Below are 72,089 nucleotides of genomic sequence, written 5' to 3' on the forward strand. Positions count from 1 at the left end.
GAGGGAGGACTAAATATGCTTTGTGCATCGTGATAATTGACACACTGTAGGCAGTTGTACATAAAGAGCTGGATGGGAAGAAGCAAAATAAGGAAATGGTAAGAGCACAATGGAGTGGAGGATGGCAGTGCCAGGAAGCAACAAAGAAGCATTGCTGGGATGAATCTGATGTGTTTTATGGGGCACGGCGCTAGTTGTCAAAAACTAATAATAGAGCCACATATTAGGAATAATAGAAGATAACAAAAAAAAACACTTTGGCTTCTAGATATAAAAGCCTGGCCCATTTCTCTCCTTTCTAAAATTACTGTCAGACAATGTTAATGAGATTTTGAAGCTAAAAGTGCCTAATGAGTAATCTGTAAACTCTAATGTTTGCTCTGTGTCAGCTTTATTCAATTATTCTTCTTTCTCCACCATTGTCCGGCAAAGTGATAGGAATTCCTAGGAGTGCTGGGCAGGATATGCCACGTAAAGGGCACATTTTTTTAAAGCAAAAGAGACCTTTTATCAACAGAAATGTTAAAAATGACCTGTGAATTCAAATGATCAAGAAATATTTTCAAGGGGCTTCCCTGGTGGTGCAGTGGTTAAGAATCCGCCTACCAATGCAGGGAACACGGGTTCGAGTCCTGGTCTAGGAAGATCCCACATACCACAGAACAACTAAGCCTGTGTGCCACAACTACTGAGCTTGCATGCCACAGCTACTGAAGCCCGCTTGCCTAGAGCCCATGCTCCGCAACAAGAGAAGCCACCGCAATGAGAAGCCCATGCACTGCAGTGAAGAGTAGCCCATGCTCCCTGAAACTAGAGAAAGCCCGCGTGTAGCAACGAAGATCCGACACAGACAAAAATAAATAAATAAATTTATTTTTAAAAAAAAAAGAAAAGAAAATAAATATTTTCAAGAAATGACTGGCCACTCTTATTTCCTCCACCATTCTGGACAAATTAAAAAAAGAACAAGTTGGGACTTCCCTGGTGACACAGTGGTTAAGAATACACCTGCCAGTGCAGGGGACACGGGTTCAAGCCCTGGTCTGGGAAGATCCCACATGCTGCAGAGCAACTAAGCCTGTGCACCACAACTACTGAGACTGTGCTCTAGAGCCTGCAAGCCACAACTACAGAGCCCACGTGCCACAGCTACTGAAGCCCACGTGCCTAGAGACCGTGCGCCACATCAAGAGAAGCCACCTCAGTGCGAAGCCCATGCACCGCAATGCAGAGTAGCCCCCGCTCGCCACAACTAGAGAAAACCCGTGTGCAGCAACAAAGACCCAACGCAGCCAAAAATAAATAAATAAATAAATTTATATTAAAAAAAAAAAATTACCTTACAGTAGTGGTTCTCAAACTTGCCTGTGTATCAGAGTCACTTGGAAATCTTAGCAAATCACAGATTGCCATCCCCACTCCTACAGTTTCTGATTTAGGACGTCTGGGGTAGGGCCTGAGAATTTTCATTTTAACAAGTTCCCAGATAATGGCAATGATGTTGCTAGTCTGTGGATCATTTATTTAGTACCAGTGCCCTATAAGCTGTCCTGAGACAATCAATTAAAGCAGCAGTCTGATGAAGCTCAATCATAGGCTTGACTCTAAAAATTGGCCAGGAGCAGATTCTAATGTTAAAAAAATTAATTAATTAATTTAATTAAATAAAAAGGACTCAGTACACATGCTTTATAATTACAAATCAATTGTATTGCGACATAGTAGAAGTTATGCATTATATTAAGTCCACAGGGCACTAATGCCAAATTATTGGCTCAAGTGTTAGCGTTTTCCTTTCAATTATTTTCCTCTAATCTCAGAACAAGAAATATTTTTTCCCCTTTTAAAATAAAAAGTCTTTGTCATTCTTCCGCCATTTCTTCATCTCTTCCACTTTCTCAACTTAAATTAAAATGATCTAAAAGTATTAGACACAATGTGTCTCATGTATTCTTCACAATCATAAGTATCACTGGTATTTTTAGCAGATGTTTATATAATCATCTTGCAAACTGGGTGCTTGTTTTTGCATTATTTTAATAATGGGCTTTAATATTGTGGGTTTTTTAAAAAAATATGATTGTTACTGAGTTTCATGATTCCTCAACACACACACCCAGGGTTCAGTTTAATCTTATTTATTTCACATACTGGATTGCTGTCAGGTCCTGATTCTTCTTTTTTCAGTTAACCTATAATATTTCATCTTTCCTATTTTTCTCCAGATACTTTTCATCCTTTTGTAACATTGTTCATATTGGAATTCCTTTACCCAGTTCTTCATGAGCTTAGGAACAAGATGAGTATGAAGATGGTGACAGTGTTTCAAAAGGTCTCCTTAAATTTGATCAATCTGAAGGTGAGAAATATCTGTCATATTATTACTTAGCACCACGTAACAAACAGGATTGTTTGGCAGAGTCCATTAATTTTCATCTGTTTTTTCTGACATTAAGAATATGACTGTTGCTTCTACTTTGATTGAATTGGTCAGTCAATTTACAAGTAAAATAATACACGCGGAGGCAAAAGCTAATTCCGATGCTGTCACTGGAATATATTGCCTTCAATTCCAGTTGTCTGGATAAATTCCAAGTCATGCCTTCTAAGTTTTAAATGTTAGTTCTTTAGTTTTAACAACAAAATATAATCCAAAAATATAATTTTTAATAAAAAAAATCCCAAAGCTAGAGATACTTCAAATTTTAAATATATATATATATTTATCTAAATTATCTTCATTTTACTGCCTAGCAACCTGCTCAGTGCGGTACGTGAGCCTCTCACTGCTGTGGCCTCTCCCGTTGCAGAGCACAGGCTCCAGACTCGCAGGCTCAGCGGCCATGGCTCACGGGCCCAGCCGCTCCGCGGCATGTGGGATCTTCCCGGACCGGGGCACGAACCCACGTCCCCCTCATCGGCAGGCGGACTCTCAACCACTGTGCCACCAGGGAAGCCCGAATTTACTTATTTTTAATAATCTATTTTGAATTAATTTCAAACTCTCAGAAAAGTTTTAAGAACTATGCAAATCTTCCCTTATGTCCAGATTCCCTAATTGTTAACATTTTACTCTCTCTCTCTCTCCTCTCTTCTATTGACATATTGCCCATTATTTCCAAACATACCAGTATGTATTTTCCCCAAAGACGCTCTTATATAACATCTCTTCAGTCCTCCCAATCAGGAAATCAACATCAATAGCAGACTGCCATCCAGATCACAGAACCCAATTCAAAGACACCAAATGTCAACTATGCCTCTTTTTCCTTTCTGGTCCAGGAACCAGTCCAGGATCATGCATTGCATTAAGTTGTCTCATCTCCTCAGTGTCCTTTAATCTTGAACAGTTTCTCAGTCTTTTCCTGTCTTCCACAGGTAAAAAAAAAATACAGGCACTTCTTTTGGTAAAAGGGCAATCAACCAGGGTCCATCTGATGTTTCCTTATGACCCATCTCAGGGCCACGTACCCTGGGCTGGAACACCATGGAAGTGATATGCTCTTTTCAGGGCATCCCCTCAGGAAGCACATCGTGTTGACCCATCCTATCACTGGTTATGTCAACCTTGATCACCTGGTCAACTTATTGCCTGCCAAGTTTCTCTATCATAGAGTGACTGTGTTTCCTTTTTAATTTAGTATTTTGTGGGTTGATACTGTAAGACTGTGAATATCCTGTTCCTTAACAAATCAATCCTGCAGCCTTAGTATCCACTGACAAATCCTGAACACATTACCACTATTATTGATGGCAAATAATAAAGCACATTTTGACAGTCAAATATTCCCATATTTGGTGAGTGAGTTCTCTTTCAAGATAGCACCTGTGTCCTTTTGGAATGTTCTCATTTTCTTTTATCATTTCCTTATTTTTGGCACAATGTGCTCCAGGTTCATCTTGTTCTTTCTCTGACCATTCCTAGAATCATCCACTTTTATAATGAGCTCTGGTTCCTTTCAGTGGAGGCTGGTATTTAGAAGCAAAGATCTCAGTGCTCAGTGTGCTCATTGCTACTGGAGCACCATTGCTTCTGGGCCTTCTCAGCCTACAGAGAATGATAGAGTTAAGAAATATATACACATCTGTATTTCCAAATCTTTCTATGAATATATACTAAAAAAAATCTCTTCATACTTCTACCTTCAATTCCAGTCTAACACCCCATGGTTCTTTCTATATTTGTAAATCCCTTCCTGGCCCCTATTATTCTCAATATATCTACTTGTTTATACGTAAAGGAGAGAGGCACTCCGCAGCCTCTCTTGACTCTATCACCACTACCACTTCCACAGCTATAAGTCCTATAACCACCTCCATTGCCATTTCCTTGGCTTTAGAGCATGTTGTAACCTCCCCCCACAGCCATCCTCCACCCTGTCTCACCACTGCTTCCTTGGCTATACTGTCACCTCTCTGTGCTCCTTACCCTCACTCTTCTTAGAGACTTGACAGCCACTATATTTTAATCTTCTATATAGCAAAGAATGCTGACTTACTGTGAAAATAACCTTACGTTGTGAGTAGCACCAAGGTAAAAGTTATCTCAGTAGATTGCACAATTAAAGATGATCTAAAGATGATTAAAGATAACTAGGGCCCAAGTGAAGGTAGAAAATGTATGGCATTTGGTTTCTGCCCCATATCAGCTCCAAAGTTAGCAATTCTCTTCTGCTACTCTGTCCAACATGCACACTTCATTGCCTGTCAACAGCATTAAACACTGCTAACTACTCCTTTCTGGAAAAACTCCTTTCTGTTAACCTTCTATGCCATGGCTTTTGATGAGTAAATATATCAGGATTTTTCCAACATAGCACAACATAGTTCTAGAAGGTGACAGCATGCTGTGGATGATAAAATGATTCCTATACTTGAATTAATTCCATAGATGCATGGACTTGAGATCAGAAAGGATAAGGGGAGACATCCTCCAAAACATCTCTGGATAGAGGAGCTCCACCCAAATGATTGTGGTTTGTGCCAGTTTAATTATATATTCATATGTATTTATATTTACATAATTTATATATAAAGTTTTCCATCTTTAAATCTGAACCTGTCAGTGCTTATAAAATGTGCTTCTTATAAACAGCATATATGTTGGTCGGTTTGTCATTGTTTTTTGTCGGGTTTGACAATCTCCATCTTTTAGTTAAGGTGCTTAGCCCATTCACATTGAATACAGTTATTCATATGTTTAGGCTTAAGTCTGTCCTCTTGGAGTTTAATTTCTGTTGGTCATAATCTTTGTTTCTTTTATCTTTTCATAACTTTTTTGTTTTTGAGAACTCCATTTTACCTCTTCTTGACTGTATAGTTATGCCACTTTGTGTGATTTATTTAGTGCTAACTCTTCATAGTATAGTATACATCTTTAAATTATCAGCAGTTGCCTTAAAAAATATTTTACCACTTCATAAACAATGTAAGGTTATTGTAACAGTACACTTTCAAATATGATCCTCCCACCCTTAAATTTTTGTTGTCATGTATTTTGTACCTACATACACTATAAACTCTACATTATATTCTTAGTATTCTTAATTTAAACAGTTAACAGTCTTTAAATAGATATATTTACATTGAGAGAGAGGATTTTTTAAAAAGAGCTTCTTTATTTCCCATCACATTTACCAGGTACTTCCTGAGGTTCTCCATTCCTACCCCAAATGTTTGGTTTCTATCTGCATAATTTCCTTTTGGCTTAATTTCCTTTGGCATTTCTTTAGCATGTTTTGTAGTGTACATCTTACAGAGATAAAATCAGTTTTTGTTGGTCTAAAATGTCTATATGTTGCCTTAATTTTTGAAGAGTATGCTGCTTGATATGGAATTCTTGGTAGATAAGGTTATTTTTTTTCTATTTTAGCACATTAAAGATGCTGCTCTTTTGCCTTCTGGCTTCTGTTATTTCTGAGAATATTTCAGCTGTATTTCATGTTGTTGTTCCCTTATATACTATATGTTTTTATTATGCTTTCAAGATTGTGTCTTCTTCTTCATCTGTAGCAATATGTCTCTGATGTCCCTAGGTATGGTTATCTTTGTGTATACCCTAACTGGTGTTTTCTAAGCATCTTGGATATATGATAATGTATTTTATAAGTTTTGAAAAATTCTTAGCCAATATGCATTCAAATACTTCTTTTGCTCAACTCTTTCTCCTTTCTCCTTCTGGAACTATAATTACATGCATACTAGACTGTTTCATAGTATCCTTACAGATCTCAGATGCACTGCTTATCCATTACTCATTTTCTCTCTTTGTTTCTGTTTGGGTCATTTCTGTTGACTTGTTTTCAAGTTACTGATTATTTCCCCTGCTATGTTCAGTCTATTGATTAGCCTATCCAAAAATTTCTTTATTTTTATATTATGTTTCTTATACCTAGCATTTTAATTTGCCTCTTTTTGTAATTTCCATCTCTCTGTCCTTTTCATGGATATTGTCCACTGCTACTACTAGCTCCTTTAATATAAGTATTATAGTTAGGTTCTCATGGTACTTTCCTGGTGCTTCTAATATTTGTCCATCTCTGAGTCTGTCTCTATGAACATTTTTGTCTCTTGACAAAGCATCATATTTTCTTGCCTCTTCAGATTTCTCATATTTTTAAAAATTGAATGCCAGGGCTTCCCTGGTGGCGCAGTGGTTGAGAGTCCGCCTGCCAATGCAGGGGACGCAGGTTCGCGCCCCGGTCCGGGAAGATCCCACATGCCACGGAGCGGCTGGGCCCGTGAGCCATGGCCACTGAGCCTGCGCATCCGGAGCCTGTGCTCTGCAGCCAGAGAGGCTGCTGCAGTGAGAGGCCCGCATATCGGAAAAAAAAAAAAGAAATTGAGTGCCAAAATTGTATGTAATGTAACATTAAAGGTTAAAGTAAATAATATTTATGCCCAGAAATAAGCATGTTTCTTCTTCTATTAGATGGGTGGGTAGGTTGTGGGGGAGTGATTCAATCTGCTTTGTATTGAGCTAGGATTAGGCTTTGTGGTAGTTTTAGTTAGATTCAATTTCTTACAGACTTCAGATTGTTTGATGGCAGAATCAAAACCCTCCCCCTTCGCATAGGTCCTGGGTACCTTGGCAGCTTACATTTCTCCTATGTTTCCCTCAGCCTTCAGCAGACTCTGTGTTCTTAAACCTCAGGGAGACCTCTTTCTGTTACCTTGACCCACCCCACCTCTCCAGCAATAGACAGCTGCTGCCTCATACCCATGTAAGCATCCCATGTAAGATATGGGGTGCTTGAGGGATTTCTCTAAGATCTCTTATTATGCTTTCAGACTTCATTAGGCCTTGTATTAGTTTACTACTGCTGCTGTAACAGACTACCAAAACTTAGAGGCTTAAAACAACACAAATTTATTTTACAATTCTGGAGGTTGGAAGTCTGAAATAGGTCTCACTGAGCTAAAATGAAGGTGTTGGCTGGGCTGTATTCCTTCTGGATGCATTGGGCAAGAATCTGTTTCCTAGTCCCTTTCCAGTTTCTAGGGGCCACCTGCTTTCCTTGGCTGATGGCTCCCTTTTATCTTCAAACCCAGCAACTGCATCAGTCCAAATCTCTGCTTCCACAGTCACATCTCCTCTCACATTCTGATTTTCTGCCTCCCATTTTCACTCATAAGTACCCTTATGATGATATTGGACACAACTGGTTAGTCTAGGATAATCTCCCGATGTCAGTATCCTTAACTTAATTCCATCTGCAAAGTTCCTTTTGCTATCTAAGGTAATATAATCACAGGTTCTGAAGATTAGGACTTAGATATCTTTGGGAGACCATTGTTCTGCCAACCACAGATTCCCTGTGCCTCTACTTCTGGAAGGTCTCTCTCAGGTACCTACCTGGCTCTGCCCAAGCCATGGAAGTCCTGCTGCCATATATTCAATTTGAGTGTCAAGGTGCCTATGGGGTTTCTCAGTTCTCATGGCTGTCCTTATATTTCAGTAAGCTCCACGTACCTGTGACTCAGGGGGTTCTCTCTCAAATCTCCTGCTACTCTCCAGCTGTGCATGACCATGTTTCATACTCAGTGAAAAACCCAGGATGCCTGTATGGTTCTGCTCCATTACCTGTTCAGGTTTCAGGCTTCACATACAATGAGTGCCTGGACCTCACTGGGGAGTCTCTCTCATCAGCTCTCCTGTCACTTCTCCAGCCACAGGTAGTCACCACTTCATACTCTCTCAAGGCCTGGAGTACCTGTGGAGTTCTGTTGATTCTGCTCCTATCAGCCTGCTTGGCACACAGGTGCTAAGAGAGTACCTCAATTCTCTTGCCTACCATCTTTCCTATGTGTGCTCTGTTAAGGCCTACTAGAAAGAGTTGTGGGTGTGTGCATGTTCTACTGTGTCTAGGGCTCCCAGGGATGGTTCACAGACATGGCAGCATATACGCTAGTCTTTAAAAAAGTTGATATTTTATCTTCTTACCTTAACTCTCGCAGCATAGTCCCCTTCTTTCCTCTTCATCAATAATGAGTGCAGTATGAGTCTGTTTTTTCCTATCAAGAGTTTGTTACTTTATGAATTTTAGCTTAGTAGGTTTCTTTGATCTCACTTCTCTGATGAAATTTTTAAAACTGTGACTTTGTAGGTTTTCCTACATTATCTCATTAATAGAGTGAAAGCAATATTCTGCTGTGTTTTTTTACACACACACATTCTAAGTAGAACAGAATCTTTCCAGTTTATAATTGGAACATGGAAGGGCAGGGTGACCCCAGCTAGCATACTGGTTACAAATGGGGCTTGCCCAGGATTGTTTTAAATTCTAGTGCTATACCCATACCTGACTCAATTACTACCCAAGATTTGATCCAAGATTTTGTCTTCACAAATGGCTGCTAAATTGTTTGATGAAAGGTGAAGGAAAGACTACATTTACACAATATTGATTGTGTTAGTTCACAGAATTACACCTTAAAATCAAAAGAAGGTTTTAGAAGCTTTTCTTAGGTGTACTTTAAAGCTCTTATCTTGGGTATTCTTGGTTAAAAGTTACAGATAGAAAGTTGGGCAGTATTTACAGTTGCTGAGAGTAATTGGCTCCAGATTTTTCCTAAATATGAGTAAGGAAGAACCCTGAAAGAAAGCTGGTGTGAAAGCATTATCTATCTATTGACACAAACTTTTTTTTTTTAACATCTTTATTGGAGTATAATTGCTTTACAATGGTGTGTTAGTTTCTGCTTTATAACAAAGTGAATCAGTTATACATATACATATGTCCCCATATCTCTTCCCTTTTGCATCTCCCTCCCTCGCACCCTCCCTATCCCACCCCTCTAGGTGGTCACAAACCACCTAGCTGATCTCCCTGTGCTATGCGGCTGCTTCCCACTAGCTATCTGTTTTACATTTGGTAGTGTATATATGTCCATGCCACTCTCTCACTTTGTCACAGCTTACCCTTCCCCCTCCCCGTGCTCTAGTAGGTCTGTGTCTTTATTCCCGTCTTACCCCTAGGTACTTCATGACCTTTTTTTTTTCTCTTAGATTCCATATATATGTGTTAGCATACGGTATTTGTTTTTCTCTTTCTGACTTACTTCACTCTGTATGACAGACTGTAGGTCCATCCACCTCACTACAAATAACTCAATTTCATTTCTTTTTATGGCTGAGTAATATTCCATTGTATATATGTGCCACATCTTTATCCATGCATCTGTCAATGGACACTTAGGTTGCTTCCATGTCCTGGCTATTGTAAATAGAGCTGCAGTGAACATTGTGGTACATTACTCTTTTTGAACTATGGTTTCCTTAGGGTGTATGCCCAGTAGGGGGATTGCTGGGTTGTATGGTAGTTCTATTTTTAGTTTCTTAAGGAACATCCATACTGTTTTCCATAGTGGCTGTATCAATTTACATTCCCACCAATAGTGCAAGCAGGTTCCCTTTTCTCCACAGCATCTCCAGCATTTATTGTTTGTAGATTTTTTGATGATGGCCACTCTGACCGGTGTGAGGTGATACCTCATTGTAGCTTTGATTTGTATTTCTCTAATGATTAGTGATGTTGAGCATCCTTTCATGTGTTTGTTGGCAATCTGTGTATCTTCTTTGGAGAAATGTCTATGTAGGTCTTTGGCCCATTTTTGGATTGGGTTGTTTGTTTTTTTGATATTGAGCTGCATGAGCTGCTTGTACATTTTGGAGATTATCCTTTGTCAGTTGCTTCGTTTGCAAATATTTTCTCCCATTCTGAGGGTTGTCTTTTCGTCTTGTTTATGGCTTCCTTGAAGGTTTTGCAGGAAGGGGATAGGAAGTCTTTGGTCATGATATTGGGACTGTTCAGGATGTATATTGTCCTTTATCTACAGGTAAAGAACCCCTGGGGCACAGACTTCTATTGTAGATAAACAAGCACTGAGACTTCCGGTAAAGACTATATGCCATCTGAAACCAGGGATACCCTTAGCAACTGCATTGCCAGAAAATTATGGCTAGACTATACCACAGAGATGTTACAATATTGACAGGACTATGAGGCAGGGCAGTGAAAAACGCTGTCCAGGAGCCACTCAGGCTTAGGAGCTATTTGCAGCATTAAAACAGAAAATGCTTCAGGGTGTGCAACAGGCTGCTGAGCAGAATCAAATGAGTTCTCAATAAAATGGAGAACACCTGTGGTGTACACATATCATATTCTGACCATCAGAAAAAAAAATCTTCCTCACACGTCTTAAAACTGTGAGAGGCTTTTGAAAAGAGCTGTATACAAAGTGACTACTTTGCAGAAAAGGAAGAACCAAGCTTGGTTAGAGAAAATAGTAATGGGACTATTTACAGTAAAACTGTTAGAAAACCTCATTTGGCAGAGAATATCTGCAGGGATCTTCCCTGATGTAATTCTCCCTCTCAGTAGAAAAGGAAAAGAAGGAGGTAGTATTTGCTGCTCTTAGGGAATAACCCATTAGGGCAGACCCAACTCAGAGCTGGAGTGTGGGAGTGGACAGTCATACGTCCTAATTCAAATTCGTTATGCTTAAGGCTTCTGAGGAGTGAAGATAGTTAGGATCCTCCCTCCAAAAAACAGCTTCCGGAGCAGACACACAGCCCTGACAGCAAATTAATTCCACTAATGTGCTCCTAAGGTGGCAGATGGTCACAAACAAGATAGCTGTGACAAATCAACAAATTACCTCCTGGGACTTAGCAAATAAGCATGCCTGAAGCCGACCCAGGAAAAGTTTTAGCAATCTGACTCTCTACACTGCCAAGGACCAACTATTGGAACATGATCCCAGATACAGCTGGGGATATCTCCTAGCAGAAATGTTCGACAGAATTTGATACAAGATGCTCATGGGACTAAATTCCATGACTTGATAAAGCTGTGCTTATGGAAAGAATGGATATTACTTGGCAAACTTCACCATAATGAGAATTGAACTGTAGTGATGGGCTTGCTACGGAAGGATAGGCAAAATGAGATATAATCAGAGATAAACCTTTATGACCACAAGTTGCCCACTCTACCTCTTAGGGCAGACTCCAGAATCAGAGGATGAGAGTGTATGCTATCAAATGGTACATAATCTCAGCATGCATACATAAGGGAACTAACGTGAGCTGGAATTCAGAAGATAGAAAATGTGTGACGGAACAGTGATTCTCAAACTAACATTTATATGAATCACCTGAGGATCTTGTTAAAAACATGCTGATTCTGCATTTCTCACAAGCTCTCATGTGATGTGGGTGCTGCCCTCCAGAGACCACACTATAAATAGCATGGAGACAGAGAACTACAGTAGGAATAGTAACCCCACCCTCCTAGCTAAACCTAAACATTACACTGATGATTTTCAAAAATATTTCTTAAAGAAGGCATATCTCCAGAGTGAATGATTCACTGGTAGTTTATTTTCCGCTGCTTGTGTTCGTCTGCTGTAGTCATTGTCCTTGGAACTCCAGAAACAACCAGGCTGCCTCATCCTACCAAGGCATGGTTAGCACTCAAGATTCCCTAGGACCGTAACAAGGACAGGTGTGGAGCCGAGGATGGGAATAGATGTGACTCTTACCTCACTGCTATCACGTTAGCTTGGGGCAAAACATTACATTCTGGAAGCTGAATTAGGCAGGTTTTTGCACACAGATTCCATAGGTGAACATGATACACTAGAATATTTATCTTAACTCATTAAATTTATCAAATATTTTTACTACATAGTGACAAGTTTATTATGAAAACTTGATCAGAAAATAGCATATAAGAGATGTGGTTAGTTCCTTCAAAAAATTGGGTTTGTACAGAATGGAATGTCATTGTTGATCTTATGTGTTATATTTAAGTTATTTGACGTACGTAGATGCCAACGTGAATCTGAATGTAAAGGTGGCTGCTCCAGATGCTACTTTCAGCAGGTGTAGCTAAAAGACTACAGGTTTTCCCCAGACTGTTCCTTGAACAGGTGTCATTAGATAACATCTGCTTTTTCCTGCTCATAAACCTTTAATTGAAGTCCACTCCACACTACCAGTACAGTTATACTTATTTGGGTCAGGTTTGTTTGAGGCCCTAAAAAAAAAGACATACATCAGTTTAAGATTCAAAGCCAGCCCTGCCAAGAAATGGTAACAAGGCAACTATCATAATTGTTATCTTTAGAGAAGATGCCCTTCTTCAGAATTTTTTTTTTTTGCAATCAAACAATATTTGTAAACTGATCTTCTCTGAGAAAGCAATGGATAGGCAGCCCCATGAACTGTAATACAGGCTGGAAAATTAGTAAGCTTTTCCCACCCACTTAAAAAAATTCTCTGTAATTTAATTTAGAGCAGGATTCCCAGACTTTAGGATTTATTAATTAAAACAATTTAAAAAAATAAAAATTAAAGTACTGGCATAGTGTTGCTAGCTTTTACTTTGCCAATTAAGACTTTTTTTAAAAGGAAAAAGTAGTCTCAATCACTGTCTGCCATCAGTGTTAGTTTCATAAAAGAAACAATATGTTAACAGTAAAATATAGAACAACAGGTAAGATATTATTCCAAAATAAAATCTTAAGAGGTTCATGGGCACCAGAGTCAATTTGATTGATGCCCCAGCTCTATCATTTGACTAGCTTGGTCACCTGGGCATATACTTTAAACGTCTGAAATTCTATTTTCTAATTTGTGAAATGGTCACAATAATATCAACCACAGAGCATTTATTGAGATAAGATATAAAGAATGCCACTTACAGTACGTGACTCAAAGAAAACTTTCAATGACTGCTCATTTTTAATGGTAAATTTAATTGTAAATTTTAAAATTATTATTAGATGCACTTACACATTCTACTGAAAATGTTCAACTGTTATTTGTCTACCTTCCCCACTAGACTGTGAACTCTTTGAAGTAGAGATTGTGCTTTATTTCTGTATCTCTAGGGAACAGCTCAGCAAATTTCATTGTGTTGGTTGAATTAATGAACACTCCTGTACCCTAAAACGCTGTGATCTACAAGGAATTAACATATTAAAAAGGCACCTGAAACAGAGCCAGCAGTATACTTTCTTAGGTTTCTCTGGGGATTACTCCCTGAAAAGGGATGCTCAAATCTCAGAGAATGTTCTCTGGGGCACACTCTTCATTCAAGTCAGTCTTAAATTAATCTTGTCCTTTCCTGTGACATCACACCAGAGTAGACTTTTCTATGCTCTTATTAGAGACCTAATACAGTTTTGTACTTTATTTTATGACCACTAAAATGCTGCTCAGTATTTTTATAGAGTGTTACTTCTGATCATCCTGCTAAATGTATCACTGTAGTCATTAAGAAAATATCTTGCTTTTAAATATTTTATAACAAAATGCGTAAGCATAAACTATTATTTCTGAGTTGTTTCTCTATAGAGATTTGAGTCTAAAATAGGATTTGTTATCGCAAAATGGCAAACTAGAAAATGGGTAAAATATTTAAAGGCCAAAGCACAGCTGCAGTGTGAATAAAATATTATTAGACATGTCCTTGATCTTTAGCTTTATTACAGATTGGAGACTTTCAATTTTTAATAAAATTCATTGCAATGACAGATAAGATAGATTGTTCCCAATGGTGGTTCACATCAAAGAAATGATATAACATGCCTGACTACCAAATGTAATGATATGATTAATTCATTAAATAATTACTTCTTTTGTTGCATATTCGTGTATTTTATTGAGAAAAAAAAATCCCTGAACATCACTCCTCTATGGAGAAACATAATGAAAATAAAATGAACAAGATGTTTAAAACTTTTTAAAAAGATATTAGGAGATAATATTAGAGAACCACTCAATACTGCTGGTTAGCATATGATTTACAAGTTGAGCAAGGGATTAAATATTTGTTCAGGATAAAGGAGGGGGTAGCAAAGATTATCATTACACTGTCATTGAACTTGAAAGAACATAGAAATAAATATTGCAACAAGTCACCTTTCTGTATGGTAAAATATTTTTTCTAGCTTATTAAGAATTACAGTAGAGCCTTTCAGATTATGATGGTGTTTCCTGTTTATCTTTTGCTATTGAACCACTCACAGAAACAATAGATGAAAACACACAATTGCAATACCATTAGGAAGTAAGTGTATTGATTAATTATCTGCCGGTCCCAAAGAGAAGTATTCACTGATCAAAGTGAAGGTGGAGTCCTGAAGCAGAGCAAGCACTTCAGAAAAAAACATAGTAAGCCATTTTTATTCACATTTTTTATAGCACTTTCTCATATATACACTTATTAGAGGGACAGATCCATGTATCCCTGACCAAAAGTTTATGTTGTTTGTTTGTTTTATCCTGTTTTGGTTTGTTTTGCTTTAAGATTCTTTTGTTATCTCACAGCCTCCCCCACCCCTCTGTGAAAAACACTATATGGATTTGTGGACTATGATCCCAATTAATGCAACATAGTTAAAGCAGATGAAGACAAGTAATGATAGATTATTGCCTAAAATATAAAGTAAGCAACAGAAACATGTGAGGGAGAAATATACCTTGGTTTCTGTGCTTTATCCATTCTTTCTAGTAAGGGTTTAAAACTATACTGTCCAATATGGGAACCATAGGCCATATGTGGCAATTAAGCACTTGAAATCTGGCTAGTCAAAATTGAGATGTGTTTTAAGTATAAAATACACACCAGATTGTAAAGAGTATGTATTTAAAAACAAAAAGTAAAATCAATGTGTTTAATATTGATTGCATATTTTAGATATGTTGGGCAAAGTAAAATATTATTTTTTATATTTTTAATATTAACTTTACCTGTTTTTTTAATGTGATTACTAGAAAAATTTCCATTATATATATGGCTCATATTTATGGCCTTCATATTTCTATTTGATAGCCCTGGTTTAAAAAATTCCTTCTATAGAACTTTTGAAAAAATGTAAGAATATATTTCTCCATATATAATTAGACAACTAGGCAACAGAATCAGGATATCCCTTCTTGTTTCGATAAGGTGAGATAAATGATTCCAAATACTTGGTAGTACTTGTGAATGTCCAACTTTACCAGCCTCCTAACCTCATTCTGCTTAAAAGCTGAAAGTTCTAATAACAAAAAGTATATAGTTAGGGGGACCAGAAAACTATCATCCACCCTGTTTATTGACGTAAATGACATCCAATCTTTGTACAATCTATGAACAGATATGGTAATCACTGAATAACAAAACATAGGCCTATGAAAATATTTTCCATTGTAAGAGACTTAAAATATTAATTGTACTATTGCGGGGGAGGTGTTTACCACAGGAGTAAGAACTACATTTTAGAAAATTTTTAATTTGTTCTCAATGAAATTCAAGTGAGTATGATTTTATGAAACAATATATCAAAATAAATTGCTTAGAAAATAGACCAAAATATAGATAGACCTGAAAGTGGAAGACTGAAAAGGCTGGATGAGACATCAAGGAAATATAATGGCTCGAATAGAAGCATTCAATACCTTTATACTCATTTCCACATTGAGCTAGCCAATGGAATGCTAAAGTCAAGGAGAAACTAGGAACAGTGCCAACCACATTCCAGAAATTCTAAACAACATCTAGACATAATACAGATGGAAACACATAAAAATCAGTCATCAAAAGCTAACTCTAAAATCTCATTTATATTAAGAACTTAGTACAGGAAAATCTGCTTAAATTCTATTAACATTCCCTAATTTTAAAAGATAAGTTTCACTCAAAAATGCCCCATGGGGCGACTTCCCTGGCAGTCCAGTGGTTAAGACTCCGCTCTTCCAATGCTGGGGGTGCAGGTTCAATTTCTGGTCTGGGGACTAAGATCCCACATGCTGCGTGGTGCAGCCAAAAAATAAAATAAAAAATTTTTTTAAAAGAAGATTTTTATTTAAAAAATGCTCCATGGGTCATTCAAGAGGTAGTTACACATAATTTTCAAAAAGAAAGAAAGAAATCAAAATAAAACACTTAATATAAGGATATAGTTGAGATAGGTAAGATATTATTCATGAATGGGGAATGAGATAGTGAACTAAGAAAATTATTGGTAAAATTAATTAAAGATATCTGATAAAGCAGCAAGACTGAGTTCAGAGAAGATGGGTAGAAAATTCTAATAATATATCAACCTTGGTAAGATAATTCAACAACTAAAACCAATTCCCACGCTTACTGGTAAATCATTGTATATGTTATAACTATAGTCAGTTCATTATAAATATTAAAAATACATTGAGTAATATTGCTCAAACTTGAGCAACTTCAATAACTACACACCTTAGGCCAATTTCATCTTGAAATTCCGTGACTCATACAATAGTCATATTTTTTGGAGTACAGAAAGCAGCTATCTTTTTATCTGTGAAAGGGTTCCTTTCTTTGACATCTCTAAATCAACCATGACCTAAGACCCAGTGAAGAGGTGGGGTTTTTTTTATCTTTCCTCTTCCTACTTACTTTTTGGTGATTAGGCAAATAGTGGTGGAAAAAAGAGTATCAGTATAAAATTTACTAAACAAGAGTGGTAAACTCCTATGCCTTCAGAGGATACACAGGTAATATAAATGTGGGGAGTCACTAAATATAAGACAAAAGAATGTGGTCTGATCATGATAGAACTAATGTTTGCTATTCCTGTTCTTAAAAAGCAAACTGCCTCTGCATTTAATCTGGTTTTATTCCTAAACTCAAAAATCTTTTACTCAAAATTGCCTGTTAAGAGCAAAGCTAAAGAAATGCAATTATAGTTCTAAAATTCAAATCTAGGATATTATTCCCACTAAGAGATGAATCAAAACACATTTTTAAAAGTGAGGAATGTTGACTGGCAGTTAATATGGAAATCAGATAAATATTGTTACTTTGAAATAAATGTAAATATTATAAAATATAAACACATTAAAAATAATATATAATTATGATACAATTATATATAATTACATTACTATATCATATGTATTTAATTATATCATATATATAAATACATATAATTCTATGTATAATCAATGAAGACAGATAATCCCATATTATACAATAAAATCTAGAACTGTGTACAGTATTTCCACTAACTGGAATTTCCACCAGCATTTCATTCACTGGCTCTTCCATGTTTTAGCAGAGCTTGTGGAGATTGCCTTTAATTATTTTTTCAGCAAGCTCACAAATTTTCTTTCTTTCTTTCTTTTTTACATTTTAAGACTCAGCTCATCCTTTAATTGTTTCATTTGCATATCTCTTGATTGAAAGTCATCGATGTTTCTGGCATTTGGGTGTCATTCTTCCTCAGTTTGTACTGTTATGTCTTGAAATATTTATTGCTAACGTTTTAAACTGAAGAAAATTTAAATTCATATAATGAAAAGTACTTGAGAAAATAGAGTTACTTTTAAATAAATCATGCACTCATGGAGAGGGAAGATCTGAAGTGTAAAAAGAGCATGAAAATGAAAAACAATTACCAATTAAGAACTTCAAAGAAAGTATTAAACAGAAGTTTGGATACTGTAAAACTTCAAATCAGAGGGAAAATTTCAATCTTCAGAAAATAACTAAGAGGCATCAAGAACAGATCAAGAAGAATAAAGTATAAGGAGGGCTCTCATGGCGCCCTCTAGAGTCAATTATAGGAATCCTGAGGATGAACTGACCCTTTTATTCAGTATTCCACATCGAGCTGCAAACCCATCAGAGGGAACCATGTGATTGATCACTGTAGCCACTAGCTGACCCCACAGCCACCTTGTGCCTTCCTTGGGCCCACCGAAGAATTTCTGAGCCTTCTTTATGTTTCTTCACGCTTTGTTTCCTGGTGCACGAGGAGAAGGGATTAAGAGCCCTGCTTAAAGGAGCTCCAGAGACAGGCGCGAGCCGCGGCTAACAGCGCGGACCCCAGAGACGGGCATGAGACGCTAAGGCTGCTGCTGCCGCCACCAAGAAGCCTGTGTGCGAGCGCAGGTCACTATCCACACCTCCCTTCCGGGGAGCCTGTGCAGTCCACCACTGCCAGGGGCCCGGGATCCAGGGACAACTTCCCTGAGAGAACGCACGGCGCACCTCAGGCTGGTGCAACGTCGTGCAGGCATCTGCCGCTGCAGGCTCGCCCCGCACTCCACCATACCCCTCCCTCCCTCCCTCCGGCCTGAGTGAGCCAGAGCCCCTGAAACAATACTCCTTTAACCCTGTCCTGTCTGAGCGAAGAACAGACGCCCTCTGGCGACCTACACGGAGAGGCAGTGCCAACTCCAAAGCTGAGCCCTGGGAGCTGTGCGAACAAAGAAGAGAAAGGGAAATCTCTCCCAGCAGCCTCAGAAGCAGCGGATTAAAGCTCCACAAACAACTTGATGTACCCTGCATCTGTGGAATACCTGAATAGACAACGAATCATCCCAAATTGAAGAGGTGTGCTTTGAGAGCAAGATTTATTATTTTTTCCCCTTTTCCTCTTTTTGTAAGTGTGTATGTGTATGCTTCTGTGTGAGATTTTGTCTGTATAGCTTTGCTTTCACCATTTGTCCTAGGGTTCTATCGATCCGGTTTTTTTTTTCTTTTAAAAAAAAAATGTTTTCTTAATACTTTTATTTTAATAACGTTATTTTATTTTATCTTACTTTATTTTATTTTATCTTCTTTCTTTCTTTTCTTTCTTTCTTCCTTCCTTCCTTTCCTTCCTTCCTTCCTTCCTTCCTTCCTTCCTTCCTTCCTTCTTTCTTTTTACTTTTTCTCCCTTTTATTCTGAGCCCTGTGGATGAAAGGCTCTTGGTGCTGCAGCCAGGAGTCAGTGCTGTGCCTCTGAGGTGGGAGAGCCAACTTCAGGACACTGGTCCACAAGAGACCTCCCAGCTCCACATAATATCAAAGAGTGAAAATCTCCCAGAGATCTCCATCTCAACACCAGCACACAGCTTCACTCAACGACCAACAAGGTACAGTGCTGGACACACTATGCCAAAGAACTAGCAAGACAGGAACACAACCCCATCCATTAGCAGAGAGGCTGCCTAAAATCATCATAACTCCACAGACACCACAAAACACACGACCAGATGTGGACCTGCCCACCAGAAAGACAAGATCCAGCCTCATCCACCAGAACACAGGCACTAGTCCCCTCCACCAGGAAGCCTACACAACCCACTGAACCAACTTTAGCCACTGGGGACACATACCAAAAACAACAGGACCTACGAACCAGCAGCCTGCAAAAAGGAGACCCCAAACACAGTAAGATAAGCAAAATGAGAAGTCAGAAAAACACACAGCAGATGAAAGAGCAAGATAAAAATTCACCAGATGTAACAAATGAAGAGGAAATAGGCAGTCTACCTGAAAAAGAATTCAGAATAATGATAGTAAAGATGATCCAAAATCTTGGAAATAGAATGGAGAAAATGCAAGAAACATTTAACAAGGACCTAGAAGAACTAAAGATGAAACAAGCAATGATGAACAACACAATAAATGAAATTAAAAATACTGTAGATGGGATCAGTAGCAGAATAACTGAGGCAGAAGAATGGATAAGTGACCTGTAAAATAAAATAGTGGAAGTGACTATTGTAAAGCAGAATAAAGAAAAAAGAATGAAAAGAACTGAGGACAGTCTCAGAGACCTCTGGGACAACATTAAACGCACCAACATTCGAATTATAGGGGTTCCAGAAGAAGAAGAGAAAAAGAAAGGGACTGAGAAAATATTTGAAGAGATTATAGTTGAAAACTTCCCTAATATGGGAAAGGAAATAGTTAATCAAGTCCAGGAAGCACAGAGAGTCCCATACAGGATAAATCCAAGGAGAAATACGCCAAGACACATATTAATCAAACTGTCAAAAATTAAATACAAAGAAAACATATTAAAAGCAGCAAGGGAAAAACAACAAATAACACACAAGGGAATCCCCATTTCTGGTTCAGCAGAAACTCTGCAAGCCAGAAGGGACTGGCAGGACATATTTAAAGTGATGAAGGAGAAAAAACTACAACAAGATTACTCTACCCACCAGCTTTACAACAAATGCTAAAGGAACTTCTCTAGGCAAGAAACACAAGAGAAGGAAAAGACCTACAATAACAAACACAAAACAATTAAGAAAATGGGAATAGGAACATACGTATCGATAATTACCTTAAATGTAAATTTATTAAATGCTCCCACCAAAAGACACAGACTGGCTGAATGGATACAAAAACAAGACCCATATATATGCTGTCTACAAGAGACCCACTTCAGATCTAGAGACACATACAGACTGAAAGTAAGGGGATGGAAAAAGATATTCCATGCAAATGGAAACCAAAAGAAACCTGTAGTAGCAATTCTCATATCAGACAAAATAGACTTTAAAATAAAGACTATTAGAAGGGACAAAGAAGGACACTACATAATGATCAAGGGATCGATCCAAGAAGAAGATATAACAATTGTAAATATTTATGCACCCAACATAGGAGCACCTCAATACATAAGGCAAATACTAACAGCCATAAAAAGGGAAATCGACAGTAACACATTCATAGTAGGGGACTTTAACACCCCACTTTCACCAATGGACAGATCATCCAAAATGAAAATAAATAAGGAAATACAAGCTTTAAATGATACTTTAAACAAGATGGACTTAAGTGATATTTATAGGACATTCCATCCAAAAACAACAGAATACACATTCTTCTCAAGTGCTCATGGAACATTCTCCAGGATAGATCATATCTTGGGTCATAAGTCAAGCCTTGGTAAATTTAAGAAAATTGAAATTTTATCAAGTATCTTTTCCGAGCACAACGCTATGAGACTAGATATCAATTACAGGAAAAGATCTGTAAAAAATACAAACACATGGAGGCTAAACAATACACTACTTAATAACGAAGTGATCACTGAAGAAATCAAAGAGGAAATCAAAAAATACCTAGAAACAAATGACAATGGAGACACGACGACCCAAAACCTATGGGATGCAGCAAAAGCAGTTCTAAGAGGGACGTTTATAGCAATACAATCCTACCTTAAGAAACAGAAAACATCTCGAATAAACAACCAAACCTTGCACCTAAAGCAATTAGAGAAAGAAGAACAAAAACACCCCAAAGTTAGCAGAAGGAAGGAAATCATAAAGATCAGATCAGAAATAAATGAAGGAAACAATAGCAAAGATCAATAAAACTAAAATCTGGTTCTTTGAGAAGATAAACAAAATTGATAAACCATTAGCCAGACTCATCAAGAAAAAAAGGGAGAAGACTCAAATCAATAGAATTAGAAATGAAAAAGGAGAAGTAGCAACTGACACTGCAAAAATAAAAAGGATCATGGGAGATTACTACAAGCAACTCTATGCCAATAAAATGGACAACCTGGAAGAAATGGACAAATTCTTAGAAATGCACAACCTGCCAAGACTGAATCAGGAAGAAATAGAAAATATGAACAGACCAATCACAGGCACTGAAATTGAAACTGTGATTTAAAATCTTCCAACAAACAAAAGCTCAGGACCAGATGGCTTCACAGGCGAATTCTATCAAACATTTAGAGAAGAGCTAACACTTATCCTTCTCAAACTCTTCCAAAATATAGCAGAGGGAGGAACACTCCGAAGCTCATTCTTTGAGGCCACCATCACCCTGATACCAAAACCAGACAAAGACGTCACAAAGAAAGAAAACTACAGGCCAATGTCACTGATGAACATAGATGCAAAAATCCTCAACAAAATACTAGCAAACAGAATCCAGCAGCACACTGAAAGTATCATACACCATGATCAAGTGGGGTTTATTCCAGGAATGCAAGGATTCTTCAATATACACAAATCAATCAACGTGATACACCATATTAACAAATTAAAGGAGAGAAACCATATGATCATCTCAATAGATGGCAGAGAAAGCTTTTGACAAAATTCAAGACCCATTTATGATAAAAACCCTGCAGAAAGTAGGCATAGAGGGAACTTTCCTCAACATAATAAAGGCCATATATGACAAACCCACAGCCAACATCGTTCTCAATGGTGAAAAACTGAAAGCATTTCCACTAAGATCAGGAGCAAGACAAGGTTGCCCACTCTCACCACTCTTATTCAACATACTTTTGGAATTTTTAGCCACAGCAATCAGAGAAGAAAAGGAAATAAAAGGAATCCAAATCGGAAAAGAAGAAGTAAAGCTGTCGCTGTTTGCAGATGACATGATACTATACATAGAGAATCCTAAAGATGCTACCAGAGAACTACTAGAGCTAATCAATGAATTTGGTAAAGTAGCAGGATACAAAATTAATGCACAGAAATCTCTGGCATTCCTATATACTAATGATGAAAAATCTGAAAGTGAAATCAAGAAAACACTCCCATTTACCATTGCAACAAAAAGAATAAAATATCTAGGAATAAACCTACCTAAGGAGACAAAAGACCTGTATGCAGAAAATTATAAGACACTGATGAAAGAAATTAAAGATGATACAAGTAGATGAAGAGATATACCATGTTCTTGGATTGGAAGAATCAACATTCTGAAAATGATTCTACTACCCAAAGCAATCTACAGATTCAATGCAATCCCTATTAAACTACCACTGGCGTTTTTCACAGAAATAGAACAAAAAATTTCACAATTTGAATCTAAACACAAAAGACCCTGAATGGCCAAAGCAATCTTGAGAAAGAAAAATGGAGCTGGAGGAATCAGGCTCCCTGACTTTAGACTATACTACAAAGCTACAGTAATCAAAACAGTATGGTACTGGCACAAAAACAGAAATATAGATTAATGGAACAGAATAGAAAGCCCAGAGATAAACCCACGCACATATGGTCACCTTATCTTTGATAAAGGAGGCAAGAATATACAGTGGATAAAAGACAGCCTCTTCAATAAGTGGTGCTGGGAAAACTGGACAGCTAAATGTAAAAGAATGAAATTAGAACACTCCCTAACACCATACACAAAAATAAACTCAAAATGGATTAAAGACCTAAATGTAAGGCCAGACACCATCAAACTCTTAGAGGAAAACATAGGCAGAGCACTCTATGACATAAATCACAGCAAGATCCTTTTTGACCCACCTCCTAGAGAAATGGAAATAAAAACAAAAATAAACAAATGGGACTTAATGAAACTTAAAAGCTTTTGCACAGCAAAGGCAACCATAAACAAGACGAAAAGACAGCCCTCAGAATGGGAGAAAAAATTTGCAAATGAAGCAACTGACCAAGAATTAATCTCCAAATTTTACAAGCAGCTCATGCAGTTCAGTATTAAAAAAACAAACAACCCAATCCACAAATGGGCAGAAGACCTAAGTTGACCTTTCTCCAAAGAAGATATACAGATTGCCAACAGACACATGAAAGAATGCTCAGCATCATTAATCATTAGAGAAATGCAAATCAAAACTACAATGAAATATCTCACACTGGTCAGAATGGCCATCATCAAAAAATCTGCAAACAATAAATGCTGGAGAGGGTGTGGATAAAAGGGAAACCCTCTTGTAATGTTGGTGAGAATGTAAATTGATACAGCCACTATGGAAAACAGTATGGATGTTCCTTAAAAAACTAAAAGTAGAACTACCATACGACCCAGCAATCCCACTACTGGGCATATACCCTGAGAAAACCGTAATTCAAAAAAGGTCATGTACCAAAATGTTCATTGAAGCTCTATTTACAATAGCCAGGACATGGAAGCAACTGAAGTGTCCATTGACAGATACATGTATAAGGAAGATGTGGCACATATATACAATGGAATATTTCTCAGCCATATAAAGGCACAAAACTGAGTTATTTGTAGTGAGGTGGTTGGTCCTAGAGACTGTCATACAGAGTGAAGTAAGTCAGAAAGTGAAAAACGAATACTGTATGCTAACCCATATATATGGAATCTAAAAAAAAAAAAAAAAAAATGGTCATGAGGAACCTAGGGGCAAGATGGGAATAAAGATACAGACCTACTAGAGAATGGACTTGAGGATACGGGGAGGGGGATGGGTAAGCTGGGACAAAGTGAGAGAGTGACATGGACATATATACACTACCAAACCTAAAATAGATATATAGTGGGAAGCAGCCGCATAGCACAGGGAGATCAGCTTGGTGCTTTGTGACCACCTAGAGGGGTGGGTTAGGGAGGGTGGGACGGAGGGAGATGCAAGAGGGAAGAGATATGGGGACATTTGTATATGTGTAACTGATTCAGTTTGTTACAAAGCAGAAACTAACACACCATTGTAAAGCAATTATACTGCAATAAAGATGTTAAAAAATAATAATAATTTCTTCCTAAAATGGAGCAATAAAGATACTGGCATGTGATATATCTAAAAAAAATTTTATTTTTTGTTTCTTCTTATAATTTAGTAAGTGTCTTCACTAAGGCCTCAACTTTTTCTTACTAAATTTATGCTTTACTATTTTATGACTTACATGGTTCTTACAAATTTATGAAGGCAATCACTTTCATTATATTTTATAATTCCTAATTGTGTATACGTAGGGGTATTGGTATATTTATTTTGTGAAAGTCACTTTGCCAAACGCTTATTATTTCTTGCTAATTGTATTGTTTTCCTCTTTGACAGTGTAGCGTACAATTTAGCAGAATACCTAATACCCTTAATAAATGGGCTTTATAATAAAATTCTGGTGTAAAGAATTTCACAGAACATTGAAGTTCTTTCTCATTCTATAACTTAGATGAAAAAACTGTGTGTTTAGGAACATAATGTTCCATAGTCTTTAAGGACCAGACGTAATTAAGAACTATGGAAGAAAGGTGGTTTTACAGATTGGATTATACCAACATCTGTAAATTAGGACTCTAATTGCGCAAATTCTCATTTCTGGGCCAATTCCACTACAACTCCAGACCATTTCAATTGCGTGCAAAAAGTTACAGAGCCATAAACCCAAGACCAGTTTTACATGGGGATATTTCCTACATTTTCTCCATTTTCTTTTCCTGGAATTTGTAAATAAACTAGAATTCATTTAATAATAGCATTTGATTCTCAGCTCTCATTTAGTAAATACAATTTAGTAAATAATTGTTTTAGATAGAAATGGGCTAATTCAATGCCTTAAACTAGGAACTTTTCTTCTTTTCCTGATCCTGCAGCCTTTGTAGTTGAGGTATCTGTCACTTTGCTCTTCTACTATGGAAACAATAGTGGGTATGTCTCATTAAAATAAAACTTACCCATTTATTATAATGTGAACAGAACACAGATCCTGAAATGATAATACCTTACTGAGCCTGTTTCTTCATCTGTAAAATGGTATAATAATAGAAAATGGACTGGAAAATATGTGTGTTCCATAAACATTTGTACAATAATAAACAAATGCTAGCTATTTTTATTAGTCAATTTATTTATTCTCTATAAAATATTAAAACCACAATTACTGTTATATATTATTCATTTCCTAATTTCCGGCTTGAAATCACCGAACAATATTTAATAAATGTGCCAGTATGCCTGGAGCTATGCTAACTAATAGGCAATTTACAGATTCATTTTTTTGCTACCTTTTTATAAGGCTTAAATTTAAGGAAAAATCATAATCCAGAACTTGCTTGGGGTTTTTAAAAATATGCAGAAATTTATTAGGAAATGTTTTCTAAGTCAGCATGAGATATTTGTAGACATGAAATTCAATTTGTTGTTAGGGACTTTAAGCCATACCTTGATTAAACAATTAGTTATAGGAACTTATTAATAAATAATGTACACTTACGATTCATTTATGATGCATTATATTATTTCTCCTTTGAAAAAGTGATTTTTCTTTAATTACTAATTATCACATTACACCAATAGACAGCAACACAGGAACTAATATTAAATCCTACCTAGGATATGAAAAAAGAAAGCTTGATCCATAAATTAAGAGGCTGTTTCTACATGATAGCAAGACATTTCAGCAATTATGCCAATTCAGTGAAAATCAGAAAAATAAATTATGTTTCACTGAATTTCTGCATTGAATTCACAGTAGTTGCCTTACTGAATTGACACTTTTTTTTATTTGACAGAAAAATGGTAGTTATTAATAAAAGGAATGTGTGAATGTAGTAAAAACTGTGATAAGGGATATTTGAATTCTCTTTGAACATTATGAATTTGAATATGTAGCATATATTATCAGAAGAGATCTATCCTCAAGTTAAATGCTAGCATTTTACGATTGAATTCACACACACACATACACACACACACACACACACAAACACACATGTTCATGCACTTTGCTGCTTTTGCATTATGAAGAATCAGATGGAAATATTAACTCTATAACTTTTTCATTAAACAATTATGAATCATAGGATATATCAGAAAGCAAATTTATTTTGTTTGTTTCTGCCCTTAGAATTTTATCTGAATACTGCTAATGTTCTGTTTCTTGATTTAGGTGCTGGTTGCATAGGTGTATTCCATTTGTGAAAACTGAGCCAACTGTACATTTATGAGAGAAGCTTTTCTTTCTGCATGTACATTTTACTCCAGTAAAAAGGTTTGTAAATGTGTCCATGTTCAAATATTAATCAAAACTGATTTAAAGTGAATCTCTTCTCCACCATTTGGGTCCTTTAATTAGTGAGAACCTGGGAAAGTGAAGGTGGTCTTTCTTCCATTTCTAATGCTTCCATTTCCTCACCCCATCTTGTTAAATAAAATTTACAGGTTCATTTTTTGCCACCTATCCATGGTCAGATGAAGAAAAGAGAAGAGGTTAAGAGGTCGTATTATTCAGGTTTCTCCAGAGAAACAGAACCAATAGTATGTGTCTACATAGAGCGAGAGAAATTTATTTTAAAGAAGTGTCTAACTGTATTTTGGGGACTATAAAATCTGAAAACTGCAGGGCAGGCCAGCAGGCTAGAGACACAGGGAAGAGCTGACGTTGCAGCTAGAGTTCAAAGTCATTCTGGAAGCAGAATCCCCTGTTCCTTGGGGGATACAGTGTTTTCCTTTCAAGGCCTTCAGCTGATTGAATGAGACCCACCCACATTATGCAAGGTAATGGGCTTTACTCAAACTGTACCAATTTAAATGTTAATCTCATCTAAAAAGATACCTTCACAGTGATATCAAGACAGATGTTTGGCCAAATATCTCAGTACCATGGCCTCGTCAAATTGACATGTAAAGTTAACCATCACAGTAGTCATGAAGTTCTTATTTTACTTTTTTCTCTTTCAAGTTGGTTACATACCCTCTGGGCAGAGGAGATGTTTAAATATGACTCCTTATCTCTTTGGTGCTTTCCTAGATTCCTGCATGCCCCACCAGGAACAATTGACTGCACTTCCCATGATCTAAGATGTTCCCTTTCACTGGCCAGCCTCACTCAGATCTTATTTTTATTATTGTATCCATTGCTGTTATAATTGTTTTAAATGCACCCTGTTCTTTATTTGACTATCTTTTCCCCTTCAGAAGTTATGCAGGCAGGATTTTAAATGGTTCCAGTGTGGCTCTCTCTCCCATTTGGTCATATTTGTTCCAACAAAGCTACCTCTACTTCTGCTCACTGGATAGCAGAGAGCTAGCCTATCCCTTGGTGTCTTCATTTCCTGGTGGAATTGTATACGGATCCACTAACATCTAACTGCAGAAGATACACATTAAGTCCTCTGAACGGTATCTGTGAAACCCCTTTCATAAAGCTTGGGATGATACCCACTCCTCAATCTGGGAATCTGAATCATTAGCCTAATGATAAACTAATTAAATTGGCCTCCTTGTGCTGATAGGCTGGCTTTTGCATTAGTTTTATTCTTTAGGCATGTCCTAGTTTGTGAGAACAAGTAAACAAAACACATCTTTCCTTGTAATTATTACCAAACACTTACCTTATGGAGAAGATGCTTAAAATCTTTCTTGAGATTTAGCACAGAACTCCAATATTCCAATATGGGTTGGCTTAAAGGGAGTAGGATTTAACAGTCCAGCTCTTTATAGAGTAATCCTTCAAAAAATTCTCTGCTAATCTATCATAATCAAAATCTTTAAAAAAGTAGATGTGGATAAGGGGCTTAAGAGCCATATAACTTTTTCTTCCAACAACTACATTATTTTAGGTGGCCTAACAAATAATAACTTTGGGATCTAATCATATTGCCTTATTTTCCTGGCCAAAACTCCCCTTAACAGTCCATTGAATAGTTTATAAATTGAATATTTGACTTGTGATATCTGATCCAGCTCTCACTGATATCTTTTTGAAGAGCAGTGTTTTCACACACACAGGCACACACCTATTTAGTCCATAAATTGATGGGGTAGAAAAAAAATCTCAACATGTTTTGTGAAAGTTCGTCTTAGAAGTCATGTCATGTTTCTCTTCCATTAGAAGAAGACTAGCCATAATGTTTTTTCATTGCCAAATGGACTATTAGAATATAAGGAAAGATTGCATAGAGGAAAATATGTATTATGTGTCATAACTGTTGATATAGAAGATTGGAGGAAAAAGTCCATTATGTGTTATAATTGTTGATGCAGAAGATTGGAAACAGTCACTGGCAGAGTAAGAGGCAGGAAGGAGTAGGAGAAGAAAGGGCAGAGAGCAATAATACTTATCCAGTGGGTAGGCCATGCACAGAAGATATAAAGTCAACTGCAGTTAATTGTAGCTGAGTTGAAAAAGATGAGCTCACATCCAAAAAGTATCACAGAAAATTCGAATGTGTTGTGCTATTAGAAGGGGAAGGGTGAAGGTAATGACATATTCATTCCAGAGATACAGGAAGACAACTTAGGTAGGTACCAATTGTAAGGCCTGAAATTGGAGAGTGAGGCCTCAGACATAGGTTCAGGATTTTCATCCCCTAGGTCATCCCCTAGGAAAGATCTTTAAATGGTAAAAACCCATAAAGGACTCTAATCCTAGGAATACTGGAGTTCTGTGCTAAATCTCAAGAAAGATTTTAAAGCATCTTATCCATAAGGTAAGTGTTTGGTAATAATTACAAGGAAAAATGTGTTTTGTTTACTTGTTCTCACAAACTAGGACATGCCTAAAGAATAAAACTAATGCAAAAGCCAGCCTATCAGCAAAGGAAGGCCAATTTAATTAGCTTATCTTTAGGCTAATGATTCAGATTCCCAGGATAATGACCATTATTTTCCAGATCTTCAGTTTACTAGTTGACATTCCTTTTGTTGCAAGTGAGAGAAACATACCAGAGACCAACAGAAGAAAACAATGCAAACCAAGCCAACTAGGTTTTTCATGAATCCAGGGCCTAAAACTGTTAAGCTATTGCCAGGTCTTTCACTCTCCATTCTCTTTGCTCTGTTTCTTTTTATGGGTTGACATCAGCCTTTCTGCAACTGAAAAAAAAAAAAAAGAAAGAAAGAAAAGAAAGAAAATATAAAAACAACCCCGTGGAAACATTAATAGTAAAAGGAAAGGTATTTCTCTAAAACACAATCTTAGGCCAATACTGGGGCCTTTAGTCAGCAAGCGTATTGAGAGTTGATTATATCCTAGGGAGTGGTAAGAATAAGTTTTGAATCTAGACTTCAGGACCTAATGGGTCTGTAACTTAGATGACAATAAAATTTACTCATATTTAGTTTCTTTATAGACAAAATAAGCATAGAGGTACTTTGAAAAGTTGTTAGCATTAATGAAAAAGTATACCAAGTGCCATACACTGTCTAGCACACAGCAGTGCTTCAATATATAGTAGTAACAATCAGTACCTATAACAGAATCCCTAAACCACACCAAAAGTGTTAATGGTCATAATGGTATTCACTCTCATCCCTCAACCAGTATTACAGATACTAGAACTAAGACTTACTGAGAACTTTCACTTTGTAAGGTCTTTGCAAGCGTATGCCTGTTATATGCCCTTGACCGTTTCTTTTGATAGTGCAGATACCAAAAATGGTACACAGGCTCCTTCCCACCACTGCTGTACTATTGGCTCTTCTCACTGTAGCCAATACTGATGTTTCAAAGCAGGTTTCTCCCAAGCTATTATGATTCTCATACACTGTGAAAGGAAGTCTTCCTTGTCTGTTTCATAGCTTATTCCCTTTCTTCCAACTTGAAATATGTTTCACAGAGACTGGACAGAGTTTAAGAAACTCCCACCTTTGTCAGAATCAGGAATTTTTATCTCTACCAATAATCATTCAGTGTCCTGAACTAAGATATATGAGTCTTGATTATCTCTTATTTCTGAGTGTGTTCTCTTCTTTCTCAGAGTATATCACCATTTTTAGAAAATGGTGTGGCCAATTTTATTTATGACTTTTAAGACTCGTTTCTCATAGTATAATAGCTTGTTGCTGTTGTTTCCAGAAAGACAAGAAAGTCTATATGCTAACAGGCCCCTGTTGTCCAGCTACCATACCAAGTCTTGGATGGAGATGTACAGATCACATAATAGGGGCCCATTGCTAACAGAAAACAAATCAGAAGCACAGAAAGATTCCTCAAAAGAGGGAGCAGTACTTGTCTTTTTTTTTTTTCAATACTGTCATTGGTTATGTTTCAGGCTCATTTATTTACTTATTTTATTAGTGTTATTTTACCCTTTTTCCAAGGTTCACCAAGAATTATCATTTGCCCATATTTGCTTAGTCTTTCTTTTTTTTCTTTTGCTGAATCTTATGCTATTAAGTGGCAGATATCATGACACCGGACCCCTAAATATTTCAGCACACATTCCCTAAGAACGGTGAATTTCTCCTACATAAACACAATGTCATCACACCTGAGAAATTCAAGTGTCTGAATGATATCTAAAGTAAAGTACAATGTATATTCAGTTTTCCCTAACTGTCCCCAAAACGTCATTCTAGAGCTGTCTTTTTATTTTTTTAGTCAGGAATGACAGTTCCTACGTTGTACTTGGTTGCCACATCTCTTTAGTCTCCCTTAGTCTACAAAGTCCTCTCATCCTTTTTCACACTCTGAATATGTCTAATTATTCCCCAGTGACTGGATTCAACAATCATTGCTGGGAGCGGGGTAGGGGGCAGCTGTGCACCTCACTCCCACTCCACCCGGAGACAGACAGTTTGTTCCAGCAACGCAGTTTGGTCACTTGGTTGAAGTGGTATCTACCAGCTCTCTCCACTAGGAAAGGAACCTCTTTCTCTTTGCAGATAATAGTCATCTGTGAGATTACTGTGACTCCAATTTTTTCAACCCACCCAATCCTTTACAGTATTTCTCGTCCAGTTCAGGCTGCAGTTGAGGGACAGGTATCACCTTTAGTTGTCGTGTCTCTTTGGTCTCAGTCTGAAACTTCCACAGCCTTTCTTGATCTTTTGAGACATTGATATTTTTGATATTTAAAACCTAAATCAGATCATGTTCCCTTGGCTTAGAACGATCTCCTTTACCTCTTCCAGGCCTCAAGAATGCTCAGGGGAGGCAGTCGACCAGTTATTCAACACCTACTGTGCACCTGCTAGATTCTAGACACGGCCCTGGCACTGGGATGTGGCAGCAGGCAACACATACACAAAGCCGGCCCTTCTCGAACATGAAGTTCTGGGGAGAAGAGGGACACAGCCACCACACGAGCATTCAGGTAACAATGCGGGAGGTCAAGGAGGTGTAGCACCTCACAGAACATAAGGCAGGAAGGGAAGGATGAGGCGGGGGTGTGGGGGGCAGGGATGAACTGTTTTTTTTGTTTTTTAAAAAACATTTCATTTATTTATTTATTTTGGGGGGCTGCATTGGGTCTTCGTTGCTGCACACAGGCTTTTCTCTCTAGTTGCGGTGAACGGTGGCTACTCTTCATTGCGGTGCGTCGGCTTCTCATCGTGGTGGCTTCTCTTATTGTGGAGCTTACCTCTAGGTGCACGGGCTTCAGTAGTTGTGGCGTGCAGGCTCAGTAGTTGTGGCTCAGGGCTTAGTTGCTCCACGGCACGTGGGATCTTCAGGGATCGAACCCGTGTCCCTTGCATTGGCAAGCGGATTCTTTTTCTCTTTTTTTTTTTGCTGTACGCGGGCCTCTCACTGTTGTGGCCTCTCCCGTTGAGGAGCACAAGCTCCAGACGCACAGGGTGAGCAGCCATGCTCACGGGCCCAGCTGCTCTGCGGCATGTGGGATCTTCCTGGACGGGGGAACGAACCCGTGTCCCCTGCATCGGCAGGCAGACTCTCAACCACTGCGCCACCAGGGAAGCCCGCAAGCAGATTCTTAACCACTGGACCACCAGGGAAGTCCCAGGAACTGTTATAGAGTGGCCAGCAAAGTGACAGCTGGAGCAGAAACCTGTCAGCCTCATCCAGGATGAGCACCTCGATGCTGCTCAGGTGGAAGGAAGGGCAGTTGTGGAGGTGATCAATGAGCCGGCCCGGGGTGGCGATGAGGATGTCAGGCGCTGCCCGGAGGGCTGCTTCCTGAGACTTCACGTCCACGCCGCCCACAGCCAGGCAGGTGGTGATGCTGCAGAACTGGGCCAGCTGCTTGGTGACGGAGTGCACCTGGATGCCCAGTTCCCGGGTGGGAACCAGCACCAGCACACGGGTCACCGGAGCCTGGTGGGGTTTGTAGATCAGACGCTCCAAGACGGGCAGGGCAAAAGCCGCAGTTTTACCTGTCCCAGTGGCTGCACAGGCACAGATGTCCTTCCCCAACACACCCACAGGTATGCATGCCTTCTGGATCGGTGTGGGGTCCTTGAAGCCCATGGCTGTGATGGCCTTCAGAAGAAGGTGGGAAAGGTTCATGTCCTGGAATGAGAGGTTTTCATCATACTGAGATGCATCTTCAAAAAATCCTCCTGCTTCCTGTCCTTTCTTCTTCTGCTGCTCCTTTGCTTTGAGTGTATCTGCTTTGGTGAGGACGTTCTCATCAGCTGACGAGTATTCAGTCTCTGATTCTTCATCTTTTGTGGCTTCCTCATCTTTCCCTTCAAAGTCTTCCTGCTCCTCAGGTTCAGAGCCCTCCTTTGCTTCTTTCTCCTTCTCTAACTTCCCAGACTTGGCTTCTTTATCCTCTGTTTTCCTTTTCTTTCGAGCTTTCTCAATCTTCTCATCTAATGTCGTGGCTGCCCTCTTCTTCTTGAGCTGGCTTATGACGTCAGCCGTGACCCAGCTGCCATCGTACATCCCCTCCTTCTCAGTGAAAACAAAGTCAGGGTTGAAATCGGCACTGCGGTTCTTCTGCAAGGCTTTCTGCTTTCTGCCCAGCACAGTGGGCCCCTCCTCCTCCTGGTCTTCGGAGTCAGTCTCTGGCTCCACTGGCACCTCATCATCTTCGCCTATGGTCCCGATTAAACCCAGCTCCGCAAGCATGTCGCCGCAGCAGCCACCCCCGGAAACCAGCGCGGCGCGCTAGGCTCAGTACTTGTCTTTAGGCTCCCTCTCTCCTGAGACAATGTAGGTTACAAACTGCAAAGTCAAGAAGATCCAGTGCTTCCACCTTGTACTTTAGGGAGTTTGTCTTAACAGTCAGGGTCATGGCAGGAAATAGCACACCAAAGATTTTAAAAGAGTTCAGTGAAAGGTTAATTTATAGAGATGAATCTTGATTGAGGGAGAAAATACCCAAATAATAGCCAGATAGCAAAGATATTTGGTGATACAGTCTGGAGAAGTCAGCCTCCTAAAGCACATGGCATTGGAAAGAAGGACACATAAAATACATATAGGTAAAAATGGGGATGGACCAGCACAGTCCACCCATGTGTCATTTGTATTCCATTTTCATCCTTTTATTTAGATAAAAAGCTACCATATGCAGAACAAAGCAAACACACACTCTCGCGTGCCACTTTGTCATTGTCTTCCAACTGACTTGCCCTCCACTGGCTCTTCATCTGATGCCACCAATGGTCATGACATCAATTTTCAGTGTCAGTATTGTCCATTCAGTCATTCAATTTACATACACCAAAACCCAGAAGTCCATTCTGAGGGTTTGATTCTTGAGTCCAACCCTGCTACCAGTTATTTTCTCTATCAGAATTCTACCAGAAAACAGATTTCATCTTCAAAAGTTTAATTAAAGAGAGTACAAGAAAGGATAATTTATAGATGTATGGACAGGGCTAACGGAACCAATGAAGAATAATAAAATGCTCAGAGATTAGCAACTTCATGGAACATTAGTATCATTATACCTGAATGGACAAGGGGAAGAAACAATGATTTGGAATCTCTTGAGAGCAGGAGATGTCTGTCGCAAAGACTAAGTCTTAGGTAGATGAATACAACCACTGACCAAACCATAACCTGGCAGAGAAGGAACAAAGGAAATAAATACCCAACCTCTTTCTTTTCCCACCTTCAAATCTCTGGCAGTGCATGTCACTGACTAAAACCATATAGAAGCCAGAAATCAAGAGCACCTGGATGTTGTCTTTTATAACATTTATCCTCACGGGTTGCAGAGTAGGGCAGAAAAGAATGGAAAGTGAATCGAGATTGCCATGCAGAGAAAACTAGCATTATCTTTAACTTGTCTCTTCTAAATTAAAAGTTAATCAATAATGTCTTCCAATTGGAAGTTGAACATAGTTATAAAGGTTTGGAACAGAAAATCTTACCGCATAAGTAAATATCACCCTGGGTCCCAAAGGAACTCTGATGAGATTTTTATTTTCTTTCCTTTTAAGTAACTAATTGCCTGATTTCCAATGCTTCTATCTCACTGAGACTCCAGAATGAAAAACAAAATGAGTAAAATATGGTTACCTATTGATTAGGCCATTAGAAACATATTTCACAAGTTCCTCCTGTATAATCAACACAATGAAAGGCATTTAAAACTATATATTGAAATTATTTAATAGGAGATATTTGGTATTCCTCTAGGACAAAGAGAGAGGAATATAACATTGGAGAAAAAAAAAGTTGGGAAGGCTATTATCCAAAAATCAATCAAAATGTTCAAAATTACATAAGGGAAAAGTCTCATTTGTTTTCAGAATGACAAATCTATGCTGCTTCAGTAATGGCTACGAAAGTCAGATGCTTGCTTTGCTCTAGTAGGGAAACATATCCATCATGAGGCTTAATACCCATATGTGTACTTTCTCAAAAGCTTTGCTAATGCCTGCTGATTTACCTGCAATACATTTCCCAGAAACTGTTGAGTAAAATGACAACGTATATATTTAGTTTCACACTTCAGCCTGTCCAATTAGCAGTGTTTGCAGTACCAGCTGTGAGCCCAGGAGAGGATTTAATTTTAAGTACAGCAGTCTAGTTGACAACAAAAAACAAAACAAAACAAAACACTGAGCCATGAATTTGCCAAGTGTTAGTTTCCAATCATTTGTTTCTGAGAAATAGCTCTTTATTGCTATTATTGAAAATTGCTCAAAGAACTAGCACATGAAATCCTGTGAAGAAGAGGCATGAGGCAGGCTGCTGTGGTAGCCACCATAACTGGTAATGTGATAATTACCAGGATGTCTCTAGCAGACTCCCTACTCTCACTTAACCTTGGTTCAATCATCTGAACAATGCAAGTCCTTCCATGCTCATTTTCATTGATTATGAAATGAGATTAAAGAGGCTTTGAAAACAATAAAGTCATCTAAAATACTAAAACATGGGGGAAAAAAAGGAAGAAGAAAGACGGCCTTTTACACAAAAAGAAAGCAACCTGGTAGATTTTCTCTTCTTCACTTAATATTTAGGCAAAATGTAAATACTAACTGCTACTTGGGGAATATATTGGAAGGCAAAAGATGGTACCAGAGGCAGTACTATTAAAAGGTATGTATTAATTTAGAGATACCAAAGGAGTTTATGAAGTCTAGTCTTGGAAATATTTAAAAGGTGACCAGAAAGTCATCTATTCTGAGTAATATTGACCAAGAACAGGAAATATTTCTAACAACTTTTTTACTATCTATGGCAGAGATATAATAATAAAAAATATCTAAGTGATAGTAGATTAAAATTGTCTCTATAGATTGTGGTTTTAAAAAAGCATAAATATTAAATCTGATAATCTTTTCCTTTAAAATTAATTTTAGGGTCCAACTACAGGAAAGAGAAAGTAGAACCACAAAAACAAAATATTTGAGAGAAAATGAATTTAAAAAGTATCAAAACCCAACTGAAATAACTATATAAATGTATAATGAAACAGTTATGATAGGAAATAGTTTTATTACTGACAAACAATTTTAAAAATGATCCAAGCCTGCAAATATGGAAGTAGGAAACCAAATAACAAATGAACCAAAGAAAAGAGAAGAAAAGAATTAATAATGATGTAGGCAGAAAGGAAAAACAATACAAGTAATTAAATCTATGGATAGAAGTTTGAAAATGAGACAAAATATACATTTTAAAAATTAAATGTTATGTGTATAGAAGTGAAAATGCATTTATGCATATATGAATGTTATATTTTACAAGACATAGTCATATGGTTAAAACTTCTGTAAGGCTTTTTTTTCCAGATAGGAGTGTCACCAGGGACTTCCCTGGTGGTCCAGTAGGTAAGAATCCGCGCTCCCAATGCAGGGGGCCCAGGTTCGATCCCTGTTCGGGGAACTAGATCCCACATGCATGCCACACCTATGAGTTCACATGACGCAACAAAGATCCAGCGTGCCTTAACTAAGACGTGGCACAGCCTAAATAAATATTAGAAAAAGAAGTTAGTGTGCTTAAAATTTTAAAAAAAAGTGTCACCAAATTTCCATGTATCAGCTATGATAGTAAAAGATGACAGTTATAATACAAATCCAGAAGCCTTAAAAGAGGTTCCTAAAAGTTATGTCACAATGATTGTTACCATTACAGGTAGTTTAGCAAATAAGATCTTTGGCTGCAGAGATCATATCCATATGGCCAACACTTACTTAATAAAATGTTACCCATAAATTCTCTGAATTACATTGTTATATTCTACTACAAATCTTTAAATTTTTAAAATTAAATCTTTAAATTTTTTTTGGTAAATGTATATCCTAAATATTAAATGGACATACTTACATTAAAATATCATATTTGTGCTTTACCTGAAAGTATATCTAAAATTATCTACTTAAAGAGTTTTATAATTACCTGAGACTGCTTCAACTCTTCCATTTATGAATTTCAGCAACTGGTACCCATTTGATTCATATAGAAACTGTTTATTCTTCCTTTTCTATTTAGGAAACATATAATAATTGCTTGCTGGGTGTCAGAATATGTACCAAATACTGGAGATACAACAGTAATAATGCATAACTTAATTAAACCCACTGACTATTGAAAAACATAACTGATAAACCTCTGTAATAATAGATTAGCAAATATGTGAAGTAACAAGGAGGCACAGCTAAACTTCTTTTGGAGGTGAGAGAGATTAAGGAAGTATTTTCTGGAGTCCTGTAATGTCTACTGGTGTGGTCATGAAAGGATAGAGGTTGGGGATGGACAGCATCTCCACAGAAGAGATTACTTATCAAAGTCTTTCAGAATTTTTTTCTAACAAGTACAATATTTTTACTAGTATTTCTAAATTTCCTTTCCCAGTATCAAATGAGATATATTTTATTGTCAACAAATTTCAAGAGCATGTCCAGTGCAGTGACCAAAACAGATGTTTTAGTTTTATTGAATCCAGCAAATCTAAACAAACTCCTGCACGAGCCTTGCTCAACTGTGTTTTGCTGCTGGTAGCAGGTGAATTTTAACTGCTTCCTGGCTGTGTATGATAGACCTCTGACCAAATTGTTCCTCTTTGGCTTACCAGTTTAGAGACCTTGAGAAACTGATTTAATCTTCCTGAAAATATTTGACTCTGGCATTAATAGTATTACTTAGCACAGAGACTTGATATGTTATTTAAATGAAATATTTAAATCGTCTGGAACAGTTCAAGGCACATAGCAGGCACCCAAAAATTAAATATTAATGTTAGTATTATTGTTCTCTAAATATCAAGTCTAGAAAAATACAACTTACAGTAGACATTGACAAATATGTAAATTGTATCATTCTTATTTCTCACTAGCTATTTAAAAGGCAATGTTGGTTAATTTAAGAGTTAATCAAATGCTCTTATATGACTCAGTTGTTTTTTTTAATGCCCTCCAGAAAATTGTCTGTATTATAAGCAGAAATTCATTTTAACTGAAGACTACATCATAGCAGATCTTTCCTTGTGCACTTTGTAATAGTCTTTGTGCCAAAGCAATAAAATACAACATAGATATGTAAATGAAAATAAATAAATAAAATAAAAAACTAAATGCTAATTAGCCTATCAATAAAAAGTAAGCAACCTACAAATACAAACTAACCTATCAATAAAAAGTAAACAAGGGCTTCCCTGGTGGCGCAGTGGTTGAGAGTCCGCCTGCCGATGCAGGGGACAGGGGTTCGTGCCTCGGTCCGGGAAGATCCCACATGCCGCGGAGCGGCTGGGCCCGTGAGCCATGGCCGCTGAGCCTGCGCATCCGGAGCCTGTGCTCCCCAACGGGAGAGGCCACAACAGTGAGAGGCCCGCGTACCGAGAAAAAAACAAAAAAAAATAAAGAAAAATTAAAAGTAAACAAATACACAAAACTGGAAATAAGGGAGAGCGTATGTGGTATAATGTCCTATAAAGGGCTGAAGACACACACTACTAAAACCATGTATTACTAAAGGATGCAAAAGGTAAAATACAGGACGCCCAGTTAAATTTAAATTTCAGGTAAACAAAAATTTTTTTTGATAAATGTATATCCTAAATATTAAATGGACATACTTACATTAAAATATCATATTCGTGCTTTACCTGAAAGTATATCTAAAATTATCTACTTAAAATTCAAATTTAACTATATTTTTACTTGCTAAATCTACCAGTTCTACATACAGTACAGTACACATACAAAATTGGGTTTATTGGGTGAAAACTTAGAAGTAGAGAAGTGGTAGAGGGTACACAATTTTCTGAAGTTGCATTTATCTATACCTGAAGCCAGGCATAAGTGATCCACATGCACCATTTCCAATATTATAGTGAAATAGTCCTGCCCCTAAATATTCTACATATATATACCTGTGGGAGGTGGAGAGGTAGGAGCAAAGAAGAGCTATGCCACTCTGTAACAAAGGAAGCTTCCAGATCAGTGAAGTGGCCTTGCTAGGGATAGTGAAATTCCAGTGCTCAGCATGTCTGTAAAACTACTCTTCTAGTGAGATAACTCAGACTTGGTAAGCTACCAAAACCCTTAAAGCAATTTTGGAATACACATCTTTCCTGCAAAATTCTCTATTGTTTTCCTGGATTTTACTTTATTAATATATAGTTGTATGATTTCCTTATAATTATTTTAATTTTATCTGTAGTTATGTTTTTCCCTCCCAAACAAAAGAAAGACATATCAAAATAACCATGGAGTCTCATTTGTTTCCTCATTTTTGGTATCTTCAATGCAACTGGCTTACTACACACAGTTCATGAATACTTTTGTGAAAAAAATCCAAAAGAACCTATAGCTAAAGTATTAGAAGTAACTGAATTTAGCAAGGACACTGATACAAGGCCAGTGCATATAACTATATTGTGTAACTATAGACAAGTAATAAAGCAATAGAAAATAAAAAATTTTTAATGATACCAATTATAGTGACATCAAAAACATAAAATTCCTAGAAATAAATCTGAAAACATGATAGGCAAGACCACAATACTAGAAATTACAAAACAATGAGAGAATTGAAAGAGTAGCTAAATAAATGGAAGGATATACCACTTTCATGGATGCAATATTATAAAGATATCAGGTATCCCCAAATTGACCTTTAGGGTCAGTGAAAAACTGATCAGAATCCCAGAATTATTTTGTAGAAGTTGACAAGCTGGTTCCAAAATTGATATGAAAATGCAAGGGGCCAATGATAACCAAGGCAATCTTAATAATAACAAAGCTGGAGAATATATACTAATAGTTATCAAAATATATTACAAAACCATAGTAATTAGGACAGTGTGATATTGACATGTAGACAGATAGACCCATGGCACATTATAGAAACTCTAGAAATAGACAAATGTATATACAACCAATGAACAATTTATGACAAACACATCACTTAAATATAATTTAAAAAATGTTCTTAATAGTGTCATAAGTTGAATATACATTTGGAAAACAATGAATATTGACACTACCTCCTAACATATAAAAACTTAAACTTCAGATGAAGTAAATATCAAAATGTGAAAGGTGAAATAATAACATTTTTTGAAGGAAACATGGGTGACTGTCTTCACTACATTGGACTATGCAAAGAAAACATAAATAGGATACAGAAAGCACTAACCATAAAGAACAAAAAGAAGAATTCATTTCATCAGGAGGTGAAAAGACAAGCCACAAAGTGAAGAAAACATTTTCAGTACATATATCTGATAAAGGATCCATGCCCTTCGCTTCCTGCCTGCCCAGCCTATGGATTTCAGGCTTGCTTGGCCAGCCCCCTCAATTGCATAAGCCACATCCTACTGCTTCTGCTTCTCTGGCTTAACCTTGACTAATACAGATTCAGTTGCCTAGTGCTATGTAATATATTACCACAAATGCAGAGGCTTAAGACAACATACATGTATTTATTATTTCATGATCTCCCTGGGTCAGGGGTTCAGGCACAGCTTAAGTGGGTCTTCTGCTAGGGTCTGACGAGGCTGTAATGAAAGTGTTAGCCAGGCTGCATTCCTTTAGGGAGCTCAAGGTTCTCTTCCAAGCTCATATGGTTGTTGGGAGAATTCCATTCTTTTCAATTGTGAGACTGAGGACCCCATTTCCTTGCTAGCTGTCATCTGAGGCTGCTCTCCATAACTTGAGACCAACCTCAGGTCCTTGCTACCTTGCCGTCTCACAGGTTCTTTCACAACATAGTACCTCGCTTCTTTAAGGCCAATAGGAGAAGCTCTCTGACCTCTAGGCCCTCTTTTAAAGGGATCCCCTGATTAGGTCAGGCCCACCCAGGGTAATCTCCCTTCAGATTAATTTAGAATCAACTGATTGAGAACTTTAATTACATCTCCAAAAATCACTATAATGTAACCTAATAATTACGGTGGCATTCATCATAATCACAGGTTCTTCCCACATACAAAGGAGCCATTTTAGAACTTCCTCTAGCCCCCAGTAATTCACATTCCTCACACATGGAAAATGCATTAATCTCTTCCAAAGCTTCCTAAGTGTCTCATCCACTTTTAGCATCAGCTCAAAGGTCAAAATCTCATCATCTAAATCAACCAGGTGAGCATGAGGCTCCCAAATGTAATCTCTTAAGTACAGTATCTGGAGCTCAATTCCTCTCCATCTGCACACCTATAAAACTAGAGAGACAAGTTATCAACCCCTAGTGGTGAATGTACAATGGTGAGACAGGCATAGTGTAATAGCTATAAACATTCCAGTTTTTTTTTAAAAGGGGGGAAATGGAAGGTAGAAAAGAGTCACTGGTCCACAGCAGTTCTGAAGTCCAGCCAGAGTTCCTTAATTAGGTTTCAAAGCCTTGGAATGATCCCCCATGGTTTTTAGATTCACCCTTGGGACTCTCTGTTCTGCCCACTGAGTTGTTATTCCTTTTATGTGAAAGAACATGTTTTCAACTGAGTGGTTGTATTATCCTGCTTCCTTCCAGCAGAATCTTGGGATTTTGACAGCCTCCTTTTATTGTATAAAATAAAATTTTAGTCCAATTAGTCCTTTTAGTCCAAGCTGGCAGTGTTTCTGCTGAAACAATTTTCTCAAGAACTCTGAGGATCTTGCATGGATTTTCACTGGGTTTCACTCCATTAAATAAAAGCCACACCCACAAATCTTTTTGAGATAGTCCCTTCTCTCTCATTTGCTCCTGCTGAGATGGCTGAGGGTCAAATACTCTTAAATTTCCTAGAGGCCTCTGGTTTGACTGAGGGGATCTGTGAGACACACACTTAATCTCAGTGAAAGGGCCTTTAGTGTGACTGAATATTATGACCTTTTGATCTTTCAGATTTGTACAGTCATACCCACTCAACCTTTTCTGTATGCCACAGGTTCAGCTGACATTTCTGACTTTTACCATCTTTTTATCCATCCACAGAGGCTGAGAATTTTCAAAATAATCTGGCCCTAGCTCCTTTTGTTTAAGAATTTTTCCCTCAACTTATCTTTCCTCTCACATTCTACAGTAAGCCTCAAGAAGATACCAGGTAGCAGCGTCAACACTTTGTTGGGAAATCGTCCTACCTACATAACCAATTTCATTGTTTACAAGTTATGTTTTCCACATAACTGCAGGAGAAAATTTGGCTAAGTTTTCTGCTACTGCATAACAAGGATCCTCTTTCTTCCATCTTCCAATAACATGTTTCTTGCTTCTCTCTAAGCCCTCAGCAGTACTCCTATGGTCTGTAATTCCACTAACAGCCGGTTCAAGTCTATCTACATATTCTCTGTCATGCTCTTTAGAACTACTGTAGCTTTCACCCACTGCCTAGTACCAAAGCCACACCCACACTTTAGGTATTTTTTTAATAGCAGTATCTCACTTTCAGTAATAGTTATCTATTGTTGCATAACAAATTACCACAAATTTAGGAGCTTAAAACATATATTTATTACCTCACAGTTCTTATGGGTCAAGTGTCTGAGCATGGCTTAGTTGGATCTTTTGCTTAGGGTCTCACAAACCTGAACTCAAGATGTCAGCTGGGGCTGTGGTCACATCCAATGTTTGAGACTTGAGGTCCTCTTCCAAGTTCATGTGGTTGTTAGCAGAATTCATTTCCTTGCAGCTATAGATCTCATGGCAGCTTGCTTCTTCAAAGCCAGCAACTGAGAGAGAGAAAGAGAGAATCTGCTATCTCAAGTCTCTTACCTCTCTACATCCTTTTTTAAAGGGCTCACCTGTTATGCTAGGCCCACCCGTGATAATCTCCCTTTTGATTAACTTCAAGTCAACTGATTAGTGAGCTTAATCACATCTGTTAAAATTCCTTTCCCTTTGCTATAAAATGTAACCTAATCATGGAAGTAACATCAGTCATATTTGTATGCTCCATGCTTACTCAAGGGGAGAAAATTATACAGGGTGTGTACCCTGGAGCAGGTCGGGGGTGGATGTGGGGAAACAAGTGGGAATTTTAAGGTCATCTTAGAAGTCTGCCTACAACATTTTGGGGAGGTGCAGTGTTAGGCATGTTAAGAAAATGTTGGATGGTGCTCTTTTCAAGAAAGGAATGAATCTTTCTTCCTAGTTTTATTGGTAGTTTGGTAACTATAACCTTGTCTATGGAAGTAATTTGATTTGGATTCTTGATAGGTGGAAAGGATTCTAGTAGGATTCAGTTTTTCATTAATCAGTCATATGTACCCCTCAGTACTGGAAGCATCATTCCTGTAACCTTTGTAATATTAAGTCCAGAAAGTCAAAACCAGGCAGTGAGTAGCAGAATTGGAAAATCTCCTTGTAAACATTCTTAAAGACTTGCCAGAGTTTGAACCCTTGTCATTTATAACTTAAAGAATTAGAAACTTGCTCTAAGTTTATATGAAATAATTGTATGCAATATGAGCTAGGACTGGAGGGCATTGTTAAAATTACTACAATCATTCAACAAACAAAAGAAAGCTCTACAATTTGAGTAGAACTTAAACTCACAGAGGATTATGCTCTAACAACTGCTGGTGGGAACAAGGAGTTCCACATGCATGTAAAGGTCCACTTATGTAACTGACTCCTCATAAACTATTGTACCTTACAAATTCCTGTCCTGTTGTGGAGACTAGCATTGCCAAAAGAGAGCAGAGTTAATGAAACTGACCTTAAGAATGATAAAGTTCCAAAACTGACCTTAAGAATGATAAAGTTCCAAAAGCATAAGAAGCTGAATTTACAGAAAAAACTGTTAATCATTATGAATAGTTTCCTTTGCTAAATAGTCTTTCCAACTTCTTAGGCATTCTTAGTTTCCCTGATCAAATTTCTCAATTAAGACATAAACATTTGCTTCAGAACCACTGTTTTGTTTTTTTTTTGTAAATGCCCATGCTCACTCATTTCCACTCTCTGTGTGTGCGTGTGTGTGTGTGTGTGTATGCAGTAATTTCACTGAATCATCCTATACTTCTCTGTCCTAAAACATTGAAAATGTTGGGGTCATACACTTTTTCACAAAGTTGTCATAGTCTAATTCTAGAGCCCTGGTCAAGCATGGGTTGGGATGTAGCATGATATAAGCCTCCCTAGGCCCCAGAACACACATTTAATTAGGGAGGAGGAGTAAATCCTTCATCAAGCATGGCACTCTCACAGAAGGCTGACTAGAGGAATTTGGCATAGCGCCCAAGGTGTGGTCCCCAGCAGCTCAGCAAATGGCTGGCTCTGAAACAGAGCCAGAGACAAAACTAATAAATAAGACAGCAATGGGGAATCAAGCTAAATAGTACTCTGTGGCCAGGCAGGCAGAATCTGCAATGCCTGACACTAGAAATAATTACATCAACCTTAGTGCTTGGTATTCAGGGATTCGGCAGGGCTCTAATCCCCAGAGTGATACTGGCCTCAGCCAAATCAACTTCCAATTATAAAATAAGTTGGGAGAACAAGTTAATTTACTAGAACAGGAATTCAAATTAAAGATCAGAGCAAAAACTATACCTTGTGGACTAATAACACTAATCATTGCAAAAACACATTCTAAGTTAAATATTTTCACAGCCATTATTTTATTCAGTCCTCATAAGATAGTTTGTTTGTGGTAGGCAGCTTTTGAAATGGCTCCCAATGACCTTTGTCTCATACTCTCATGGAATTCTGCACCTTGTGTATGAGCCGGACCTAGTCACTTGCTTCTAACAAATAGACAATGGCAAAAGGATGGGATGTCAATTCCAAAATCAGACCATAAAGCACTGTGACTTTTATCTTGCTGGTAGTCTCTTTCTGGCTCTTCTCCTGTGCTTTCTCTGATAAAGCAAGATGCCATGTTTTGAGCTGCCCTAGGGGAGGCCGTGGGGAAAGGAACTAAAGGTGGATTCCAGCCAATAGCCAGTAAGGAAATGAGTCCTTCAGTCCAACAACCCTTGAGACAGTTAATCCTGTCAAGAATCATGTGAATGAGCTTGGAAACATTTGAGCCTTCACTTGAGACCATGATCTCAACTTGTACTTTTTTACAGTCTTGTGAGAGACTCTGAAGCAGGGGACTCAGTTAAGCCTTGCTCAGATTCCTGACTTGCAGAAACTGTGAGATAATAAATATATGTTGTTTCAAACTGCTAAGTTTTGTGGTGGTTTGTTATGTAGCAATAGATAGCTAATAAATATGAGAGTTTAGAAGGTCAGTGAGCCCCGCCTCCTGCCGAACTTGAGCTGTTATACTCATGGTTATGGTTTATTACAAAAAAGGATACAGGTCAAAATCGGCAATGGGAAAAGGTACATAGAATAGGTGCCAGGGAAAATCAGGTGCAGAGTTCCACTTCTCATGTTGCAGTGGAGTTCTGTAGACAGAGCTTATTTCTTCCATCAATGATGTGTGACAACAAGAACAGCGTATTGCCAACCACAGAGGCTCACCCAATTCTTGGTGTCTAGAATTTTTCCTGCGGGGAATCCATAGACATGGCTAACTGCTTGCTTGGCTGACCTTTAGCCTCCAGCACCTCCAGAGGTCAAGCTGATACTGCTTGACCTAAGGCCTCCACGACAGATCACATCATTAGCATAGACTGTCCAGTGTGGTCCAGGGTCGCCACATAAGCAAAGACACTTATCAGGTAGAACATTGCAAAGGCCTAGAGGTTCCCTCCCAGGAGCTGGGAGCAAAGGCAAAACTTCTCTTTTGGAAGGTTAATCCTTTAGTGTACACAGTATTACCTGTACTCTATATTCTTACTTTAGCTCTAAGTTTATTCCACTTCTCAGTCTTCAGACTTCTGTTAATTTTCAAAATTCACTGCAACCAACCCAGATTTCCAGAGGATAAAAGTTTTTAATGGCCTTTGTGCCAGTTTTCAATGTTTTGCCTCTCAACAACAAATCCATCCTTTACTGCCCTGCTTTGTGATACCAGAGTCAGACCCTGTAAACATTTCTCTTGCCAGCTGGCATGATGTTAAACTTTGTCAGCAGAGCTGGAGGGACACTACAGAGGAAGGGGCTTCTCCTTCTGACCCCACTGTGCTCCTCTTTTCTTGCTGCTGCAGTGCAGGTCAGCATGCAGGGCACCCAGTGGTGTTTACCACCCAGGGAGTTTCACTGATACCCCAGAGTCTGCCAGCACCCGAGCTGGATTTCTATGGAGTTCAATGCAATTCCAGCAGGCATCCTTTTCAGAAAATTCCACCAGCAGTTTCCCAGGAAATTCAGTACAAACTTCACAGTGGGATTCCCAGCAAGTTCCACTGGCACCACAACTGGTTTCCCAGCCAGTCTTTAAGGTGCCCTAGTGGGCTGCTTGCCTGGATGTTTCAGCAGCACCCCAGAAGGCAGCCTCCTGGAATGTTTTGTGGGCACTCCAGTGGGCAATTTCCCGTTTTCCAGTCTCAGCCTGTGGCACCTCCACTTACCTCTCAACCATCCACAAGGCCACAGCCAGTGTCACTCCTCCAGTGAGATCTAGATCTCAGTCTTGAGGGTGGTGGTGGCCTCTTCTAAATTTTTTCTTCCCTTGAGTATTCTGCATCAGCCCTAAGCGTACTGTCTGCTCCCTGTATCTGCTTTTCCTGTATTTTTTAAGAATTATCTTTAACACATAGTAGTTAATCCCCTATTATTTGGCTAATAATTCTTTAAATGAAATTTCCTATTCAAATTAATCTGTGGTGTTTGTTTCCTGACTGGTCCCCAACTGATACAGTCTTCAATTTAAAAGGATTTAAAAATAATTGTGTTATGTGTCTTCCCCGTGTTTAAAAGAAAAAAAAAAAAAACTGAAAATTTTCTTTTATAGAATATTTCCTAACAAATTTGCTGAGGACATGTGAACTTGTTATGCTAAAATTCTCCCTCAAGCACTCATGTAAATTTAAGGGAAAAAAAGATATGTAAAAATTCAGTCAGATAAAAAAGAAGAAAATAAAACTTTTTGTGTGTGTGTGTGGTACGTGGGCCTCTCACTGCTGTGGCCTCTCCCGTTGCAGAGCACAGGCTCCGGACGCGCAGGCTCAGCGTCCATGGCTCACGGGCCCAGCCTCTCCGTGGCATGTGGGATCCTCCAGAACCGGGGCACGATCCCGTGTGCCCTGCATCGGCAGGCAGACGCTCAACCACTGCGCCACCAGGGAAGCCCAGGTAAAACTTTTATTTTCATTTTAAGGACAGCAGTGGTATAATACATATTAATGTACTTCCTACAAAGAGACAATTTTAAAGTAATTAGGCATGATGCTCCCTTGCTGCAATAATCTTCACCAGGAAGATGTTGAAAGCAAGAGTAAGATTAATTTTAAATCTAGAGAAGAGCAGCCAAAATTTGAGGTAGACTTTAAAATCTTAATTCATTATTTTTCATGCTACCTCAGGGCTATAGTTATTTTTTTTCTAAATTTATTAGGGATGGAATTCAGTGTCTGGCTCCTAGTAGGCACTCAACAAATCTATGTGAACTGCATGCCTGATGCATTTCTATTGTCTATTGGTTAATTTAGTAACTGACATATGAACTAAGATACCAGGAATCTGCTTGTTATGATTTTGACAATTTTATCCTGGCACAGACAGGATTAGAAAAAGAAAAACCACGTGATGGTGCAGAGCACTGCTTACTGTTAATTGTATCCTGCAAATCCATGTCTCCCATATTTCTATCTCTTCTCCTAGTTTATATTGCTGCTTGGGTAAAAACTGTCCCAGAATCAACACATGGATTAATGGGAAGATCCATTCAGTACATACTATGTCCTAGGTACTTCACTTATTCTCTGATTTTACCCTCATTTCCCCATGGGTTGACATTATTATCACCACCATTTACAGATGAAAGAAATGAGACTGAGCGAGCTTACATTACTTGCTCAAAGTCACATTCCTAATTAATAACAGAGCTAGGAATTGATGACAGCTTTTCTGACTCAAAATCTGGTACTCTTTTCCATTATACTTCACTGACTCTCTTTAAACCATACAAATTGGAACCCAAAGCGTATTTTTTTGTTTGTCCAACCCAACAACTACCTAATAAAGAAGTATTGTCTACAACATTCCTAACTGGCAACCTCTACTTAAACTTTCTAGTGATGAAGAAGACCATTACTTCACAAGTTCAAATTTTTATACCCTTCAAATTATCAGGAAGTTCTTAGGCATATGGGTTTATAATCTTTCTTCTTACTGACTTCCACCCATTGGTTGTAACTGTGCTCTCTCAAGGTTGTAACTGGGTTCTCTGTTTTCTCCCAGAACAAGTACGATTTCTCTTCCACGCAGGCCTTCAGTCAGCAGAAAGGGATACTATTTTTGTGCCTAGAATTTCCCTCTCTCCACTTTTTAAAATTAGAACTCAATCTAGAGTGGACTCTTTCATGTTCTTAATATTTGATAGTACTTATTATTGCTACTGGGATGTATATAAGCCTTCTAATCCTTATTGCTTATCTGGAAATACTATACATTATATATTTTGGTATATACTCCTATGAATATAGATAATAAATATTGATTTAGTGGAAACCCCCACTCCTAAATTCATTCATCCAGACTCATAAAAATCAGCCTGCTTCTATACAGTTATGCTTTTGGAAAGTGCCAAGAAGATCTTCTGTGAAAATAAGTCATCATGGAACTTTAGCATAAAAGCGAACTGGGGGGTGGGGGGGTAGGACGATGATGAGGAAGAGGGACAGTCAGCGTGGGACCCTGGGAGAGAGAGCTGTTGGAGAGAAGTCCAAGCATAGTGCAGAGACGGGGCAACATTTCTAATTCTGGAATTGAAGAGCAGGGACCACATTATAGCAATAGGAATCCAGGTTGCTACTGAATCTTTGAGACTCAAGCAAGTGTCATTCCCACTGAATAAGACTGCTCTCTATAAGGCTAGCGAATAATCATACAATCCAGTTATGAGGTCTTGGAGAAGTAGAAAGAGTCCAATGCTCTATCCAAATGCATTGAGTTAAAATGAGAGGTTAGCATTTGTAAAACAAAACTAAACAAAATTGAAGTGTTGGAAAGAAGTTGCTTTCCCATAAGAAGAGAGAAATGTTTTACTTGCTAGCCAAAATCATAGAGGAGAAGCATGTTCGTCAAACCACAATGTTTTATCAAGTATTCAAACAGACATAAACCAAATAATTTCACTCATCCTAAGAATTCACTTGGTGAACAATAACACTACACAAATTAGCAAACAATTTCAGTGAAGTAACTGCAAAAGACAGAGGAAACAATCATGTTGGAGTATCAGTAAAATATCTTTGGCACTGTGAAGTGAAAACAAGGCTTATTCTAGACTAAGAACACCACGTGAAAATATGCAGTCTAATACTTTAAGTGTGGTTTTGAAGGGAAATCATAGATATTGCAACAGCCTCTAATCTCTAAACTGAAGTCAATGTGAGTTGATTCTGGGCAAAGGTTATCAAGTTAAACTGAAAGCTGGTTTCCACAGTCAGTAGTGATATGGTTTCCTGTTTGATGAGAGATATACATAAAATAGGAAGGAAAGTGGTTTCAGTAATAAATGTCTGCCAAGCAGTTACCTGAATCTTTACTTCTTCAACTCAATTCCCAGAAGCCTCTGTTCTCCCAGTAGGGATAGATAAATCAGAACATAAAGGGTTAGAGGTCCCTCACCCTACTGTGCCTACTTCATTAGCATCAGGTTTCTAAAAAACGTGACACCAGGGATGTTCCTGCCAAATGCCTCCTCTGTTTCCATAGCTAAAGTTTGTTTCCACTCACCTACCCCCTTTCTTACCATAATAACTAGAAGGAAATCTATAGGATTTCTTAAATCTTTCTCATATCCTTAAAACCAGTCTCTTAGGAAAGTGCTAGCTGGGCTCAATGTTAATGTTCTTTCTCCTATAGAGCATGAACTCAGCTGGGTCATCTCTTTTCATTCCAGTTAACCTTTCCTACTCTATCCTCTGGGCTCCTATTCTCACTAAGACTGCCTGCAGGGGAAATGCTGTCTCTCGTCACATCTCCTTACTTACTGTTCTCAAAATAACTACAGAGGCATGTTCATTCTATGGCTTCGTTGATGATCACAGTGGTAAAATGGATTGGGAAAATCAAACAACAAAAATAAGGAAGTGACAAAGTTTTGAGACTTGTATAAGACCAATCATTCAGAATCTCTGAGTTATGGTTTTTGTTCCTCTCTGTGTTGGTAACTGGGGCCCCTTATGGTACTGTGCCCTAAGCCTCCCCACCACCCCACCCCCACTGCAGTGTGCCCTAAGCTTTTATTCTTTAAAACCAGGCTTACATTCTGCCATTCGCCTTCTTCCAACTCCTGTCTTTACCTCTTTCCCCTCTTCTTTATGTTCCATCTATGGCTCATTTCTTTTCTTATTCTCCATATTTTCCAAAAAGTACTTATTCGCTCCCATGACCATCCTACAACCAGATGATTTCCAATTATAAATCTCCAGTCTAGATATGTCTTCTGAGCTGTAGTATCCATGTATCTACTAGACAACTCTACCTTGACATTAGTGCACACGTCAGGCCAAGCCTAGTTCTCTCCTCTCCATGCCCACAACCACTGCCTAATTATCTTTATTCTCTTTTCTCTAATTCAAGTCTCTCCCCCTATAATTCATACTTCACATGGTAAGCAGACTGATATTGCTTCAACCATGTCTGATACGTCATTAACCTGCCAAGAAATTCTTCATTGGCTCCTATTTGCCTTTAAGATAAAATCCAGACTCTTCAGCCTGATTCACAATGGATGAATTATATGTATTGTTTCACCCTTTCTCTCCCCAATCCCTGCCTGTGATGGGCCATGGGGTGTCTATTGTTTGGATAAACATTATTCTGGGTATGTCTGTAAGGGTGTTTCTGGATGAGATTAACATTTGAATCAGTGGACTGAGTAAAGCAGATTGCCCTCCCCAGTGTGGATTTGCTTCATGATCCACTGGAGGCCAGGATAGAACAAAAGGAAGAGTAAGGGAGAATTCATTCTTTCTGCCTCTTTTTCGTAGCTGAGGTCTTCTGCACTTGTACTGGAATTTTCACCATCAGCTCTCCTGATTCTCAAGCCTTCAAGCTTGGACTGGAATTTACACCAGTAACTCTCTTGGGCCTCCAGCTTGCAGATGGCAGATTGTGGGATTTCTCAGCCCCCATAACTGTGTGAGGCAGTTTCTTATAATAAATCATATATATATATATGTATATATATATACGTATATATATATGTATATATATATATTTACACACACATATATATATATATTTTTTTAATCTTACTGGTTCTGTTTCTCTGGAGAACCATGAGATAACTTCCCATTATCAAACTTTAAACTTCAACTAAACTGAACTATTTTCAGTTTCCCCAAAATATCTTATTCTCACACATGTGAGCTTGAACATGTTTTTCTTGCTATTTATGACAGCCTTTCAAATATTCACACACACACACACACACACACACACACACACACACAGCCACACATCCCTCCTTGATTAGCTAATATTCTACTTAGTGTCCCCACACTCCCACTCCCCAGAAAAATATAAACCTCAGCTTATTCATTAATCTCCCCTAAGGATTGCAATTTTCTTTTGAATTTAGCATATCTTCAGACTAAATGCCAGGTTGAGTATCAAGTAATTCATGCTTTACTCAACAAATAAGGTAATGATGATAACAACGATAACTTCTGTCATTTACTGAGTGCAAGTCTCCCTGCTAAGTAGTCTTTATACATTATTTTAATCTGCCAAGCAATTTGAAGGATATTATCCCCATTTTTTTGGATGTGGAAACTGAGATTTTAAAAGTTTAAATATCTTGCTCAAAATTTTGAAGTTAATAAATGGTAAAGGTGGAACTGAAACCTAAGTCTAGTCTCATTTTAGCTTGTGCTTTGAACCATTTTATGTACTGTCATTTTCCACCCAAAACTAAAATGGCAGCTCTTAAGCTTGCCATTTATATGGTAACTCTTGCCTTTCTTTCCATATATATTCTGCTTGAATTTGGAAACAATGATAAATAATAAAAAGAAAATTAGTAATCCAATTTATCCGTATGTTTAGGGTAATTTGGGCAGGCACGTGACAGGGTCTGTCATCCATTCAACATAAGCCCTGTGCAACATCTACTGCAAGACTAAAGAGAAAACCTGATCTTATTCTCTTGGAATCCTGTTTCCAGTATGGTTTCCCGTGAGATTCTGTCAATGAAAAGCATTTGAGGAAGACTTGGAAGGATAAAGGAGGAGGGACAAAGCGTTATCCTCAGGTGGCACCTGCAAGCTGACTGCAGCTTCCCTAGGTTTCCAGGGATTTTCATGAGAATCCTCCATTTCTGTGCTACAAGAAGCTGATATTTTCAGTGGTAGCTTTCCTGAACTCTGCTTCTACAGACCTAAAAATATTGCAAAAACCTCTCCTTCCCTGTTTTAAACCCTTCTCTCAACTCAAAACACTTAGCATGGTATCTGTATTCCCAACTAGCCCCTGATTAATATATTTTTGTGTCAATGACTTATACCTTATTTCATACCTTATTCAATTATCGAGGGAAACATTTGATAAAATTATACAAAGATAGACTCTAATGGTTTGTCTTTAAATTATTTTGTTAACAAAAGGGAAACATATCCAGGTATCCAGTTCTAAAGTCAAGAGTTGAACAGCATTTTTAGATGGGGTACTCCAATTTTTTCCAGGGTCTGAAACATCAGAATGATATGTTATGTCCCAAGGAAACCTCAGCATACTGGTATGTATATTTGGTGCTTTGTAATTCAGTGAAACACTCTGTGGAATAAGTATTATTTCCAGCCCCAGACTGCTCCAGGTGATGAAGGGGGGTAAGTGGGGCTCAGTGTGGAAGCTGTTTCTTCCATAGTTTTGCCATTCTCTTCTTACCATCTATGTCTTGCACATATTTCTCTCGTACTTACCAGACTTAGTTTGTTTACCTGCCTATTTCTCTTATTAGATGATAAAATGCTTGAAGGCAGGGGCCTTGGGTTATTCACTGTTATGCTGCCAGCCTTACCAAGTGTCTGGTGTATAGTAGATAAGAAGTAAGTGTTTGCTAACTTGAACCGAAATCAAGTTTCTGAAAGTCAAAAGTACACACAGAGTAGCAGAAGGGATCCAGATTTTACTTAGACTTCTGATCTGCCTCACAGGCTCCTGGGAATCTTATAATAATCTTAGAATTCTGGAAAACCATCTGGCATAATATGGAACTTTCTAAAGCAGCCTTAGAGACTTCAAACTTTCCTGAGCATCCTAACGAGCAGTTCCCTGGAGTACCTTATCTGGAGATATTCAATATGTTACATACATAAAAATGGAAAGGAACTTAATAAATCAATTGTCCTAATTCATTTTGTAGATACAATGCCTTCTAAGTGGCTAAAGTGTTTTAAGAATCATGAAACGATAAGAGATTTGCTATTTAATCTTTTATATTTATCTGCAGGTAAAAAATTTATTATCAGACTTGGAAAGATATTATGTCTTTTTTGGACTACAGCAGTTAGCTCAATAATTAATTAGTCAGAAGAGTATTCAAGGTGCTTAAAACCCCAGAGTACAGTAAGTTTACTCAGTTGTTGGTATATGCAATAAAACATGAGTTCATTATCATAGATAATATACTGCCTAGTGGAAAAATATATAAAAGTCCTAGAAAATGAAGCCTATTATATTTCTCTATAGGCATGGGAACACTTATTATAAAGTACAGAAATTTACAAAGTCTCCTACTATATCAGGTTAATTAATTCACAGTTCTGGAGGCATTTTCAGATGATAAAGAATCCTAATAGCTTGGAGACAGTACGAGAAGTAAAAATAGACTAAAGATAGAAATCAAGAGTCCTGAATAAAGTTACAGTTTGACCATTTACTGTCCTTTTGGTATTCGAATGGACACAATACCTTTGAATGTCATGGAATCATTAGTAAAATAAGGATGTTTAAAAACTACCTGTCTACATTACAATGCTGATGAAAGAATCAAATGAAAAATAGGTATGTGGAAATTCTTTAAAAATTGTGAAATGCCAACAAATATATAGCACCAAGACAATAAAGGAGATTTTGTTGGTACACATACAATAAATAAAAAAGATGAGTTCTGTCATCCTTAAGTAGTTCTTCTAGAAGATTATACTTGTTTCAATGAGCTTAAAAATTATTAAAATCCCGTTAAGTACTTCAGATTCAGACACCTTTCTTTTAGCATTCATAATTTGAAGGTATGTTTAACTTTTGGGCAGTTAGAATATGACTTGGTCAACAATGCAAATTATCAGTTTGGTGATCAATTTTTTAGTAGGAAAAAAAGAAGGATAAATGTAAAATAATGACTTTAGTTAGTGTGTCTTCAAAGACTGTTCCAAAGAAGAAGTCGAAGTCAAAAATTATTTGAGTAATGGAAGCGTCTTTGGATATCTAACCATTTATTCAAGATACAAATTTTGACATGTGACAATCATCTAAGGATGTAAATTCCAATGTATTTGCTTTAGAGGGTAAAGTATATTATTTGTGCATCATTAAACCTTTCGTGCATAAAACCTTTCTTGGTTTAGAGAAATCAAACTCTCAAAATGAGCAAGATGGAACAGCTGCTGGGAAGATATCATACAGATGGTTATCGTCTTAAATTGAACATCCTTTATATATCAAAAAACAAACTTAAGACTAAAATAGAAAGAAATGTGGTGATTATTTATATTGCATTAATACCCTTTGATTCACAAGTGAGTAGCTTCTTTAAAGTTCCAGACACTTCAATGTATTTGAATATCAGTCAAATTAACAATATGACAGAAAATAGATACAAATAATGCAATGTTGACTCAGTAATTCAACCTGTCATTTATCTTAAAATTACATGCGCAAATATGTCTGACAGAAAAAGTTATAAAAAGCAAAACACATTTATACAATATAAAAATGTTTAAGTAAATTGAACATTTCACATATTGTCATACTCTTTTGTCATAAGAAAATGTTAGTATAAAGATTAATATTTTTCTTAATTATAGAAGAGGCATATATATGTTTTGGGAACGTAGAAGAGGCAAGTGCTCCCTCTGCCTAGGAAAATCAGAAAGGCTTTATGAAAGTAGGTATTTTTAAATGCATTCTTGAAACATGAATTTGCCAGGCAAAGAAAAGAGAGCAACAGAACTGCAAACATGGAGAGAAAAATGTGCATGTGCAGAATTGTGGCAGCAAGGGGGTGCTTAACATTTCTGTGAAATGGTGAGCAGTCGGTTTGGTTGGAGAACAGGGTTTATGAAAGGCACAGGGGGATAAATTAAAATAAGACTGAAAGATAGATTTAAATTTGACTTTAAAGGGTCTTGCTCTTTAGCATATGAAATTTGAACTTCACCTTCAGATGAAACTAGATCTCAAGGTTTTGAAAACAACAAAGCATTTGCTGCTAGCATATTTGTAAATGATGTAGAAAAATATGGATGAAATTGATTGATGCTATATCCTGCTTGATAATGCAAGTGCTTTAATTTGACTTTTTGTTTATCTGTCTCTCATAATTAATTGGAAACTTGAAAATGCATCTTAATGTTCCTGAGATCTGTAGGCTTTGGTACAATACTTGGAATAGAGTTGTATTCAATAGACATTTGAACAATAGGTCAATAATAACTAGAAAGGATGACTCTGGCCCTTTGTCATAGTTTGGTGGTTAGTTAATTAATGTGTCAGGAACTTTGAATACAATAAGAGAATATCAGTTTAATTGTCACATAAGCCCCCAGGGATAAATATTATTTTTACTACTTTGCATATGATCAGACTAAAGATAAAAGCAGTTTGGTAAAACTTCTCTACATTTTACTGATTATAATTTGAGGAGAAGAAATTCTGCTTGACTACAAAATCACAAAACTATGCTGCTGAACTGTTTATCACTTACTTCAATGATAATATAAATGAAATAGCTATGAATTTTATAGATGAAATAAGTTGATGGGAGCAAAGGAAAGAAGAAGACACAGCAGCTAATATAGTGGATGACAAAATCAGGATTTCAAATTATTTTCACAGGCCAGGAAATGGAGCCAAAATCAACAGGATGAGAGTTAAATAGGACATATACATATATATGCCAGCTTGTAGGTTCAACAAACTACTTACATAAATTCAATATTTTTTTAAAAAGTCTTCTCCACTAGAACATGAGATGTGTATCACTGGATTCTCCAATGCCTACCAGAGTATCTAGCACTTAAGATGCTCAAGAAATATTTGGTGAATGCAAGTACAGATGAAACCCATCTCAGGAATTCGCTGGCAGTCCAGTGGTTAGGACTCTGTGCTTTCACCATGAACTCATGGAAAAATAACAACCATTATGTAGATGCCACTATCCCTCTGCAGTTGCTGAGATTATCAGGACCCCTTACCCATAATCAGCATTAGCATTACAAATCAAATTTAACAATTATAGTTCCTACACCTGATTGAAAACTTACTTTAAGCATTTAATTGTGGTAATAAATCCAATTAGCTACTATAATTTCACAATTCTTTCTGAATATGACCTCCTTCTCAGAAAGAAAATGTAACAATCAGTAGCTCAAGGGAATGGCATTTGGGCCCATCACTTGATACTCTTGTTAGAATTATCAACTGTTTGGCACTATAGTCCTCCAATTTAATCTTTAATACCATCCATGTCTTTATGTTTGTCAGCAAAGTAATTTCCATGCATCTGAATAAACCCTTCCTGTAAAAATTTTTTTCCTTCTATAATCTTTTAATTTCTTATTTTTCTTTTTGTTAACATAAAAACCTAAAGGTGTCACCTTTTGAAAAGGAACTATATGTTACTCAACCCTAGGAATTTAATGCTGATATTTTTTCTTTCTTGACCTTTTTCTCCTAAGAATATATTTATGAATTCTATATAAAGTCTCCTTTACTATTCTAATATCCATAGAGAGAGCAATAGCTGGAGAACTTCAGCATTCATTACCTATGGGATATAGAGTCTGGACTGGGTAGCAGTTTCTTCCCCCTTCTGTGAGCCTTCCCTTGGCCCTAGATGAAGGATATGGTAGTGATGTTATGAAGCCACAGGTTAAAGCCACATTCTGATATGGGAGCAAGTGATGGCCTTATGGAATAGCCTGGTCCCTTGGAAAGTAAGACATTTTTCTCTGTCTCATTTGAATCCCTGTTGGATGCTGCCTTCTGATGTTTGTAGAATATACTTGTTTTCTGATACAATTCTTAGTCTGAACAAAACATCTTGCTGCACTACCCAGTGCTGAAAACTGGAGAATATCTTCATCCCAGCGCAATGTATAGAATTACAGTGAATGGACACTGAGACTCCAGATAAAAAGGTTGATAAAAGATTGAGGTAGGCAAATGGGAGATGATTTACACAAGGACAGGCATGTAATGGCATGGTACAGAACCTGTGTGTTGCTATGTGTTTATTTGCCTTTACTTTGGTATTTACCTATAAAAGCATCCAGTTCTGTGCTCTTCCCCTGTACCCCAATCACACCTTCTCAAAAGACTGTATACGTGCAGTAACTGGGATGGTCATGACATGATTGGCATTACAGAATTTAGGATTAAATTCTCACATAGGTGGCCTAGGTGCCTATTACTTAAGTGTGGAGGTTAGGGTGTTAAAGCTACACACACATTATTCTCAGTAAAACTTTTAAAGTATTTCGACACACAGTTACCAGTTGAGATCCTTAGCAATCAAAACCGTTTATAATACAAAAATTAAATACCAAGAATCATCAGGTGGATATTGGTGCGTGTTTATGACAACAGTTGTTTGGACATTTAAAACTACTAAAACTATTCAAGGGAAGTAACCCAGAGATAGACATAAACTGAATGTACTTTTGTTAACTTGAACCAAATAGGCTGCCAGATATTTCTCCAGCAAAGATGGGTTTATTCGGGATCAGCAGAGAATTGCACTCATGGTCTGCAACCACGGCAAGCCACAAACAAGTGGCTCCCTACATGGCAAGAGAATGAGAATGCTTTTGTAGAGAGGAAAGGAAGGTGGGAGGGCTATAGTAAACACAGAGTTCATGGTTTTCCATTGGCTGAGTCCTTGACAACACTTCCTGTTGTGTTCTGCTATTGTCACAGGGTAGGGAGCTCCTTCTGGTCTCCCAGCTTCATTTAGTTTAGGTTTTTGTTTGTTATTTTTTACACTATTAACCTGAAAAATGTTTAATATCGTTTTTTTAAGTAAGTGCTAGCTTTTCCTTATGAAAAAGAAAAAGCAAATAGGATACTTGAGGAAATCAGTGGGGGTGAGGGCTTGAATGTTGATGAAAGAGTCCTTTCTAAGGGCTCTCAGACATGATGAGAACCAGTATTGCAAGCTGCTGGGTCTACCAGCCAGTGACTCTGTGGTGCTGAAGAACAGGAATGCTGAGCAGAACCTAACAGATAAATATCACTTTCATGATGACTCAGCCTTACCTGAGTACATTCTAAACCAAGAAAAACCATGATAACAGTGTATTTAATCAGTGGTGAACAGCTCAGCCTATAATCTGGATTCTGTCAGTTATACCATTATTCCAAGTCTTAGGTTTGGAGTTAAAAAAAAAAAAAGTTAAAAAGATTCCAGTGTGGTAGAAAAACAGACTAGGCTAAGCAGCAAACTGAGAGTAATGTTTAGACAAAATATTCATAATCTTCAGTAATGTGTAAACATAACTAATCCCTTATTTCAATCCTATCAACATAGGTATCTATGCTTCTCTATAAGTAGCCAAGGAAAGAAATTGGTGACAGTACTTGATAGCTAGCTATAATTCATAGATAGTTTAGTATGGGCATTTTTTAGATTAAATCTTGCCTCTGTTCTTCCATATTCATATCAATTCATTATCTCCCATAATTTCTGCAATGATAAACTGTTCATCTTATCGTCACTGGACTTACATGAATACCAATAGTGACCATATTGACATCAAACCGTGACCCAGCATCATCACTAGAGGCAAGAGATGCCCCCAACGTCTATCCTGCTTCTTCCTCACATGAAGGAATGTAACAAAAGTGATCTAGTCATTCCTTTCTAAAGATGACATTCCTGAAACTCAGGTTCCTACATCTAGAATTTATATTGTGATATTAACATTGTTAGAATAACTACAACTTTAACCTAAAAACAAACATTATTATTTATAGGCATTATATCCTCCAGAGATTCTTCACTATGTCCACACCCAAACATGTAGAATGAGGACTTCAGGGTTGTATTTTGGTGTGTGCTATCCCTAGAACTTGTGTTCTCTAAGGGCATGCTAGCAAAATATCAGAAATGACAACTAAATATTCTCAAAGTGTTAGTAATTTTTATCATTTTATAAAGAGACTTCTTCCAGTGGCAAGGACATGACATTCACCCTATCAATCATCTATTTTTCTTTCTATCTATCATCTATCTCCCTAAAAACCCATCTTAAAAAAATAGACAGGGACTTCCCCGGCAGTCCAGTGGTTAAGTCTCTGTGCTTCCACTGCAGGGGGCGTGGGTTTGATCCCTGGTCTGGGAAATAAAATCTCATATGCCACACAGCACAGCAAAAAGTAAAAGTAAAAAAAAAAAACACACAAAAAACAGAAATATTAAAACAGTGAAATAAAATCAAAACAAATATATGTGACATCTTAAACAGAATTAGGTGACAAATAATCCTCACAAACTCAAAATATGGATGAACATGATCAATACTCCCCAAGCATCATGAGCAACTGGACAGTATTAATAACAGTGAGAACAGGAAGAGGGGAGGAACCCTGGTAAATTTGCAACATTCAACCCTAAAGGAGATCATGTATTGAGTGGGAATCTGAGAACAACTGGGAACATTTGGAAAAAGTCCTTATAAACTCCAAGTGTGGGGTAAACAAATAAGAATAAGGAGAATCACAAAGGAGATTGTGGGGAGTTCAAACAATGCTATAGCAGTTTAGCTGTCAAAGACCCTAGCATTATTAAACAAATGTGCACTTTCAAAAAATGAAATTCACCTTGAAATAAATGATATCCCAAGAGATGTTCAGCACACATCTGGAAAATGTGGCCATAAGAAGAGAGGAAAACAGTAACCCAAAAGTTAAAATGAACTAAGAGGATTTCAGAAAAGGTCTAAATTTGAAAGATAGCCTACAGTGGAATTTGTACAGGTCCTAAGGCAATTCTCTCTGCTTTAAAAATTGTATTTTGTTGTTACTGTACTTTCTGAGATAGGCCTCCTCTTTTTCACCCTCACCCTTCACAACTGGTTCTTTTCCTGAAATCTACAACATTCTTCTTCTGTCTTGCTTTCAGCAAATTTACCTCAAGAATATAAAACTAGAATAAAACAATTAAAAGTTTTCATATATAAAATAGAAACATGTTAGAAGATATAATGGACTTTGAGAAGATGCTGATTTTAAGAAAAAGTAACATTTTTAAACAGCCAGAGAACTTGGAATATGTACTGGGTATTAAATTTTATTAAACATTTTTGTTAATAATTAAGATATGATAAAGCCCTATGGATTTGTAAACTGTCCTTTTTCTTGAGAGGCAGATTGAAGAATTTAAGAATGAAGTGCTTCGACATATCTCAGCAAAAGAAAAAAGAGGGAGGAATAAGTAAAATGTGTATAGAAAAATGTTGATAGCTTTTAAAGCTGGGTGATGGTCATGGTACTACTTATTTCCTTATGCGTGGAAATGTTCATAATTAAAAAGTAAAAAAAATGTAAAAGGAATTGCACATGAGTATGTAACAACACAGTCTATTAAACTGTTCATGATTTTGCTAAAATAATTATTTTTATGAAGTATTTCTAGGTAGCTAAGTCCCTATTTCCAACACTTCTGAGAATTTCCCCACATCAAGCACTTTTTGATGTTTCAGGTTTTTATCTTAAAATGTAAATAGAAAATTGCTTTTTTTTTTTTTTGCGGTACGCCGGCCTCTCACTGCTGTGGCCCTTCCCGCCGCGGAGCACAGGCCCCGGACGCGCAGGCCCAGCGGTCACGGCCCACAGGCCAGCCGCTTCGCGGCACGCGGGATCCCCCCGGACCGGGGCACGAACCCGCGTCCCCCGCATCTGCAGGCGGACTCCCAACCACTGCACTACCAGGGAAGCCCGAAAATTGCATCATTTTAACAGCTAATATAGTTCATCTTATGAGAAATGTCTCAAAAGGCTTCCTTAGGTAGACACAGTAGCCAGCACCAAAACATTAAAGAAGGAGAAAGTTCTTCTCCATTATGAAATATGAAAATTGAGAGCTTACAGGAGGAAAGCAGAGGGTGAGAAGCGGAGTGAGAAAGAGTGGAAACTGTGTCTTACGTGTAGTTACTGGGCCAGAAGGAGTCCTTCCAAACATCCACCTGGTTCTTTAGTAAAGTTTAAGAAACTCACTAAATTCTACCGTGTGATAGGTTATCTTGTGAAAGCCAGTGAAGAGACTGAATTCTGGGTCAAGGTTGATGTAGGAAAGTGCAAGAGGTGAGCAAGCAAGCCTTCTTCCAATTGCTCTGAGTCAGAGACATACCAAATATTTTCTGTGACTTTTAAAAGGCCTAAAAGACTTCTTTATCTACTACCCTTGAAAATTTAGTACCTGGGCACACATTAGAATTTGCCACCACTCTCATCTATGTCCATTTTACTAAGGTTTTCTAGGGCTAATTTAGTGACAAGTCTGAGAAGATGCCAGAAATTCAGTTCTTCCCAGATGACAAGCTCACCTCTCCCCTCCTCAGACCCTAAGCCTTTTCTTTTGGGCTGAATGAATGGGGCTGGCCAATTTTCACTAAAGTCTGTTTATATCAAAGGCACAAAATGCAGAGGAAAGAGAATCCCAGGAACCCTTTTCTCTTTTGCCTTGAGGAAGAATAATTAACCCCTACACTGGTGGCCACTATAGCTTCTCTTCCCTTCCCTTTATCACTCCTCTTGTATTGTTCAGAGAGTCACCTTTGAACTCCAGTTTTCCAGTGTCTCTATTTAGTACATCTTCGTATTGAAATCCCATGCTTTGTACAAATATAATGAAAAGTAATTTGTACGAGTCCAAAAAAAAAAAAAGAAAAGAAACTGGAAAATGTAGAAAATAAGTAAATATAGAGGTGTTGTAAAAATTATTCATACCATGAATATTATGAAATACATTCTCAATTGAGAACAGATAACATGTCACTATTAGGAAGTTTTAGTAAATCTGCATATATTATAACCCCTCAGAATATAACTGAAAACATGGGATTTAAATGAAATTTAAACAAACTCTTAATCACAATGTTAACATTTTTTTTATTTTGCATTAAGTCTTGTGCATTTTAACTCAAGGAAATTCTCAAATTCTCAACTCTAACTACGTCGCCCTTACTTTGAAAACAAACAGTGAAGGGGAGCAGAATTTGTCATCCCCAAATATGCCTCTTTGGGATAAGGATTATTTGGGGCTGATTATTTTTAAGAAACAGCAGACACAGCAGAAGCTCTGAAAACCAAGTAGAAGTTACCCTCTTTTTTGTAAGAGAAATTTACATTTATAAGGGAAATCTCCATTTGTAAGGGTGACTCCTCCCTATTAGACAGAAGAGGTTGACTAAATTTCTTGACTCTTATCAATAGAGAAGGCAATAACTGAAATCTGCATAACAACAACATACCTTTATTTACCTTGCTTTTCCTGATAACCTCCTGTAACTTGCTCCCACCCACCCCTCCAACATCTTTTGTCTTTAGCTGGAGATAATATTATAAGGTGGTGGCTTGAACCATTTCAGGGAGTTAGTTTTCCTGGATAATGTAACTCCCGTATATACAGGAATTATACATGTTATTAAACATCTGGTTTTCTCCGGTTAATCTGTATTTTATTAGAGGGGCGTCTCAGCCGAGAATCTTAAAGGGTAGAGGAATTATTTTTTTTTCCTCCCCTACAACAGCAAGTAGAAAGACTGGGATTGGTGATAAAAGGAGGGAGGAATGTTATGTCCTAAATAGACAAGTGGGAAAGCAGACAATAATTTAGCAGCAGAAAAATTCATTCTGCTCAATATAAAAACACAGCAGACCATTCACTGTAGAGGCAAACAACACTTCACTTCCCATGTAATTCTAAAGGCATTTTTGAATTTAAGCCCATTGACCTTCATGATAACAATGAGCTATCAAGGAAAAGAGAAAGTAAATATTAAATTCATCTCTAATACACTTTCTTCCAAGTGCTAAAATTAAAGATTTAGATGTCAGGGATATGAAAGAATAAAAATTCATTACCTGGAAATTTGGTTGTATGAAATGTCTAACTGAAACAGGAGGGAAGGGGGCAGGGCACAACCTTTAAAAGAATGACATAGCCCGAGGACACGAAATAAACTGATTAGAACCAAATAGGTCCAAGATGGTGGATGAGGTGACTTCCACTATATGCTCATTGTAATGCATCAGCAAGCTAAATGACAAACCCACAGGTGCCATGAGAGCTCCAAGGCCAACCATAAAGGTCAAAAGTGGGCAGTGGCCCAATCCCTGAAAATCCCCAGCCCTTCCCCAAAATAGCTGGAATACTCCTCCCACTCATTAGCCTATGAAATTACCCACTCCTATAAAACCTGACAACCCCATACCCTCGTGCCTTTCTCACCTTCTGAGATGGCCCACACTCTGTCTGAGGAGTGTGTTTCTCTCTAAATAAATCCACTTCTTACCTATCACTTTGTCTCTCACTGAATTCTTCCTGTGATGAGACATCAAGAACCTGAGCTTCATCAAGTCCTGAGACCAGGTGTGTGACCTCAGATAAAAGACCGTGGGTTCAAGTCCCAGTCTGGGTTTTGGCTGGGTTTGGGTCTCAGCTCATGCGTTCAAGTCCCAGTCTGAACTGCACAGTTTCATAACTTCCCAATAAATTCATTAAAATGAAGTTTCTCTGAATTTACAAAGATATTAGTACATATAAAATTCTTCCCCCTCCTTTCCTCACATATATTTGAATCCTGACTTTAATAATCTATAACTGTGTGACATTAAGAAAACATATAATCTCTGAGCCTCAGTTTTCTTATCTGTTTATCAGGAGTATGTTTGTCCTTCTCTCTCTACAAGGTTTCTCAACAAGCTATACAATATGAAATATATTTCTAATATTATTTTAACATTTATCTTTTTATCTTATTATTTTAAACATATTTGAGAATATGTGAGACCTATTGTTACCCTCATAAAAATTCCCTCACTCAACAGAATTTTTCAATCATATATTTAAATTTACCTGCAAAATACAAACATATATCTATTCTTCAAAAATAATTATTTTAAAGCACATATAAGTACATGGAAACCAAGATGGCTAACTATATATGAAGTCAACAAAATAGCCAAAAGAACATCTTTACTTTTAAAAACTTTTCCCTTGGTTAAATACAAACCATTTTAACCTCCATCCTGACTTGGCAAAATCTCCACTTTCACACTTAACAGTGGCCACCAGGTGTTCTATCAGCATGGATGGGCAAAGCCAGTACTTCTGCAGTATAGGATAACCTGCTATAAATGTAAGGCAAGTTTTTTCGTCTTTCATGTTGGCAGGTTGTTTTTACAACTTTGTAAGCTAAAAGATACAGACCTCTGCAGATAAATGCTGCTTGAGGCTGAACAGCTTCACTCATTCATCAGAATTTTGATGCTAGTGAACTAAGGTTGAAAATTCAGAGGAGTATTATCAATTCACAGAAACCGTGGATGAGTGGATAGGGATTAGGGAGCATTCATTTTAGCCAGAGCTCTGTAACGCTTGACTGCATTTAAGTGCTAAATGTGATGGTAAAACTTGGTGATGATGACTACTTTAAGAGGATATAAATAATATCTAACAGTATTGCACAGTATGATTTTAAAAGCACTTCCGCATTCATTCTCCAATTTCACCCTTACACCAATTTTATCAGAGAGGTAATAACCGTTTTTTTTTTTTTCTTTTTTTCTTTTAAACAAATGCAGAAACTAAGACTCAGGGGTTACAAATAACTTGACAAAGTAAACAATGTCTAAAAATAGAAAGTGAGGTTCAACACACTCCCCAAGTTTGGATTAAAATGAAGGCTCTGAATTTACTGGTTGTGTGACCTTGATCAAGTGAGTGAATGCTTGAGTTGAGTATTTTTCTTGCCTTTCAATTGGGGAAATATTACATTCTACAGGGTAGTTGTTATTACTAGGTAAAATGATTTTAACATGCCCTCACAGTGTATAACATGTGATATATGCTCATCACTTGAGTTTCCTCCCTGTATTTCAAACTCCTTGTTTTTTCACAGTTACATTTAAGTCTGAGTAGAGTTAGCTTCCAGTATAATTTACTTGGCCAACCAAAAATTCATGTGATGATGTTAGAAGTATAGGGGTAGAAAATTTTTTCTTTTACCCTTCTAGGTTCCTTGGCTCGTCTAATAATGAAATTGATATAAGACAGATTAATAGAAGAAAAACAAAAGTTTAATAACATGCCTACCTTCTTTATCCATGGGAGATACCCAGGAAAACTCAGTAACTCCCTGATATGTCTAAAGCCATTGCCTTAAATGCCATCTTCAGCTAAGGACAGATGTTGGGGGTTGAGAGTCACTTATGGGAAGTTATCAGGAAGAGCACAGAAAAGAAGGATATGTCATACAGACTGTTATACAGATTTAAGTTGTTGCCTTCCCCACTGATAAGTTCCTAGAGGTTTAGATACTCTCTTTTTTTTGGTACAGCAAGGGAGACACCCTTACAAATTGAGATTTCCCTTATAAATGTAAATAGTTTTTACAAAAGTATAACTTCTACTCAGTTTTCAGAGCTTTACTTATGTCTTCTGTTTCTTAAAAATAATCAGCCTAAAATAATAAATATACCAAAGAGACATATTTTGGGGTGTTGGGGTGGTATGTTTTGCTCTTATTCAGCCCCACCTTTGAAACTTTAAAGACGTTTCATAATCCAGAAGCAACATTGATTGCTCCATATCTCATTGAACCTATTCTTAAGAATAGGTCATTTCAGTTAAACAGTTGTGTCTCATTTCAGGAAGCAGGTGATGCCAGTGAGTGCCCAAAGTTTGTCCTGTATTGCATAAACCAGGTATTTAATAAGTGGTACTTCTATGGAAACAAAAAACAAAGCAAAACAAAGGTTAATGATTAGAGCAACTTATAAACCCAGGGTCTGAGCCCTGAGAACTACCAGTTGAGGGAAGATTTCTAGATGTCAGGCTCGAAGCATCTTCAGATGGAGGGAGAGCAGGCAGTGGCAATCTGACAGATTTTCCTGGTTTGCAGTTTGAATGTCTCTGATGATGTCATCAGGTAGACTGGTACTTTCTGAGTGGCCCACACAGCAACAGGCACAAAGATTGTCTAAACATGAGCTCTTGTGACAATTTCTCTGAAATTTATATCAAGTCATATAGCTTCAGTTTGCAGGGCTTTAGGGGAATAAAAGGCAATTTTTCGTCTTAGTGATTCCAAGTCAAAAGAATGGGATAAAATTGAAAACATTAGTTTGGAGAGTCATAAACAGATATTTGGAGGAGACAAGAATTTAAGATCCAGACCAGTTTACAAGTAAATAATAAAATCTCAAAGACAATGAACAGTACTGAAATCTAATATCCACAAGTGTGTATTATAGTTTCTACAGATACATAATTTCTCTCTCCAATGTCACTCTCATTTCTACCAAAGAGAGACAAATTAATTTGTTTGAAAAATAAGTCTAGATTCAATAAAGTTGGTCTGGTAATTTACATAAGTGCAGCAAGAATAGCCATTAACCATATAGGCTCTTTTAAATCTGCTTTTCTAGAACTTTTCATAAGGAGCCTCAGATTGAACTTTTAAAAGCCTCTCAAGGCCAGGAGCCATGCCAAGGACTTGCCATCAGACTTTGCCTGCAATACCTATGGATTTGGGTTAATTAATTCTCTCTTCTCAAGGTCCCCAGAATGTCCTGAGGTTCTTTTACCTGCCAGGAAGTGACCTCCCTTACTCACCTGGGTAGGCTGCTGGGAACTCTGTAAGCAAGGAACCAGGCCAATATCTTTAAGGGACTTAATTGGCTCTATAAAGTCAACCTTAGTTTCTTAAAGCTGTCTGGTCATATCTGAGTCTACACACATTCTCAAATCTGACATTCCAGTCAAAGCCTTGATAATATATCCAATTATATTATCCAATTGTGTCTTATTGCAAAGAGAACGGATTCTTATTGAACGTATGTGAATAACTATATTGCCATGAAAATAAGAATATTCACTAAGAGTTTATGAATTCTGGAGAGATCAGGTAGGTAGAAAAAAGGATAAATGTTTCATCTTTATTTATAAAAGTATATCTTACCAAATTGCTCTAAGTCATAGATAGCCTAAGAGCAAAGAGAAAAAGTTTCCTTAAATCTGGAAAAATAAAACATTTAAAAAAAAAGCAACATTTCAAACAAAAAGTCATAAAAATTATAATAATCCTCCTCAGTTTATCCAGTCCATATTATTAATTCTTGTGCTGCTTGAATCTTGTTTCTTCATTAATTCTGTAAATTCTTACCCAGTTAAGTTTTGACACAACTTCTTTACTTAATACCTGCTTAAACATTTTGACTTTCATAATCCTGTCAACCCTTAGACTTTTACATTTTCTAAATCTAATTGTAGCTGGAGTCACAGTTTCAACAATGGGTTTTGGTAACCCAGTTCATGGGGTTCCTGTATCCCCTAATCATTTTACTCACTCTTGTGGAAAAGGCTTTGGATCCCCAGTGAGGGGTCAAGTCAAGGAACCCTGGCCCTTGTATCAATCTTTAACTTGATTAATCTCTCTAACCTTTGCCAACTGGTTGCTGGTCAGGCTTCTCATAGCAACATTTGCCCTTCCAGCTTTTAAATTTCTCCAAACTGGGGTAAATAGAGCAGACTTGTTTGGGCTCCTTATGGTGGAGGATCAGCAGGGGGTCCATTTTGACTCATCCAACCTTTGCTAGTGCTATATTAAGACCTTTGTTTTAACCCTATCAATGTCCATTTTATTCATCCCATTTCTTAATAACCATATAACGATATCCTTTGCTGAGATGAATCCCATGATTCTTTCTTTTCTGTTTCCTCTTTGTTTTGTTCCAATCAATATTCACATTATTCACCTTATTTCTTAATATGAGCAGCTCTTTTGCCCCTTTTCTGTTTGCTCATTTCTGTTCCCTTTAAACCTTAATTATAAAAATGAGATCACTAGGTAACATTTAATGTAATTCCTAATTTCTGCTCTACTGGATGTGCACAATGCCTTTCTTAACCTGTTGGTTCTTTTTCTGGATTAAAAAGAGTAAGAATGAAGAATTAAGTAGTTAAAGAATGACTGACTAGCTACCCCCAGCTTCCCCCTTTAGCAAATTTGCAGGCGGACCACATTGGCAAGATAGCATCCAAAGGAAGATTAGGAGAAGTCAGAAGGCCTGTATACAATAGAAAAATGATGAAGAATCTGACCTCCTATGTTAATGATTAACTGAGATTGTTTGCCATATTTCCCTTTAAAAATTGTCATGGCTGAGCAAAGTCTTTGGAGTTGGTCTTGGGACATGAGTCCAACTTCTCCCTAGATTGCCGGCTTTCTGGTTAAAGTAACTTTCCTTTCTACCAACATTTGCCTCTTGATTATTGGCTTCTGAGTGGTGAGAAGCCGAACTTGAGTTAGGTAACCTTAATAACTGTTAAGAAAATTTCCACCTTGTTGGGAAGAGTCCCTGATTCTCCTCTTGGCTTATTCCCATTATCTTGTTGATTAACCTAATGTTTTTATTAGCATCTGTAAGACCCTTGAGGGGAAGTTGAAAAGGAAATTTGAGAAGCCTTCCTGAACTATTTTCCAGTTTTGGAACAGTAAGTTTATATAGGGTGCCCATGTGAAATAAGGCTCTTTAATCACAGCATTTACAATGACCTGGGTAGTGACCTGTGGGCTTTGTATCAACCCAAACATTCTCTTTAACTCTGCAGCACTCAAATCTAAAGACATGGCCCTGAAATCAGTTACTCTTATAATCCACTTCAATAAATGGATAGTCTAAGAAAGTAAAAGCCCTTTATTGCTACAGGCAGTAAGAATGGTAGTGTGAAAATAGTGTCTCTAGTTTCCCATAAGAATGTGAGGTGCCTCCAGTTATAGACCCACTAATCTGTAACACCAGGCAGGCACTACTGGGATGGGATTTTTCCAGCACTAAGTAATGAAGATTGAGATAACAAAGGACCCTTATGGACTGAAGCGCCTTATGACAAACTCCCTTGAGAGCATTCACAAGCAGACAAAGAGAGACTCTGTCACAAGCCAGGTTGTTACATGTGCTTCTGACTAACTGGCTTATCAGATCCACAGCCTATTTGGCTGTCCACCAGATTCATGCTGGTACATGTATACACCAGCTGGCAGATGCCAGAGAGAATATTATCACTAATCACAAAGCGAAGCTCTTAGAACATAGAACAAGATGGCAGAGAAAAAAGAAAATAATAACCATCTCCGGCAAGAAAAGTATTAATAGAAAACAAGAGTACTCATAACAAATTTTTACCAAAGTTTCTATACACAATTTGTTTACATGAACAAACTCATGTAAATATTTTCTCCTGCTACTCTAAATTTAGGAAAAGAAAAGGACTGTCACCATTTTCACTTCCAAAAGACCCTGCAGGCAGAGATCCAGGAGACTGACATGGTAAGATTCTTACCTTCTGCCTTGTCAGAGGTCCCAGGATCTCTCAGCTGCAGCAATCCTGGAGTGAAAAGTGTCCAACTGGTTTATAGTCCCTTTGTGGCTGCCAAAATTGTAGGGGTGGAAGAATTTTCCTCCTACATTTTTAGGTTCTTTGGCTGGTCTTGTTACCACATGTGAGTTCGTGTGCCTGACACAGAGTGAGGCCAAACAAACTGAAACGTTTGAGTTTGGAGCAGAGGTAAGTTTATTGCAGGGCCAAGCAAGGAGAATGGGTGGCTCATGCTCAAAAAAATCCTTAACTCCCTAATGGTTTTGGGGGAGAAGTTTTTATAGGCAAAATTTGGAGTGAGGGCTGCAGGGTGCGTGACTTTCTTCTGATTGGTTGGTGGGAGGTAAAAGGGTGGTATTTCAGGAATCTTGTGCTCAGCCTAAAGTTACCATTTTCCACCTAGGTGGGGGCCTTATTTTCTGCAGAAGAACTCAAAGATATTATTATGTATATTTCTTCATGAAGGAACAAGGACCTTGCCCCATTGCTGCACTATTGTTTCTTGACTGTTCCTCCTTTGTTTCTGCATTCCCTCACTTCCGTAATTAGCAGCTGTTTGAATCTGCCCTTTGGAACTCAGGAAAGGTAAAGGAGGCTGAATAAAACCTATTCCTTACAGACAAGAAACAGGGGGCACAGAAAGGATTTGTACCTGGGAGGGTACCACAGGGTCCTGCTCAGTTTCAGTCTAATAATTAAATTGATATAAGACAGACAAACAGAAGAAAAACAAACAAAAGTTTAATAATATGTATACCTCCTGTATCCATGGGAGATACCGAGGAAAACTGGGTAACTGTCTGAAATGGCCAAAGCCATTACCTGAAATACCGTCTTCTGCTAAAGACAAAAGAAGATGTTAGGGAGGGATGGGGAGTCAGTTATGGGAAGTTACTAAGAAAAGCACAGTAAAGAAGTATATTGTTATTATGCAGCTTTAAGTCATTGCCTCTCAACTGATAACAGTTTCTAGAGATTTGGTTGTCTTCCTCTTCTGGGTACAGAGAGGGAGACATGGTTACAAATGCAGATTTCCCTTGTAAATGTAAATGTTTCTTACAAAAGGATAACTTCTACTCAGTTTTTCCTATGTCTGCTCTTTCTTAAAAATAATTAGCCTAAAATAATCAATATGCCAAAGAGGCATATTTTGGGGTGATATATTTTGCTCCTCTTCAGTAGCAATTTGGATTAATTGATGTGTTGCCTAAATTTTAGTCCTTTCTTTAACAGTAACTTGTTTGTCTTAAGGCAAACTATTAGCCCTCATCTATAAAGTGAAGAAGACCTACTAATTCCTAAGGTTTTTCAGCTCTAAAACTCCCAAAGCAATTAAAAAGAGGTAAGTTAACAGTGGTATTTTTGCTCTTCAACACTATTGTGAGATTACTGAATTAATACTTAAAATATTTATTGATCATGGAAGACAGGACAGGTAGTCACAGTGAAAACAAGGTTAGTAGAATACTAAAATAACAGCATAACTCAAAGAAAACTTCAGACCTCCAGTTAACAGGATGTCTGTCTATCTACCCTGAAATAGACTCTGCTATCTTTCCACTAATATGTGTTTTGCTACCTAGAAACAAATAAAAATTTAAACTTGGGAAAATTCTACTCCAGTATCTGGAAGACAATAACTCTACCCATGAGGCATGTGGAAATGTGCTATTTTTTTCT

General features: G+C 37.6%; 1 pseudogene; it reads right to left on the reverse strand.

The window, feature by feature from the left end:
• Positions 1 to 24,094: 24,094 nt before the first annotated feature.
• LOC111188026 (putative ATP-dependent RNA helicase DDX27 pseudogene) lies at positions 24,095 to 33,793 on the reverse strand (annotated as a pseudogene).
• Positions 33,794 to 72,089: the final 38,296 nt, after the last annotated feature.

This window comes from Delphinapterus leucas, chromosome 6, assembly GCF_059928025.1.
Source record: "Delphinapterus leucas isolate spDelLeu-1000000601 "Yukka" chromosome 6, BTC_Dleu_Yukka2, whole genome shotgun sequence".
Lineage (NCBI taxonomy): Eukaryota > Metazoa > Chordata > Mammalia > Artiodactyla > Monodontidae > Delphinapterus > Delphinapterus leucas.